The sequence below is a fragment of the Schistocerca serialis genome, chromosome 8 (genome assembly GCF_023864345.2).
Source record: "Schistocerca serialis cubense isolate TAMUIC-IGC-003099 chromosome 8, iqSchSeri2.2, whole genome shotgun sequence".
Taxonomy (NCBI): Eukaryota; Metazoa; Arthropoda; class Insecta; order Orthoptera; family Acrididae; genus Schistocerca; species Schistocerca serialis.
In genome coordinates this window covers 338,178,390-338,250,478 of record NC_064645.1, presented here as the reverse complement: position 1 = coordinate 338,250,478, position 72,089 = coordinate 338,178,390, and the positions used below count along the sequence as shown (strand labels likewise).

Sequence of the window (72,089 nt, the reverse complement as noted above, 5' to 3'; positions counted from 1 at the left end):
AATATTTCCAGATGTGGTGTAATGCATCCTGGTCACTACAAGTCATGTACTACAGCAGCAAAAATGGGAAACGTGGCAGCATGCAAATCCTACCTATAAGCCGTAATTTTTTTTCTTTATTGTAATTTCATTCTTCTGCCCCATATGGGCAGGGGTGGGCTGGCAGTGTCACAGTCTACCACTCTTCAGCCAGTTGGCTTTACAAAAATAAATACAGAAGGGTGCTTACATAAAAATGGGGGATAAAAAGGGGACATAAAAAATACAGTACATGGAGATGATGGGAGTTAAAATACACACAAAGATGGGGACATGCACTGTGGGACAGTTAAGGAGTTGACGTAAAGTTAAAAGAACACAGCTGGCAAATCAAAGTGCACTTAAGAAACACTGAAGTCAAACACAAGTTAAAAGTCGGCCACAGGATAAAAGTCACACAGACCAAGACACTTAAAAGAAACACTGGAAAACGATGGGGCACTCATCAAGAATAAAATGGGACTGGAGGCTGGAGAGGAGGGTGCCGAGGGTGATGGGGGCGGGAGGCGCATCAAGAGGCAGGAGATGGGCAGGATGGGAGACGAAGAGGGAAGACTAGGCAGGAGGGAGTTCAGAGACACAGAAGGGGAGCACAGGGCTGGGAGGGGGTGCAGGAGGGGGAAAGCCACTCAGTGGAATAGAGGGGTAGGAGAGGGAGCCATGAACAGGAGGCCGGAAGAAGGTGGGGTTACAGTTGGTAGGAGGGGTAGACGTCAGGGAGAAGCTCATCATCTCGGAGGGGTAGGTGCTGGAAGTTGCGATGAGGTGGAGGGTGTGGAGATGAAGAGAGGGTAGGACACAACAGTAAAGGCGCGGCAAGGGGCTGGGGGTGGAGAGGAAGGGGGACACCAGGAGGTGTGGGAGATCGAGTTGGTGGACAATATACAGGGAGCGCTTGTGTTCAAGGGAAAGGAGAAGGTGGGGGAACTGGATGAGATCATAGAGGATGCATGTGGGGGACGGAAGGCGGATACAGAAGGTGAGGTGGAGTGCATGGCATTCGAGTATTTGGAGGGTTTTATAGAACCTGGGACGGGCGGAAATCCAAGCAATGCTGGCATAACAAAGGATGGGGCGGATCACGGATTTGTCGATGTGAAGGATAGTGGAAGGATGCAGTCACCATGTCCAGCCGGACACGGGTTTCAGGAGACGGAGTCTGTTGTGAGCTTTGTGTTGGAAGCCTTAATTTATTTACAGCTACTGTTTGTAATATACAGATTCGAAAACTCAGAAGAGGTACTAAGTATTAGTCCACTGAAATACCTTAAATTATTTATTATATTTCAGAGTAGAAAAGCAAACTATTTTCGGAATAAAGTCGAACATTCTGAGCTTTTGTTCTCGTTGTTGAACGCTTGTACTGTTAATCGTGCTAAAACGAGCAACTTATCAGCGTATCAGCGGTTATAACCTGAAGAAGGTACTCATAACGTGATTGTAGCAAGCTCTCATCTTACAATTCCAGAGTATGTTGCAATTTCGATAAAAGAGAAGTTCCACTCAAATCGCTTTAGATTCTGTTCTCCGATAGTTTCCTTCTGCGCTATTCGAACTATCGCTGGTTTTTACCCAAGTTACATTTAACTACACTAACTTTCGAATATCAAACCCACAATCTTCCACAGAAACAGCATCTCTCCTTTCCATTAATATTTTACGTCCATTGATAAGTGAATAGCTGAAGCCTATGTCTTTGACTGCTGTAGACAACGAAAATTTCATGCATTTTTCAGACGCTACGTGTGCAGAAACGGTAGCTTGGGCTTTTCCCTTCTCTTATGGTATTTATGTATTTGACGACCAACAGCGTCTTTCTGAAAATCTTTCAACGCTCTCTTGCTGCTTACTTTGCCACTTTTATCCTGGAGTTTGCAGTCTTGCTGTGCCAATCTCATCACATTCTATATCGTATCGGTCTTTCCCTATCGTTACAACAGTGTTTTTGTTTACTTTCAAAGCTGTTGCAGGGTTTTTTACAACCTGACCAAGAGGAAAAAAGGTTTCACCATATCCGTTTGCTTTCTCAGCATGCTCCAAGTGTTGCCCTTGCACTATACATCACATTGGACACAGTTTAATGCGAACTAGAAGGGAATATACTGCGAACTAGATTTCTATCTTGACAAGGCGAAAGGACAGCACCAGTTTGAGGCAAAAACTCACTGTTACTTTTAACACCCGCGGACGTACGTTTTGCAGCGTGTCAATGTGGCTTGCAGAACCTGCTCAAGTGCATTCCGTCATTGGCCGGCTTCCAACGGTGGACAGACAAGGAAGTGACGCTACTGAGCCGTCAGTTCGAAAGACTCGTCTCCTAGGCTATCGCACACTTCACACAAATCTGATATTTGTTGCAATTTTAATGGCCAAAAGAGTATCTTCCGTTGTATTTAATGCAATATGTAGGTACGGTTAAAAAATACAATTGCATCTAACGAGGAGTACACGGCAAGAACCATAACCAGATTTCCGAGAAACTTTGCTCGGTAGACGAGGGTTCAAAATAGGCGAACACGTGTCTCGGCTTATGTGTAGATACTGGACCGTTTTTGAGAAAACGAATCAAAGTTTTCGAGTTATTTTGTGTGCGTTTTAGTGCCTGTTCAGTTCAAACGAAAAGATGGCTCAGTGGCTAGCGTCGCTGCCTGTCAATTTTGCACCTCATGTTCGAAACCCGATTATTGTACTTTATTGATCATTTTTAGTTTATCTACCCATGTATGTAGAAGGTTACTACACGAATGTTTCATATCAAGTAAGGGGTACAAGGGCGTTATTTTAATTGTAATATTACAATTGAGTTCCACAAAAGTACGTTTACTATATGATATACACGTAAGCGCCAAAGAAACTTCTATAGGCATGCGTATTCAAATACAGAGATATGTAAACAAGCAGAATCTGCCGCTGCGGACGGCAACGCCTTATATAAGACAAGTGTCTGATGCAATTGTTAGATCGGTTACTGCTGCTACAATGGCAGATTATCAAGATTTAAGTGAGTTTGAACGTGGTGTACCGTGTACCATGAATCCGGTAAAACATCAAATCTCCGATATCGCTGCTGCCGGGAAAAGATTTTGCAAGAACGGGACCAACTACGACTCAAGAGAATCGTTGAACGTGACAGAAATGCAACCCTTCCGCAAAATTGCTGCAGATTTCAATGCTGCGCCATCAACAAATGTTATCGTGTGAGCAATTCAACGAAACATCATCGATATGGGCTTTCGGATAAGAAGGCCCACACGTGTACCCTTGATGACTGCATGACGACTCACCTAGGCCCGTCAACACCGACATTGGACTGTTGATGACTGGAAACATGTTGCCTAGTCGGACGAGTCTCGTTTCAAATTGTATAGATGTGTACAGGTAGAGACAACCCCATGAATCCATGGAACCAGCATGTCTGCAAGGGGCTTTTCGATCTGGTGGACGCTCTGTAATGGTATGGGGCTTGTGCAGTTGGAGTAATACGGGACCCCTAATACGTCTAGATACGAGTCTGACAGATGACACTTCCGTAAGCATCCTGTCTGATAATCTGCATCCATTCATGTCCATTGTGCATTACAATGGACACACCACACGTCCAGAACTGCTACAGAGTGGCTCCAGGAGCTTAAACACTTCTACTGGTCACCAAACTCCCCAGATATGAACATTATCGAGCATATCTGGAATGACTTGCAACGTGCTGTTCAGGAGAGATCTGTACCCCCTTGTACTCTTATGGATTTATGGACAGCCCTGCAAGATTCATGGTGTCAGTTCTCTCCAGCACTACTTCAACATTAGACGAGTCCATGCCACGTCGCGCTGAGGCACTTCTGCTTGCTCTCGGGGACCCTACACAATATTAGGCAGGTGCACCAGTTTATTTGGCTCTTCAGTGTATGTGTGTATGGTATTTTTTGGGGCTACAATCTGTTTAAATTTTCATATTTTTATATCAATGTTATATTTTATTCTTATGTTTATTCTTCACGAAAATTTTGTACATTCCCTCCGATGACACTGATCGTAGAAAAAACTGATACATAGAAATTCTGAATACCATGATGGCTGGTTTGACAGTCACATTTCTTCGTATGAAGGTCGTGGCTAGAAATTATTCACTCACATCTGTATATTTAAAAAATAATAAAAATAAAATGAATTAAAAGGCTTACAAATTTTCAGATTGTAGCACTATTTACAAATTATTTCACGATGTGACTAAAATGATTCGTTCGACATCATTACGATTTATCGTCAAAAATGATCTGTGGAACATTAAACAAATTAACGCCTAACTAACTAAGTAACTAACTCATGAAAATAAGCCGTTAACATAGCTGATGATTTCACCTAATGGAAATAATCTCGCGGCAAACCAAGCATAAAAGATCACTTTACCGAAAACTGGCGCTTTATGAAGCAAGATATACTACAAGAATTTCATCAAAAGCAGTTTCAAGTAACTTTCTCATTCATTTATTTGTTTAATTTTTAATTCATTAATTAGACATATAATAAGCAGATGAATAAGGAAAATGTTATTTCAGTACACAGTGGAAACATTCGTGTAGTAACACTGTACGGACCTGGGTAGATGGTAGATAAATCAAAAACAAAAGTAAAATTTATAATATTGATTGGAACACGGGGCGCAAAACCCTGAAAGCGATACGCTAGCCACTGTGGCACCACTTCAGTTGAGCTGTTTATTCTCTGCAAGGCACATAAAATAGCTCGAAAACTTTGACTGTGTGTGTGTGTGTGTGTGTGTGTGTGTGTGTGTGTGTGTGTGTGTGGTGTGTGCGTCTGTGTGTGTGCGCGTGTGTGTTTCGGGTGCTTAACGGCGAAGTCCTCAGCGCCCTTACACATTAAAAGAAAGAATATGGATAAAATTAATTAAATGTGATCATACACGCTAAGACAACAGGAAAGGTTATAAGGTGCTATACAGCACAAGTAAAACGACATAGGAGCTAAAAGGAAGGCACAGGAAAATGCCACCGGCTGACCACATACGCATAAGATGGATGCGCCAGTCACCCTGTTAACACATTAAAACCATCTACCTAAAATCTTAGGAAAAACCTTGGACAATTCATATAACTGCAAAACACTATCCACGTTACCTAAAGTAGAGGGCAGATCCGTTGGCAAGTCAGGCGTGGCCCACTGGTCGGAGAATAAAACGCAGTCCAATAAAATGTGGCGCACAGTGACCTGTATGCCACAAGCGCCACACATTGCACGATCCTCTTGCCAGAGCAAAAAGGTATGCGTCATCATAGGGCTGTGGCCTACGCGAAGAGGAGTGAGGGAACATCGTTCTGTCTACGTGGCAGGAAGGACGTACATCACGGCCGCGTTGTGGGCTTTACTAGGTGGAGTATATCGCATGTCGCTTCCAGCCACTCATCCTCCTTCCGACGCAAGACTCTGTAGCTCATCACCAGGGTTATACCACGCGAGAGGACGGTACACTAAAATACCAGAGGATCGTGACATGCCTCCTTGACTGCTAGATCCATCCTTTCGTTCCCCGCAATTCCCTTATGCCCTGGTACCCAGCAGAAAGGCACCTCCTTCCCTAGTGGATGTAGCTGGAGGAGGAATCCTCGGAAGTCTGGACTACTTTATCCGCTGGGTACAAACGTTTCAGAGAGTGAAGGACACTCAGAGAATCAGAACAGGCAAGAAATTTAGCACTGTAGGAACCTCTCATCTCTTCAAGTGCCTGCACGATCGCATATAACTCCTCATCAAGGACAGTAAAGTCTTGTGGTATGATCCCGAAAAACAACAGAGCAACCAACAGAGTCCACCTGTTTCGACACATTCGGAAAAACAGCTACGTAATCGTGGTGCTCAGATAAGAAAATATCGCATTAAAAACGGAAGCAGGAGTACAATCTCTCCTGCACTGTACCAGGTCTAAAATTATTCTGGGTCTGTCCAGTAATCAGGGTGGCAGACTGTTAAAACCCCTAATTTGGGGTCGTCTCACTCTATGCTGAGTGACTCCAGCACACGCTGCATTGTGGCTCATGGACGATAAGACAAAAGACGTTCCAGAAAGGGGCGAGCAACAGTATGGTGTGTGGGTGAAGTTGGAGCTGCGAGGAACTTAAGATGCCTGACGCACCATGAGGAGCTGCCACCAGATGGTAAGTGGCGGTTCCCCGGTCTCAGCACAGAGGCTGGGTGTGGGACTGGTTTCATAAGCACTCGTAACCAGCCGAATCCCCTCATGATGGACAGCATCAATGATCTTCAAATAAGAAGGTCTCGCTGATCCATATGCTGTGCACCCATAGTCCAGCTACGATCGCACAAAATCCTTATAAAACTGAAGGAGACGCGCCCTATCCGCTCCCCAAGACCTGTGGCTAAGGCACTTTATGACGTTTAGATCTGGCCTTAGGGTCGCTCAGATGTTTCAGCCACAACAATTTGGAGTCAAAAATTACGCCCAGAAGCCTGAGTCTCTAAAATGTCGTATGGTGTCCCGCATATAAAAGTCAGGTAAATTAAAAAAAAAGACCAGAGTAATACTTAAAATATTGGTCTGAGGGACACCATTATCCTGCTCAAATCGATCTGACAGCGTGTCGCCAACTCGAGACTTAAAGAACCACTGAGAAAAGAAAGACCATAAGAAGATGGGGAGATGGCCACAGAAGCCCCACTGATGCAGTTGCACGGAAATACTCTGTCTCCAAGTACTGTCATATGCCTTACTGGTATCAAAGAAGATCCCAATACAGTGATGTTTACGTAGGAAAGATTGCAGCATAGCCGCCTCTAGCAGGGTCAGATTATCGACAGTGAGCCAAAATTTCCATAATCCACAATCCGAGCGGCTAAGTAGTTGTCTGGTCCCTAACAACCAGACCAGACGAGGTTAACATTCGCACCAATGTTTTTCCTACACAGCTTGTTATGGCGATAGTCCTATCTCTACTGGGAGACGTGCGTCCATTCCTGGTTTGAGGACACGTTGCAAATGGCCTCCCTCCTCGAGTAGGGCAAGTTGCCTGTCTGCAAATGAGATTAAACCATTCGAGAAGGATTTCCTTTGACTCCAGTGGCAAATGTAGAAGCATGCAGTACCATATTTGTTCGTGACTGGGTGAAGTGTCACGAGTCTCTGATAATGCGTATTCGAAATCTCACATCAAGAAAGGTTAGTTGTAGGCCTCACAAGTGTAGGATGTGAAGTCAAACTGCCCCCTCTCTACAACCGCACAGTAGCGACAAAAATTCGGATCATGACTTGCACTGGCAGAGTCTGAGTGATGTCTCTTGGTGTTCTTTGGAGACACCCCTGTTTCAACACTGCTGCTGTTGGTAAACAACTGTGTTTACCAGAAATCCTCCAGATGGTTTCCCATACTTTTGTGGAGGAAGTGTTACAGTTGATGGAGTCCAGGAACGGTTTCCACTTCTTACTCTTCCTAATGACATGTCCAGACTTTAACCTCGAGACTTGAAATGCCCTGAGGTTGTTTGTTGTCAATTGGCATTTAAAATGTCGAAGACCCACATGCCTGTCGGCACACGACCTGTCCTCAGGTCTCGACCTGTACCCTGGCTGACAGATGAGACCTAAGTTGACCCAAAGACTTTGGAATGGACAGGTCAGTGGAATGATGGATCACAAGATTGATGTGGCCCACTCATCCCTGGATCTTTGAACACAGCCTGCTGGCTTAACAATGTCCATTTAGCCATGCTAACCTCCCATTTTGGTGGCTTCTCTCCAGGTAGTACTCCACCCAGTATGTGAATACGGAGTGGAAACTGGTCACGGGAATGAAGGTCGTCAATGACTCCACACTGAACAGAATCTGCGATGGTGGGACGTGGAAAGAGAGGTCGATGGCTGAAAATCACCCACTAGCAGCACAGAAATGAGTATGAGTACCTGTGTTGATGGTGCACAGCTCGTGAGACTTCAAAAGGCTCTCCAAAACCCGACCCCGACGGCAAGTAGTGGCCGAGCCCCACAACATGTGGTGGGTAGTGAAGTCTCCCAGGAGGAGACATGATCGGGGGAGTTATTCTATAAGATCTTTGGGAGTCTCAGAGTCTATTTCATCTTGTGGGGGTAAATACTGGGAGCAGTGATGCTCCAATACACGTATATTTGAACTACAGCTGTTTGCAGGTCAGTAGCCAGAGGGAGAGCAGAGGAGGGTGTGCAGTACTGACAAGTACTGCGACTCTTATCATGGCACTTTCCTCTATGCCATCCTTGCAGTATAACGTACAGCCCTGAAGCCCAGGAACGTCTGTATCTTTAGTGCCAGAGTTTTGGCCATACAACCATGAGTTGTGGAGATGAAGTTACCTGTGGGAAGTGCAGAAAAGCAGCCCTTGACGCTGAGGCTGACTGCCTGTATCCAGCGATCTGCATCAACTGCTCTGGGAGGCATAAAATCTGGACCCACGACTGTCCTGCTTTTGCTGAGGAACGCCAAATACAGGAAATAAAAGTGACCAATCGGATGCCCTATCCCTAAGCCAAAACAGAATATAAGGCGACGAAACATGCTCTCTTTGCCACTTCATATTCTTCCGCAGTGCAGAAACCTGTTCCAAGGGGGACGCTTCGACGCAGACGACATCAGCCTGGCTGTATCCAGTACAAGCACCTGTACTTGCTGGTGTACATACCAAGAAAAAGAGATTAAGGGCAAAACAATCCAACCAGCTGCAACAGAAAGGACCAATAACAGTTCTGTAGTGAGCATCCAGAAGGCACACGAAAAGCAGACTGCCTCTCAACGCCCACTTTCCATCTCATTCTAGACAGGACAGGGTGCAGGGAAAGGATCACGACTTTCAGGTCAAAAACCTGTCCCAGGCGCCATTGGACACCATCCTGTCATGTCTGACTGATGAGGAGGACATCATGTAGTTCGTTACCTCAGGTACAAGTAGCCTCTCCACTCCCCCTCGCTGTACAAGTGCTTCATGTCCCCAGGGCAAAGATAGGGGTAAATTAAAACCACATTTATGAAATGGCTCCCGTGCTACAGTGGAACTTGAATGGGTACAGGACTCAATTGGAGGAAATGAAACTCCTAGCATAGGCATGCCACTTGTGATCTCAGCAACAATTTCATATCCACCCAGTTTCTGTGATTTCTTTGGAAGTTTCACCTGCTTTGACCTATTAGTTTCGACCAACAAGAAGCCATTATGCAGTAGTTTTATAGATTTTAAAGTGTCAGTAAGTCCTTCCAAAACCTTATGGATATAGAAGGGGGACACTTTTTCAACCATCCTCTCCTTCCTCTTTATCACCAGAAACATATTGTGATTTATGACCCTATGAGACCTGTTACTAAAGTCGAACTGATTCTTACTATCACGAGGGCTAGTCTCACTCATACCTTTGGGTGACTGGGTATGAGTACTCACAGGTGTTACCCTCTTCCCGCTGGGAGGAGAAGAGGATTTCTAGCGTTCCATCTTGGTCCCAGGAGCAGCTAGGGAAATAAGGATCCACTCAGAGCCCCACCTACCTGAGTAAGCCTTATACTACTGCGGTGCGACAGGTTCCCCAGAGATGGCCAGCTAACGACTCTTCCACCTCAACAGAAATGCAACTCATCAGCGCCCAGCACACCTTGAGATTGAAACGTTTTTTTTATAGAGATTTTTACCACCCTCGCGATCCAGACGGTCAATCCAAGATCCCTGTGACACACAACGTTCCACGGCCACGACGCACGGTAGTCGCTGAAGCATGTCCAGAGCTAACGATTACAGAGGACTGGCGGCGCTTACCAGCCCCGGCTCAGGAACCCCGGGGTCGCCACGCCCGTATTCAGCAAACGAATGCTGAGCCCCTGACAGCCGTTTCTCAGGAACGGACGAGTACCTACTGATAAGCAGAGACACAAGTTCACTTATTCTGACTCCTCTTCCACTGAGCGAAGTTTCTGAAAAATCGGGTTATGCCACCTGCCGTGATCTCCTCATAAGTATTAGCTCCGGCTCTTTTCCGGGAAATAAAACGAATAAAATTCTCGAATATGCGACAACTGATTGGCTCGTGCCTCCAAAGACCGTCGAGCAAAAGCGACTCAGAACACATCCTTACTACGTCGTATACGGAAATTACAAATCAAACATACCGTAGCAACTCGTGGAATAAAATGAACAGTTACCTCTCAACCCCTGGGCGGTATATTAGGACATCATATTTCCCGACATTGTCTCTGATTTTTCCTTTGTCCTCAGTTTACAGGCAGCACTGACAGAGGTCAGCCTGCTGCTCTTCATTCCTCATTTTTTCTTGTTTCAACTGTGAAAACACAAATACAATTTAATGACGGAAGAACTTTCTGTGCAACGTTCAAAAATCTTGGCCTTTCAGGGAACTTTGTTACAGTTAATATCATTGATATCGCCTCGGAGGCGGAGATAAGGAAACTGATCGCTCTGAACTTTCTGCTCCGGTTTCACAACACTGAAAATGTCTGATGAGCGCAGGCGATCCTTGAGCACGTGCCAACTGGCCGAAGAGATGTTGAAGAACCACATAGGACCGATTACGCGGCGAGTGGAAGGTCACCTTATAGACCTGCGCACTCGTTTTCAAGGGCGGCGCCTGACTCAGTCTCGGACAGTCGATTACAGATTTCTGTAGTATCAGATTACGCACTCGTGCTGGAGTACTAGCACAACAACAGCTGCACAGTGTATCGCCGAAGAGAAAGTAACATTCTTTAGTCGGAAGGCTATAAGACGGTCACATCTACATCCGTACATCCAAACCACTTTGGAATGCATGGCGCACGATACTTCTCTTTGCGCGCATAAAAAAGGGATTTTTCCTGACCTCATAGCCCGACTTCTACTGGTGATATAAATGTAGGGTCAAGTGTTTGGGATAGGCCTTGGGCTAGTGACCATTTGCACACCCAGCAGAAAGATCGTCGTACTGTAACTATGCTACAGTGCAGGGTCAAAGCTTGAATATTACACACTTCCTCCAGCTTAGGCAAATGGAGCAAATCGGTTCGTTCCTTTTGAATTGTATGCGGTCAATAGTGCGCCTTAAGAGGCTTATGGAGGCACCACTTAGTTCATGAGCGGTTTCTGAGAAGACACGAAAAACATGGTTTTTAGGTAACAAAACCGATGGATTCGAAGACGCTATGAACAATAAACGGCTGAATTTTTACAATTGAATCCTAAGATCCCGATCACGAATAGCCTTGAGAATTTTTTTGGTATGAAACTTCCTGGAAAATTAAAACTGAGTGTCGGACCGAGTTCGAGTCTCGGTCCGGCACACAGTTTTAACCTGCCAGGAAGTTTCAGATCATCGCTCACTCCGCTGCAGAGTGAAAATCTCATTCTGCAATGTTTTTGGTATCTTCATCCATTTCTGAGATACAGCGGTTCAAAATTACCATACTTGTAAACGTAAATTCCAGTGTGAGGCGAAATGTGAAGAATAAATAACAGCAGCAATTTACTCCAATTTCAATGCTACATTCTCCAGACATTTATCTAGAAGCATCATATTCTCGTTTTCAAAAATATTTATCCGCTATCGAGGAACAAATCAAAAACATAGTTTTCCGGAGACAAATCCGAGCCGCGGATTCCATGACGGCCATACACAGAAAATGGCTGTAATTTGTACAATAACTTTCTAAGATCCCTATCTCGAAAAACCTTGCAAATTTTCTTGACGTCTTTACCTGTTTTTGAGTTACAGACGTTCAAAATTACCCTACTTGTTCACGTAAAATATGCACGTAACATCCGGGATCAGGCGAAAACGTAGTTTATAATGTGGAACAGCACTATGAAAAAAGCTGTACAGTGTTTCTGGTATCATTAGAAGGGTTCAGGGAACCTCATGTTGTTGTACTGAAGCATATGCAAAATTTTTGTTCTCGTAAAATCCGGACTGAGGTATAAAATTAGTTTTGCGTTATTTCAGCTTCGCAAAAGTTTCACCGACCTATAAAGTTTTTTTCATATGAGCGACATGCCGTGCTCTGGCAGGGAAAAGAACCAACGGAATATGCTCCTGCTAATTTGTTCCCACGTAAAAATTTTAAAGGTGCTAAAGCAGGTAGAATGGAACTCAACTTTTTAAAACAGGAGCGTATTAGTCTTTTTTGTGCTACGATAGGAGCATTTTTCCCGTTGGTTGCTTAAACACCGCTGTGCTCGCACTAGTTAATTCAGTCCCTTCTTTTTCACGATCCCTGCGGGAGTGATACGTAGGGGGCTGTAGCAAATTTCTAGATACATCACTTAATAACGCTTCTTGAAATTTTGTTTTACGTCTCACGTTATCTTCGTGGTGCTCGAGTATGAGTCACGTGACCACGTGACCTGTTGTACTGCCCTTATTTGCAGACGTTAAATAACTCTTGTTAATCCTATTTTATACGGGTCTTACGCAATTAAACAATATTCTAGGAACTTTCGCGTTTGTAAGCTGACAAAATTTTGCCAGTATCCTGCCAATGAACCGAAGTCCTCCACCTGATTTATCTCCAATTGAGCCTTTCTAGTGGTTTAATTTCTTATCCCCAGAGATTGCCAGACCCAGACATTTGAATGAGATGCTTCATTACAGTTGTCACTCACTGATATTGTGGTCATACAATACTAAGATTTTTTATTACACACTGGTGGTCTAAGTTACGGCAAGAAACTTTCGCACGATGTGTCACTGCCAAGAAACGTAGATCAATGAAAGTTGGACTTTATATAGAAAAAACTACCGTATAGTATATAAGACAACTGAAAGTAATACACAATGAGAACAGAACTAACAGTTTTTTTTAAAGACATTAAATACACTAAAGTCACCGCGACTTATGATTGACCCGGACATTACAAACGGCGGAACACGGATCTTAATAGGCTGCGTAGTCACCACAGACAGGAACGCATGGTCTGAAACGTGTTCATAAGGATCGTAAGGCGTCCTTCTTGTAGGGCGCTCCATTTCTCCACCAGCACTGTCCACAACTGCTGGGCGGTCGTTGGTGCATGATGAAGTGCTGAAGGACGTCTTTCCAGCGCATCCCACACATGCTCGATAAGCAAACCAGTCCGCTTGCCGTATATCCTCTCGTTCCTAGAGCTCTGCACTGAAGGATCAGAGATACTGGTACACCTGCCTAATATCGTGTAGGACCCCCGGGAGCACGCACAAGTGCCATAACACGACGTGGCATCCACTCGACTAATGTCTGAAGTAGGGCTGGAGGGGACTGACGTCACGAATCTTGCAGGGCTGTCCATAAATAAGAAAGAGTACGAGGGGATGGAGATCTCTTCTGAACAGCACACTGCAAGGCATCCAGTTATCCTCAATGATGTTCATGTCTGGGGAGTTTGGTGGCCAGTGGAAGTGTTTAAATTCAGAACTGTGTTCCTGGAAACACTTTGTAGCATTTCTGGACGTGTGGTGTGTCGCATTGCCCTATTTGAATTGCCCAAGTCCGTCGGAATGCACAATGGACATGAATGGATGCAGGTGATCAGACAGGATGCTTACGTTTGTGTCACCTGTCAGAGTCGTATCTAGACGTATCAGGGGTCCCACATCACTTCAATTGCACACGTCCCATACAACTGCAGAGCCTCCACCAGCTTTAACAGTCTCCTGCTGACGTGCAGGGTCCATGGATTCATGTGGTTGTCTCCATACCCGTACACGTCCATACGCACAATATCATTTGAAACCAGTCTCGTCGGACCAGGCAAAATGTTTCTAGTCATCAACAGTGCAATGTCGGTGCTGATGGCCCAGGCGAGGCGTAAAGCTTTGTGTCGTGCAGTCATCAAAGGTGCACGAGTGGGCCTTCGGCTCCGACAGCCCATATCGATGATGTTTCGTTGAACAGTTCGCACGCTGACACTTGTTGATGACCCAGCATTGAAATCTTCAGCAATTTGCGGAAGGGTTGCACTTCTGTCACGTTGAACGATTCTCTTCCGTCGTCATTGGTCCCTTTGTTGCTGGATCTTTTTCAGCCACAGCGATGTCGGAGATTTGATGTTTTACCGGTTTCCTGATATTCACGGTACACTCGTGAAATGCTCATACGCGAAAATCCCCATTTAGTCTCTACCTCGGAGATGCTGTGTCCCATCGATCGTGCGGCGACTATAACACCAAATTCAAACTCACTTAAATCTTGATAACCTGTCATTGTAGCAGTCCAACAACTCCGCCGGACACTTGTTATGTTATAAAGGCGTTGTCATGTCCCACTAACGAGTCCTGAGAGGGAGTAGAAGGACTGCAAGAATGCGCGTCAAATAACTTACTTGACAGGAGGTCTCGTGGTCGTGGGCTGCCTTCTGTGCGCCTGCTCCACTGAAAAGCGGGCTGTAGGGTGAGTTAGAATACGGAACTCGGCTTGGATCTCAGGGTACACTTTATGCAATCATAAATCAGTGCATGAGGATATATATACATCCGTTTTATAAACAGTTCTAATACATAGTCTACAATCTGCCTTCTTAGTAGTGTAACTTCTCATAGTTCCTGAGTTTACGTCCCAATATAGCAGCGGCGGGCGCGCCGGACTAAGTGTTGACTACATGGAAATAAGTCTAAGTCCCCTTGTAGTTACGCAGCACTGCACTGCGATCTCACAGCATCAGAACTCCAGCTAAACCATGTCTGACCGACCGACCTGCTGCTCCATCACTGCCATCACTCCCATCACTCTCTCAACACTATGGCGGCTAGCCTTTTTATACCGGTAGCGAACCCGGCACCACTTGTTCTAGAAGTTTCCAGTACTCTTTAGCATTGCGTGTGTGTCACGCGGTAGCACGTGAGGCCTACGTGACGAACAAGCCATACGCCGCTGTCCAAGGGTTGCGTCTTACGATGGCTCTCGAGCCTCGTGCTGCGGCATAGTCTGCTCTTGTTAGCAGAGTCAACATTACACACAAGCTACATCTGGTCACGTCCGCCTCGCTGGTAGCAAGAATTTCCAAGCCTACATCTTACTTGATTTTTAACTCCATTTTATATCATTCGTGACAGCGTTGCCCACCGTAGCGCCGTATTCTGCTTGTTTACATATCTTTGTGTATTGAATACGCATGCCTATAACAGTCTCTTTGGCGCTTCAGTGTATGAAGTCACGCATTGTCAACCATAACAATGAAGTAAGGGCCGAATGCATCCCTAAAAAGCACAGAGAAGGAGTACAGTGTCACAGTAACGTTGACTTGTGGGTTCAGAGACTTTAGAGCCTGGTACGACGATGCAACACTGTACCTCCCCACACCATAACACCTGGACCATACAAACTATTACGTTCGACAAAGTTCGTGGGTACAGTATGCATTCCTATCCGTCGCCGTGTGAGGGTACGTCCAGAATCTCTACTCAGACTGAATCTGCTGTCATACAAACACCCTTCTCCATCGTCCATTGCCTCTGCACTTGTCCCATCGCAAAAGTTGCAGCCGATATGCGGATATCAACAAGACACAAAGTCCTGGTCGCCGGGCAAAGAGACCACCTCCATGCAGTCACCGCGCGACAGTGAAACCGAAATTGAGTGCGTTGTAGTCCTGTTAAATATGGTTGCAATTGCAGTCGCTGTATGAGCTGGGCCCCATCTTGCTCTCATCTACTGCTGTAGTTCAGCGTGGTCGACCTCCTGCTCTCCTTCGGACATCAGAGCCTGTGGTTCGGAAAGCTCACCTTACTCACGAAACAATGCCTTGAGCAACACTAAACTCTCTCTCTGCCTACACTCGCATCATCTGCGAACAGTCTTAAGGATTCTTCGACGCTTTCTTCTATATCACTTATATACATCGTAAACAGTAACGGTCCTATCACATTTTCATCGAGTATTCCGGAAATTACCTTTACATCCCCCTATTTTGTTTCGTTAAAGGAGACGGTTTGGGTTGTATATGCAAAGAATCCAGAAGCAATCTGGTCCGATATTCGATAAGCACCTAATCTTTTCGCTAAGCAGCAGAGCAGGACGGTGTCAAATGCCTTCCAGAAGTCAGGGAACGCGGTATCAAGCTAAGTGCCGTTGTCTAAAACGCTGTGGATCTCATGGAGGAACAGAGCAAGCTGAGTTTCGCAAGATCTGTTTGCGGAATCCATATTGATTTTTATAGAGGAGATTGTCGTTCTCCTAAAATCATAGTTCGTGAGCATAAAACATTTTCCAACATTCTACAACAGATTGATGTCAACTATAAAGGCCTATAATTATGTGCATCTCTTTCTGCGCTTCTTCTTGAAAACGGGAGTGAGCCGCGCTTTTTTACAGTACCCTTCATTGCTCCAGCGATCTAGGATAAACTGCTGCTAGAAGTGGAACAAGTTCTTTCGCATAATCCTTGCAGAAACTTTTAGGTATTTCATCTGGTACTGATTCCCTTCCGCTTCTAATCGATTGTAGTTGTTTTTCTGTTCCATGATCGGTTATCTCACTATCTGCCATTTCGACGTTCGTACGATGATTGAAAGGAGGAACTCTGTTAAGATATTCTGCTACGAAACAATTTCGGAAGACCGAATGCAGTGTTTCAGCGTTCTCTCTGTTACCTTCAGTTTCGGTGCCAGTAGGTCTCTGAATGAATGAATAAAGGATTTTGAACATCTTACTCATTTAGCGGAAGACCAAACCTTCTTATGGTCTTTAGTCAGATCGGTTGACAAAACTTTACCTTTAAAGTGATTGAACGCTTCTCTCATTGCTCTCTTCATGCTCGTTTTCCCTTCGTTCAGCTTTTATTTTTCAACATTTACAATTTCCTTTTATCCGTGATGAGACTCTCGTTTTTTTACTTAGCTTTTTCCTAACACGACTATTAAACAACAGCAGGTCTTTCCCATCCCATAAGACGCCGCTTGGAGTTGACGTTGAATGATGCTTTTGAATATTTTTTTCAATTTTTGCTCCACATCTTCGGCTTCATCATTGAATACATGATGCTCAGTGCTCAGATACTCTGCAATTTGTATGTTGACACTCGTCCTAAGCAAATTCCTTGTAACAGATGTAAACATAGTTGCTATCAGATCCTTATGATCGCCGCTATGGCCGAGCTGTTCTAGGCGATTCAGTCCGGAACCGCGCTGCTACTGCGGTCGCAGGTTCGAATCCTGCCTCGGGCATGGATGTGTGTGATGTCCTTACGTTGGTTAGTTCTAAGTCTAGGGCACTGATGACCTCAGATATTAAGTCCCATAGTGCTTAGAGCCATTTGAACCATTTTTGAAGAGCCTTACGATCACTGACACCTTCCTTTACGTTAACTGATACGATAAGTTGAAGTCTGTTTGTTGCTAGGAGGTCTTCCCCCTCCCGCCGGAGGTTCGAGTCCTCCCTTGGGCATGGGTGTGTGTTGTTCTTAGCATAAGTTCGTTTAAGTAGTGTGTAAGTCTAGGGACCAATGACCTCAGCATTTTGGTCCTTTAGGAATTCACACACACACACACACACACACACACGTTATCTTCATGAGTTGGTTCTCTATCACTTCAAAGTAATTTTCGATCAAGATGTTCAGAATAACATCACACATATCCTTGCCTCTGGAACCTGTTTAGCTAGTATGACTCTCCCAATCTACACCTGGAAAGTGGGAGCCCACCCCCCCATTACAATAGTATTATCAGGATATGTTCTACTAGTTCTCTCTGAACTGCTCTACCACTACTGCTCCTGATCCAGGCAGTCTATAAAAGCATCAGATTATCATTTTTGACCGAACTTTGCTGCTTAATTTACACAAACTCCTACCAAAAATACAACTATCGACTCATAAGCGTCTGAACATTTGCGTGCCATGTTAAAGCAAAACCCAAAAACAATGTCACACCTATGTTACAAGCAGTGGTTGTTCGTACATCTTGGTACACTCTACACTTATGTTGCAAACTGTAACTACCCCTCCAAGATCGAAGTCACCCCTCCCTGTGATGTTACCAAGGTCAACGTCAATGTCAAAGTGAAGGCCGCAAGACGATGTCCAAGATGGCGGACTATGACGTCACAATATGATGGTGGGAAATGATGGTGGACTGTGGCAGACTGTGGCGCAGTATGACATCACAAGATGGAGAACTGTGGCCAACTATGGCGTCAGATTGATGCTCACACTACAGCTGTCCATTAACACTGCACTTATGTTCTGTTCACTGTAGTGGAAGGACTATGAAATGCCAGCAGAGATCAGCCATCACCACTCCTACCAGAATAAGAAAAGAAGAATACTCTCACATTTGAACACAAGTATTATTATTACTAACCATTTCCTCTCATTGTTCATTGTTGTCTGTACAAGTACGTTTGGCTATTCTTCTTTTTTTCAGCAGCAATGCAGAAGTTTCCTGGTGTGCCACTAGTTGTCATGCTGGAGCAGGACATATATCTATTAGCCAGAGTGCCACAACTCGTCAAACCAGAGTTAAATGGTTTTAGTGTACTATGCATATACTGGCTAAAAGATATATTTGATGCAAACACACAACCCTTCATTAAGTTCCAGTTAAATGGTTCTAGTGTATGACCATTTACCACAACATGGAATCTGACTGCCTGCATATCAAAGAATGTGAATATAGACATAAAAGCAGACAGTGAATACCAGGTAATAATGTAAATTTACAATGTCAAACATAGTATTAAAGTGCTATTTAGTCATATGGGCTGGAATGAGCTATGTCATGCAGTGCCATACATGAATGCTCAGGTGATTACAACATATGATCCATCTCAACCTCCTCCTCCATACATCTACTGCTTTGGTCTGAAGCTGTCTATCATAGAGATGTATTGGGATGCAGCACTCAAGATTGCACTTGGAGACCCCCTCTATTTATCTACATTACTCATGTGTTATGAAGTTGTGTGAGCTAGGGAGTGCATTATGGGATGTGTTCAACAGACTGAGTGGATGGCAGCCATAAGTTAAAGCTGTATTCAGTGATGTTGTGTGTTATCTGCATGAGCATAGTGTTCATGTGAATAACTTGGATCAAGGTGTGAATTCATGCATATGCTCAGTGCCAATGTCAGGTACTGTTAGTTCCATAAGTATTATCCACAAATGCTAAATTTATGGATGGAATACTAAAGGCTTCTGTTTCTCCCATATGTCTGCATGCTACACAGGCTGAATTTATGTGATATAAGAAGCAGTTATTGGGAAAATACTGTACAGCTGTTGATGTACTGCGCCTGATGTATGATTATTCATGTGTAGTAATAATATCCACTACAAATCATTTTATTTGTCATTCTAATATCAGTTTTTAAGTTTATAAAGATGTATTGTCATTGTAACTCATGAATAAGGTAATGAAAAGAGAGTCACTACCAAACTGGTTAAGCTACAGTGGCTACATATGGAGCTGCCTAACATGGCATTTTGCTTTTTATTAGACATGAGGTGTATCAGCCATTGGCTGTGATTTCAGCCCCTATAACTTTTAATTTTTTAGAGAATACTGTTATTTGTGCATTCAAATGCCATAGACAGCTAATAAAAATCAGTGTGTGCTATTTTCTCTATTATTATGTGAAGGGTCATTTGACAGTTGCTATTTTCAGTGGAAAGGTCCCTCTGCTACCAAAACTGCAACTTTCTGAGAATTTTATTTTTACATGGATCACACTCATTCTGGGGTGCATTTCGTTTCTCAAAACGAGAGATAGAAAGTTAACAGGGTATCTAGTTACATTTTAGATGATAGTTGTAGTGTTTCTATATGTATATAGCACAGTATCTGTGTAATATTGGGCTGCTGTACCAAACTGCTTTGCATGGTGGCCTGTATGCCTGGGGCAAATAAATGATTTTCAAGGTCCTGATGCGGAGCCTACCATGTATGAGGAATGCTTTGTGGGAGCTGTATTGGCCTACTTTATTGAACTGTATTGCAGGGTTACACATCTACACATGCTGATGAACATGGCTGAGGACAGACTGAGGTGGACAGAGGACGGGATGGTCAGAGTGATGGGGAAGGAAACGGACATTGAATAACTCTCACAGTGTGTACTTAACAAGTAGAATTGCTTTCAATCACAGCACACACATTCGTGCTCGTATGTGCAATCAATAAACGATCACAGCTTGTTGTATGACAAAAATGGACTTCCACACAGAATTTCTCCCTAGAAAATTCAACAAGTGCTTCGCTCATGTACCATTCAATGCAGTATGTCAGCCATAAAACCACTAGTGTGAAACTGGCAGCTGCGAAAAGTACTTTGGTAGTGCTGCTCTTAGCGTTCAGAAACCCTTTTGAAAAGCGGCTGACTATTCAGTAGCATGCCAGTTTCTCTAGACACTCGCTCTCAGCTTCGCACAGAACTTGCTTACCCGTCTCAGTGCTGCAACTGCTCACTACAACATCTTCAGACCCAGCCCACGGTTCTGGACACATCAGCCACTGCAACAATGTTGCCCCTGGCGATGTGCCACAGGTTTCTCCACTACTTCCACAACAGCAAAGTGGTGGTCTCTAGAAGATGTTGCTAGTTCCACTTGTTACAGCTGACTCACCTTACCGTTGTCCATGCTTGTGACCATTCCCTGGAAGTGGGGAAACAACTATGCTATTCGACATAGCACAAATTATCTGATTCTGCAGAAACACATCCTATGCCACTACATAATTACATTATGGGTCAAAGGTGACATTCGGCAACATTAGGGCCAAGTCACCCGAGGATAGTGATGTTACGCAATGCACACTTCCATTACTGAGTAAAGAGTATTCCAGAGGACTTGAAAACTAGCCGCATATGCAGTTTGTACCTGACTCAGGTCGAATTCGTTATTCTCATCGAAATCAGGGTAACAGAAATGTCTCATTACTCGCCTTTCTCCTTTCCTTCGTGTCAACTCAGTTGTGTTCATATTTGCACCAGTTTATTTTTATCAACATAGAAAGTCCTTACAAGTATGGAGTATCGAGTAGGTTTTATTTTTTTTTTATGCATACAATTCGTTTCTAACTCATGCAAGTTTGACAGTAATCATAATCCTCCAGTTCCTTCGTTTCATACATTGTGGTCTTCGCTGAATGACAATCACTGTGTGTCAATAGCCCCGAATGTTAAACTGGGGTTTTAACATGACAGAGGCAAGTCGCTACAACACGACAGTGTTACACCTATAGCATCTTTGAGCCATAGTTCAAGTTGCTGCACTCACTGAAAAATTGAAGATGGCGGTGGTGAGAAATTGAAAAGTGCAAGATGACAATGGTGGGAAATTTTAAAAAAAGTTAAATGGAGGTTGTGGAAAATTTACAATATTGTGGTAATGAGAAATTTAAAAGAAATGCAGGATGGCAGTGGAAACAATTTAAAAATTTAGCTCAGTTGTGCTCACCCTCCCCCATTTTTCTCCCCTCCCAAATATCCCTCTCCAGACAATCTCAGCATTGCATTTAAATGAATTAATCACTTACTCGGATTGCATAGAAATGACACCAGGTTCGAATATTTGAAGTATTTTCGAAAAAAATATTGTACAGTTCCCTTGAATTGGCATTATGTCAAAGATGGCATTACGTTCAAAGATAATTGCCTCTACACACACACACACACACACACACACACACACACACACACACACACACACACAAACACAAACACAAACGCCGACCCCCTTGGCCGAACGGTTCTAGGTGCTTCAGTCCGGAAACGCGCTGCTGCTACGGTCGCAGATTCGAATCCTGCCTCGGGCATGGAGGTGTGTGCTGTACTTAGGTTAGTTAGATTTAAGTAGTTCTACGTCTAGGGGACTGATGACGTCAGATGTTAAGTCCCATAGCGCTCAGAGCCATTTGAACCATTTTGAACAATCGCAAACACTCACACTCACACCTGTGTGTTTCACACGTCAGACTGTGTACTCTGTGCCCATGTTAAAATAACTGGTAACTCCGTTTTTATTCTTCACTACTATAATTTGCCAGTGTCAAATGCTGTACTGTCTTGCCAGTAAATTTCGCCTCATTCTTGTAAATTGAAAACTATATAGCATTCGTTATGGAATATGAGCATCAGTATAAAACGTACCTCTTTAAACAGTTAAAAATCAATGTTCACTTACACAATGCAATTAATTAATTACAAATACGTAATGACTACAGGTAAGTTTTACTTCAACTAGCATTCCACTAAATTTCAAAATGCAAGATACAATCAACTACTGCTTAATGCTTCTGTTGCTTGTCACTTGCAACTGATGGTAGTTCTCATAGCGTTATTACTGTACCACACATGGTGTAAGGCGCAGCGAATACTTAAATTGTTTTCCACATCTAAATTGTTCTATGACGCTTGTCCAGCATCACAATGTCTGCAAAATTTTGTCATAATATTGTTTTACACGCACACAGAAACACACACATATCCATCAAATTGGTGTCTACAAAATCGCTGTGGACTCTCTAAGTAAGTGCTTGAATGTTATTTCCGTGCCTAAAAGCATATGGCTACAAATAATATGCTTAACAAATAGGTAGTCAGAATTACTGCCAGCTAATGAAAGAATGTAATTAATCCAGTTTTTAGACCTACATGTTGTCTGGGCACAATGTGCCTTCAAACAAAACCTTTGCACATTTAAATTGTTGTAGAATGCTTGCTAAGTTTAGTAATGGCATCTTCACGCCGAAAATATGTAAAGGATGTTGACATTTCAGTCGTTGTTATTGGTGTAGCATAGAATGTACTGTCAACATCTAACGTAATTACCAATTTTTCAGTGATATTTTACTTTATTAAGCGCCAGTTGGAGTGGGGAGGGGGGGGGGCGTGGACAGCAAAGTTAATGTATCAAGAAGTTCTACACTACAAAAATATAATTGATGATACAGGCTGGTAATTATTTCTTTTTGTGAGAAATGACAGGAGCTAGTCAGTGTTATGTACAATAACAACTTTCGACAACGGCTCCATTATTTACCAATCAGAACTAAGGTGACAAGATTTTATAAAACTGTATTTCCCTTAATCAGCTACCAAATAAGACCAACATCTAATAAAAATATTCTGTGTAACACAACATAGGCAAGAGACCAACAAACTTGATGAAACTCTAATTAAGGCGTTTCAATGAGGTTTTTATTCTGTTGCAATGTAGTACTGAAACTACGCACTTTCCTAATACTCAATGAGAACTTCTGCCACGTTTACAGTTATTAATCACAACACGATCAAAGAATAAGACAGAATGAAGCACAGACAAAGGTGATGGTACAACAATACAGAGAAGAAAAGTTGATATCTCGAAAATAAATTATTTCCCTTCAAAATAAAATTGTCATTTACTGAGTACAAAACACATGCAGATTGCTTACCATAACACACAAGTATCATTATAGATCTCTGACTGCCAACGAAAATTCGAACTTTGCAGCAAAATAAAAGAGTATTATTTCTTAAGATACATGAAATTTCCAGTACAAAAGGCACATGGCACTATTTTCGTAAATTAGCTGTTCTATAAGATTTTAAGAAATCCACATTGCTTGTATATTGGCACTACTAATAAAACTTCTAAGGCAAGAGGCATCTGGCAGCGACCAAAATTTGATTGCAGTATCAAACTTTGCAAGCACAATAGACCTTCAAATTAAATATTTTCATACGAACTTTATGTCTAACTTATTCAAATACATACAGCTTGTTTACTGACACTACTCAAATAAATTATAGTCTAGTAGATTATCACAGCTTAATCCTAGTAACATATATTAAATTCTTCAAAATATATAAAAATGATTCTGTAACACTGAAAAAAAAGAAACACATGGACACTGCTACTGATCTAACTTACAGCTTAAAGTGCGCTTGACGACGAGTATTATCTAAGTAAACAAATTTATTCCCATCACATTAGTACTCAGTCACAAATAGCTGTTCAGATGGTTCACCATTCATTTATATATCTTCCCACGCCTGAAATAAATTTAGCGTAACAATATGATCAGAATGCCTACCACCATCAAATACTTATTATTGATATCTCATACCACAATTGTCCAACAAAAACATCTGCGAAAGCGAAACTGGTGAAGCAGATTTCCCTGCCAGTATTATTATTTTATCCAGTCTTGGTTCAATCGACAACTTAGCAAGGATCCAGCTCAATGGGATGAGTTCATCGTTTTTTATGTAATCACTTCATTTCTCTAAGTAAGACTTAATATTCTCACATGCAGTTTACCACTCTCCGATTGGGACTTTTACTTTATTTTACACAGCCATTATGAATTTAAGGCCATTGAAGCTCCTCCTCAAGAAATATTATTTCATTATCATGTGATTTACTGCCTACCAGTTTCAAAGCTAGCAAGAAAACTAATCGCTCTATCAATTTATTTGAGTTATTCCAGTGGACGTAACCGATATCTTTTGCCCATTCAGTGGAGACCAGATGCCAGTCCTGAACAACATCTCCATCACCCTTAACACCCTTCTCATCATCATAATCATTATCATAATCCTAGTAATCACAACCGTCTCAGTCCGGAACCGCGCGACTGCTACGGTCGCAGGTTCGAATCCTGCCTCGGGCATGGATGTGTGTGATGTCCTTAGGTTAGTTAGGTTTAAGTAGTTCTAAGTTCTAGGGGACTGATGACCACAGATGTTAAGTCCCATAGTGCTCAGAGCCATTTGAACCGCAACCGTCCTCAGCTTATTCTTACTCTCCCTCAACACCTTCAACTTGTTTCTTTTTTCTTAAACTTCTTCGTGCGTTTCGTCTTGCTCTTGCTTCCTCTTCTTCTCCGTCACGACAAATGGTACATGCTCCCAGTACTTAACAGGCTAGCAAAAAGTTATTAATGTGCAATGCTGCATAAGCTATGACTATATCAGTAACGGTGTTCCATAATGTGCAATATACAGGGTGAAGCGAAATTCGCGCACTCGGTCTTCGCAGCATGACTCCTCACGTGCCAGCGATAAAAAAATGTCTCACAAAATTTCGTCTGGGTAGTATATCCGGCAGAAAAAGGATGTTAAAAAATGGTAAGCTGCCAACACTGTAACCACATATATGGTAACTACGTCTATCTACAGATCTTTGTTGTACTGTATAGTTGGTGCAATGGGTAGAGTTTTGGGTTAGCATGCAGGAGGTCGATGGTTCGATCCTGGGTTGAGACATATGTGTTTTATTTGGTAAATGTAGTCCAGCTGGTATGATATCTGTCATTTAATTCGTCAATAGCGATTGCAGAGGGTCCTCTAGAAAACATTTGCACTTACATATTACAATCGTAGAAATGGAAGATTGGTCAGCTGTGAAAGAAGCCCTTTCCACGTCGTGGGCATGAATTAATTCGCACCACTTCATTCACTAGATGCGAAACCTGTTTTCTTTATACCCTCTTCCAGTGATCCCATAGATTAGTAACAACTATTATTCTTGCCTCTTTCAGGTACATTCCATTTCGTTAGGCTCTTACGTTACCAGTAAGACTAGCAACGTGCTTTGCGAATAATGTCCTAACTCGGTTACTACTTGTATGTGTTTTCACCATGGTCCCACTAATTATGCCCTTCAACATTCTGTCTGGTAACCGCATGCTATTTAATACTTATCTCAATGCCTTATTATTATTATTATTATTATTATTATTATTATTATTATTATTCTACCAATGTGATTGTGGGAACATCACATCTATTACCGTCAGAGAAGCAGTGTAATTCAAAAGCGAGCATTTCGCAATTAGCGGTGCTGGAATGAATCATGCAGAATAATAACTCTCTTCCCTCACAGGACATGAAGGCCCAAAGGTACCGACTGGCTGGTGTCATCCTCAGCCCAAAGCGTCACTGGATGTGGATGAGAAGGGCCATGTGGTCAGCACACCGCTCTCCCGGCCATATGTCAGTTTCCGAGACCGGAGCCGCTACTTCTAGATCAAGTAGCTCCTCAGTTTGCCTCACAAGGGCTGAGTGCACCCCGCTTGCCAACAGCGCTCGGCAGACCGGATGGTCACCCATCCAAGTGCTAGCCCAGCCCGACAGCGCTTAACTTCGGTGATCTGACGGGAACATGTGTTACTACTGCGGCAAGGTCGTTGGCAAAACAATACCTGTCAGAAGGGTAATGCACAGTAGATAGAACAGGGCGCAGGACTGACAGTGTGTTTATACTGTATGCGCAGTCACCAGACAAGGACTAGTTGCGAGCGGAGTAACACTCCCGTGACAGACTCCAATATACACGTGTATAGATATAAATTTTGTCATTGTAAACGTCTAAATCAGTGTGGCAGACGTATGGCATACACGATGAATATGTGGATATGCTTCAAGTGCTTGGTGCATCTGATAACCGGGGTGGTGTTACCGCTCGTGAATATGCTGCTAGGTATCCTATTCGACGCAATCCAGATAAAAATGTGTTTTGTCGCCTGGAGCTGGGCTTTCGGGAGTCAGGTTCTCTCCTTCCATCATCGCGTAACAGAGGTCGTCCATGGACTCGCCATACTCCAGCTACTGAGGAAGCTATTCTGGAGGTCATACACCTAGACCCTCAGTGAAGTCTACGTAGCGCAGCAAGGCAGCTGCGTGTCTCGCAAAGCACTGTCGTTAACGTGCTGCACGAGCATGGGCTGCACCCCTATCATTATGCTTTCACGCCACACCTGCATCCTGCAGATCGCCATAAGCGTATACAATCCTGTGAATGGTCCAACAACAACAGGAAGCCAACGATGACTTCGTGAACATCGTAATACGGTCGAATGATTCAACATTCCCTCGTGAGGGTGTCTTAAATATGCACAATGCCCACCAGTGGTGTGAGGTTAACCCATAAGACACCCGCGACCGTGGATATCAAGTTCGCTTTGGTATCAACCTGTGGGCCAGAACATCGGGCGACATATGTTTGGGCCCCTACATGTTGCCTGACAGGTTGAGTGCACGAAGGTATCATGCATTCTTCTCAAACTGTCTGTCTGATGGGCTGGAAGGAAGATGTTCCACTACATGTTCGGCAGAAGATATGGTTCCGGCATGATGGTGCACCTTCACAGTCTGGAATTAATGTGCGACAGCATTTGAACAGAACATTTCCAGGGAAATGGCTCGGACATGGAGGTCTAATTGTGTGGCCACCGCGTTCACCTAATTTAAATCCCCTGGATTTCATCCTGTGGGTACACCTGAAGGAGCACATGTACCTCACTCCACCTACGAATCTGAAAGAATTGGTAGCACGTGTTCATGCTCCTCTTGTTACTGTGGATGCAGCTTTGTTCCGGAGGGTCCAGAGCTGTATGATCCGGCGAGTTACGAAATGTTTGGAAGTGCAGGGAGGTCACTTTGAGCATCTGTTGTTCTGAGGACACGTTGTGAAGGTCAGCCGGTCATTAATATGGACATTATTATTGTCAGTGGTTGCTAATGTGCGACATCTGAGCGCTCATACTACATGTAGTACAAATGACAGGTACGTGTTGTGTTATTGTACTGTGCTATCATCTTTAGCATCTCGAAATTGATATTGTTTTTGTAGTTATTCTGTCCTATAACAGGTCATTTGTTTCAACTGTCTGTTTCTTAATTGTCTAACCACTCATTTGTTAAGTGCAGCGTTACAGAATGTTGTATATTTAGGGTACATATGTCCTAAGAAACTGTGTATGTTACAGTATGAAATGTCAAAATGAAATTAGCCATAAAAAAACGCGCCCTAACCCAGGATCGAACCTTCGACCTCCTCCATGCTAACCCAAAACTCTGACTACTGCACCACCTCTACAGCACGACTAAGATGTGGTGACAGAGACAATTACCCTATATGTGGTTACAATGTTGCCAGATTGGCATTCTTTAACGTTCATTTTCTGAAGGATGTACTCTCCGGACGAAATTATGTGACATATTTTTTTTATCGCTGACATGTGAGGAGTCGCGCTGCGAAGCACGAGTGCGCGAATTTCGCTTCACACTGTATACACTTGTAATGGGATTGTGTCTTGACAATAATGAATATATATGGTAGAAAATTTAATCGTATTTTTTATGGTCTTACTCAAGGAATTAGTGGAGGATCGTGCTGAAATAAGAGAACAATAGATTTGGACACATATCGCAGAAAAATAATTTATTGTTAGTAAACAAGCTTCACCACAACTCAAAACTTTTCGTTTGTTAGTTGTAACAAGTCTTTGTGTTCATCCAGGGAGTTCTTTCATCTTCGCGAATCCAGCGACCGCGCGGGCTGTGCAGAGATTGTGAGCACACGGAGGACGGGTCCTTAGAAGTCGTCGTGTCCTCCAGATACGCCCACCTGGTAGCCAGTGCCTTGGATATGCTTCTGCGTCCACTGGTCGAACTTCTCGATGTAGTTGGCCGGCATCTCCGTGCGCCAGCCACCAGCCTCGCCGCGACGCATGAACTTGGTAGGGTCCGCGCCAGCTTTCTCCACCTCAGTTGGCTCTCTGAGAACAACCAGGACAGCGTGGTAAGCCTCAAATGTCACTATACAGGGCTATTACAAATGATTGAAGCGATTTCATAAATTCACTGTAGCTCCATTCATTGACATATGGTCACGACACACTACAGATACGTAGAAAAACTCATAAAGTTTTGTTCGGCTGAAGCCGCACTTCAGGTTTCTGCCGCCAGAGCGCTCGAGAGCGCAGTGAGACAAACTGGCGACAGGAGCCGAGAAAGCGTACGTCGTGCTTGAAATGCACTCACATCAGTCAATCATAACAGTGCAACGACACTTCAGGACGAAGTTCAACAAAATCCACAACTGCTAACTCCATTAGGCGATGATATGCGCAGTTTAAAGCTTCTGGATGCCTCTGTAAGGGGAAATCAACGGGTCGGCCTGCAGTGAGCGAAGAAACGGTTGAACGCGTGCGGGCAAGTTTCACGCGTAGCCCGCGGAAGTCGACGAATAAAGCAAGCAGGGAGCTAAACGTACCACAGCCGACGGTTTGGAAAATCTTACGGAAAAGGCTAAAGCAGAAGCATTTCTTAAACAGGAGATTGGAAAACCGATGGATCGGTCGTAGTGGAGATCATGATCAACAATTCATTTCATGGCCTCCACGCTCTCCCGACTTAACCCCATGCAATTTCTTTCTGTGGGGTTATGTGAAAGATTCAGTGTTTAAACCTCCTCTACCAAGAAACGTGCCAGAACTGCGAGCTCGAATCAACGATGCTTTCGAACTCATTGATGGGGACATGCTGCGCCGAGTGTGGGAGGAACTTGATTATCGGCTTGATGTCTGCCGAATCACTAAAGGGGCCATATCGAACATTTGTGAATGCCTAAAAAAACTTTTTGAGTTTTTGTATGTGTGTGCAAAGCATTGTGAAAATATCTCAAATAGTAAAGTTATTATAGAGCTGTGAAATCGCTTCAATCATTTGTAATAACCCTGTATATAAGCGTACAGGTGCATGATTCAGAACTGCTCCCACTCGATGCACGCTGATTGTGTACGGCCAAAATTATACAGGTCGCGGAGGATCTTAAATTCGTTATTTTGAGATAAAGAGCTATTGGTTACAAATAAGTCAGTAACAAACCCTTTCCACCCTCTTATGGAATAGAACTCTCATGTATAAAACAGCCTCAAGCCTCTCATTACTTAAGGGGCTCCGGAACGCTCTATACTTGCAATGTTAAAATAACGCTTATAAATTACATCTTTCCTCACAAAGTATTTGAGGTAGGAAGTTGAACTTTTTACAGATTATTTATTGGAATATGGGCTACAACTTAACACAGGGATTTTACAAAATTTTATTTCAGTTATTAAAGATGATTTTTTTTCAATTGTAATGAAAATTCACAAAATTTTTTTGCAATTTTTTATTTATATATTCAAAAATATACAGTTTTTTGGAAAAAGGCTGTGTTAAATTATGCAGAAGGTACTGTGTAACATTTACTGAAAGTTTGAAACAAATATGTTTGGAAGATCCTTAGAAAACATGTAATTAGTATGAGAAAATAAAAGTTTTGGGAATCGAGCGACAAAGATTGGATTAACTTTTTAGTGCATTCCAGGTCCATAGGATGGATTATCTTCGTCCTCTGCAAACTCCTCCTCCAGCTTCCTCTTGTTCCTCCTCCTGTTTACTCTTGCTTGTATTTATAGACTCTTTACAGCCCTGTCTGCAGCCCGAAGGCGTTCCTTGTCTAAAGCAAGCATCGCTCGTTGTTGTGTTCATAGATTTTGCTACCATTTTCTTCAGTTGCAGTTACTGCAACACTGTTCCAAAAGGTGGTCATGTATGAACACTTATCACATTTCAGTTGTATTTCACTAGCAAGTCCTACATGCTTTATTATGGAGAGTTCCAGACCAACTTCACTACAATGAATACATCTTACACAGTTTGAAACAATTCCTTTGAGAACCGACATATCAAATATTTCATTCACATCCGATTCACCCATAAAACATTCATACTTTTCACTCATTGAACCAAGCTTCTTCTGTGAAGTATTTTCTTTCCCACTTTGACTGCTATGGGCAGGTGTACTTGAGAGGTTAGGTTCACTCACTTGGTTATCGTCTTTATTGTTTACAGTAATAACACATACCTTTGGCTTTCCAACATTTCTCCTTTTCTTAAAAGCCTTCAGAGGATGTCTAATAACTTTACTTTTACTCATTATTATACTTCAACAAAACAGAGACTCAAGAAACAGAATTAATTACGAATATTTTCGAGATAACGACAGAGTAAATAAACATGAAACAATCGACAATCACACCAGCGATATATATTGAAGCATCACAGGTTAGCCACAACACATACTTTATCTCACATCACTAAAATGTACATAATGAACACGGACGTTAATAATAACACCATTTGACAGCAGTTTAACAGCGCCACAGTGGGTCACGCCCATGTAGAACACATTTCAAAAAAAATTTAAAAATAGTTGTAGTCTTCGGAATTGAATAAATTATATATCTATTAAAAGGTAATAGTCTGCAGATTCAGAAAACGCAAAAAAGTAAAAATTGAACTTTTCATGATTTTGAGCCTTTCCGGAGCCCCTTAAAAAAGAGTTAATGTTTCAAATATTTTATGTTAAACGTGTAAAACCTTTATGTGGGTCTGTAAACGAGAAAGAGTACAGAAAAAGTTTTGTAATTATGTTTAAAGTTTGGTGGAAATCGCTTAATGTGTCAATTCCAAACACTAGATGAGTATACCCCGCTTAATTTTCTCTCTGAGATAAGGAAAACTTTCAATGTTCATGACGTCGTGTCTCCTTAACTAAGTGTCGTAGAATGGTACAGTGTTCCAGGTACATTCATTGGTATATGTGCATACTGTCTGCGAAATATGTTGCGAATGGAATTATTAGTTCGGAAGCGACAAATTGAAACATCAGTCCAGATGCTGATGTTTTATTGCACGAACAGTGAAAATGTAGTAAGCGATAAACTTTTTTCCTTTCATTCTTCTGGGAGAGTTGTCACGAGAGAAAGTTTCTAAATAATTTCAAGTTACGTGTAAAGTTGTTGAAAGTCCTTATGTGCTCTTATTCTCTAATACTGGTTGGACTCAGTCTATGTAAGTTACACGCTGCGAGTTATGCTGGCTCTGACTTTAACACTTAATGTATTGTGATCAACCTGCAACTTAAAATTATACTGTTAACGATATACGACCAAATCCTACAATTCGATAAAGGCCTAAGACTTTACTGCACCTCACTTTCTCCATCTATCTTCCTACTCCAATCAGTATCCTCTCCCACCTAGTCAGTCATGCTGTACAACTGCGTACATTACCAAATGTTTGCCAGTAGCATCGAGCATCGTCACCTACACTACCAGAACGCCACTATTTCATCAAAAATATCACTTAATTTTTATACCTCAATTAATTATAATTAATTATTTATTACAATCATCAATTATGGACAGTTAATAATTATAGCATTATAATTAATTATAAATTAATTATAATAAATAATTATAAACATTAAATTATAAACATTAATTATAAACACTTAGCTTAATATTTAGTTTCAGTTAGTCCAAGGGCAATAGTGTTCTGGCAGCTCACTTACAGGACGGAGCAAGGACTATGAGGTGGGACGCTGGGGAACACGACATGAAATTATCAACAAAGATCAAAAATGCCCCTCTAGATTTGTACCACTTAATAGACCGCGAGTCCAACTCGATCAGAAGCTCAATGAGCAAGAGTGTCCGGAGTGAAAATGAGGATAGTATTAGTTAACTATAACGTAGCGAAAGTGAATACAACACAGTACTTTATTTCGCAGGATCTAATGTGAGTACATACTTTTTCGGCAGTTCGCCGAGGCCATTCTGTTGCCTGACTTTGGCGATGTTCGCTTGCTGGTTGACGGCTGGGTTGTTCTTCATGTTGGAGAAGCTAAGATGGTCACAGAGTTGTTCCACCTGCTCGTCACTCACATGTTTTCCCATGAATTTAGCTGTTCGCCTGATCACCCTCGGAAGATCCTGGAAGTCGGACGTACAACTGTTAGAAGAAGTTCTCAAAATATTCCAAAGCAAATGCAGAACCGAATTAGCATACACACTAAAGGTTACAATTCCTATTACTCAACTTTGAACAGAAAACCTGTAATATTACGATGTCAGTTCATAATCAGTGATGACTTTGGCTTCCTATGTGAAATCCGTTAACTAGTGACGTGCGTCGTTGTGATAGCTTTACTCTGTACAGTGTGATGTTTACCACGTAATTTCCTAGAAATTTCTTTGTAGGGCACACTACAGCAACAGTGACAGAGAAATTTTCGATACATATGCTGTGTTCGTCTCTTAACAAGTCTTCAGAATGGATTATGGGTGTGTAATTTCTGAAGTGGCCTTCTTAGTTAACGGGGAACATTTTTATTGACTAAACTCGAGGAAATATCTAAAGAAATTCTGTTGAACGTGCCACATATAAATAGCGCATTTCACATTGCAGAACAGATTCTTCAGCGACAGCAACCGTTATCACGCAACTGGAACGCAGTCCACAGAATGTGGGTATCAAAATTACAAAATGACAGACATGACAGTGTAACATAGAATTTGGTGACTATATTGGCGCTGTATGATTTATCTCAGAAGCAGTAGTAAGTATTTCATAAGGAGGTAGAAATTCCGTCAGAGGTGACAAAACACATGTAATATCAATACGCACATATGCAGAAGGCGATACGGTAGTAACGCGTACACAAGATGTAAAAAAGCACTGCTTTGGCGGAGCTGTCATTTGTGCTCAGGTGATTCATGTGAAAAGATTTCTGAAGTCATTGTGGCCGCACGACGGAAATTAAAAGACTTTGAGCGCGGAATGGTGGTTGGAGCTAGGCGCGTGGGACATTCCGTTTCGGAAATCGTTAGGCAGTTCAATATTTCGAGATCCACAGTGTCAAGAATGCTCCTAGAATACCAAATTTTAGGCATTTCTTCTGACTACGGGCAATGCAGTGGAAGACGACCTTAACAAAGGAGAGCAGTTACGTTTGCGAAGAGTTGTCAGTGCTAACAGACAAGTAACACTGCTTAAAATGACCGCAAAAATCAGGACCTACAACGAACGTATATGTTAGGACAGTGTGACGAAATTTGGCGTTAATGGACTGTAGCAGCAGACGACAGACGCGAGTGCCTTTGCTAACAGCACGAGATCGCCTGCAACGCTTGTCCTGGGCTAGTGACCGGACGATTGGAAAACTGTGGCCTCGTCAGATAAGACCCGATTTCTGGTGATGAAAGCTGATAGTAGGGTTCGAGTGTGGTGCAGGCCACACGAAGCCATGGACCCAAGCTGTCAACAATGCATTGGGCAAGCTGGTAGTGGCTCCATAATGATGTGGACTGTGTTCACATGGAATGGATTGGGTCCTCTGCTCCAACTGAACCTGGAAATAGTTATGTTCGGCAACTTGGAGACAATTTGCAGACATTCATGGTCTTCATGTTCCCAAACACTCGATGGAAGTTTTATGGATGACAATGCGCCGTGTCACCTGGCCATAATTGTTCGTGGTTGGTTTGAAAAACAATCTGGACAATTAGACTGAACGATTTGGCCACCCAGATCGTTCGACGTGAATCCCATAGAACATTTATGGAACATAATCGAGACGTCAATTCGTGCACAAAATCCTGCACCGGAAAAACTTTCGCAATTATGGACGGCTATTGAGCAAGCAATAAAGGAAACAAAAGAAAAGTTCGGAGTAGGTATTACAATCCATGGAGAAGAAATAAAAACTTCGAGGTTCGCCGATGACATTGTAATTCTGTCAGAGACAGCAAAGGACTTGGAAGAGCAGTTGAACAGAATGGACAATGTCTTGAAAGGAAGGTATAAGATGAACATCAACAAAAGCAAAATGAGGATAATGGAATGTAGTCGAAATAAGTCGGGTGATGCTGAGGGAATTAGATTAGGAAATGAGGCACTTAAAGTAGTAAAGGAGTTTAGCTATTTGGGGAGCAAAATAACTGATGATGGTCGAAGTAGAGAGGATATAAAATGTAGACTGGCAATGGCAAGGAAAGCGTTTCTGAAGAAGAGAAATTTGTTAACATCGAGTATAGATTTAAATCTCAGGAAGTTTCTGAAAGTATTTGCATGGAGTGTAGCCATCTATGGAAGTGAAACGTGGACGATAAATAGCTTAGACAAGAAAAGAATAGAAGCTTTCGAAATGAGGTGCTACAGAAGAATGCTGAAGATTAGATGGGTAGATCACATAACTAATGAGGAGGTATTGAATAGAATTGGGGAGAAGAGGAGTTTGCGGCTCAACTTGACTAGAAGAAGGGATCGGTTGTTAGGACATGTTCTGAGACATCGAGGGATCACCAATTTAGTATTGGAGGACAGCGTGTAGGGTAAAAATCGTAGAGGGAGGCCAAGAGATGAATACACTAAGCAGATTCAGAAGGATGTAGGCTGCAGTAGGTACCTGGAGATGAAGAAGCTTGCACAGGATAGAGTAGCATGGAGAGCTGCACCAAACTAGTCTCAGGACTGAAGACCTCAACAACAACAACATGGACGCTACAAGGCTCAACGACCTGACTCCATGCCACGTCCAGTTGCTGCACTATGCCGGGCAAAAGAAGATCGAACACGATAACAGGAGGTATCCCATGAATTTTGTCACTTCAAGAAAAATCGTAAATGCTCCATTATAGCGTTTAACTCCAAAGTTGTTCTAAAACGATCTTTTTCCTGCTCATTTACCTCCCCTGATAGGGACCGCAAATCGGGTTCAGGCTACCGGTCTACAGATTCTAAATAAGGCGCGGAATACGATCGTGTGAGGAAAGAAAAGAAAAGCCCAATCCATAATGGAAAACTGACCACCATGTAGGTATGTCATAAAATCAAAATAATACAAGGATTGGGACGTTCTTATGTGATTCACAGATATTTAAACATGAGTACACCATACGAGGGACAGTAATAAAGAATTTCTTAGCAATCCAAAAATTGTTACGCAACTCATATTTGTTTGTTTGCAGGCTCACATCAACAGTCCTGATACAAATTGAAATTCAACCTCCACATTGCCATAGCATAACTTAAATAAATGTTTGTTTGATAGGATTCATCATCAGCATCAAGGAGTCATCAGTTTGGTAATGGAGGAAGTGCAGAAGGTAAAAATTGTATAGGAGGATCAAAGCTTGTAATAAGCAAGTTCAAATGGCTGGAGGTTACAGCAGATTGCACATGATAGATCGGTGTGGATAGCTACTGCAAATCAGTCGTCAGACTGAAAAGCACAAAGTTTTCATTCGTCGCTACAGTCTGCATATATACATCACAGATGATTGAGACTTGAAAACGTCTCTGTAACCATATAGTTTCATATGATTAAAACTTTCAGAACCCATCCCACACTACATTAAAGCCCAAAGCTGGAAGAATATTGCAAGAACGAATCTCTGAAAGGTTACAGTACAAACTAATGTTTAAATACCAACCTCTGGCATTCCACGACGTCTAAAACATGTTCTCATAACAAGTGATGTTCTAATTTTTTATGGTTATTTATAGAAAATCAACCTAGGCTTCATATCCGTTGGAATAGTCCAAAAGTGTAAACACAAAACACACTAAGATAATATCATCAAACGTATGTTGCTTCCTTAAAGGAAAAACGACTCCTTTTTGTGCTTCTTGATCAAAGTAACTGGAGTGAATTTAGGGGAACATCACAAATTTAACTTGAGAAGGGCTATCAAAAGTAATTCAACACTTTTTCTCTCGGCCAGTTTCGATGGAAAATATGAACGATTTGTCGTGGTAATTGTGAGATATTGTCGCTTCAAACCCTACAGTTTCACGAAGTTCCGATAAGTGGTGGTTATATGCTTAGCCTTTAAAATGGCGTCTGTAAGAGAGGTGCTTTCCAAGCAGAGAGCTGTCATTGAGTTTCTTTTGGTGGTAAACGCAGATAATTACAGGTGCTTGCAGAAAGTCTATGGAGACCTGGCAAAAAACATGATGAGTCGTTGGGCGAGGCATCTATCCCTATCGTAATAGGGTTATGCAAACCTGTCGGATCTCCCGCGTGCCGTCCGGCCCACAGCAAATTGAAGTAACGGCTTCAGCGAGTTCGTCGTCACAAAAATGCAAACTAACTTTTCCTTGTCCATGACAACACAAAGCGTCGCACAAGTCGGTGCACCTGAGAGGAGCTCACAAAACTTCATTGGACTGTTCTTGCTCATCCACGCTACAGCGTGGATGTCGCACCTTGCATTTGTTTGGCCCAACGGAGGATGCATTCCACGAGAAGCAGTAGGTAGATGTTGGGGAGGTTATTGACGCAGCAAGGCGTTGGCTCCGACATCGACCACCTACTATCGATATAAGCCCTCCAGGTGACAGCAGCGTCACCTGATGAGGAATAAGTGATAGTCAGACACATGCACGGTGCACATAGTATTGGTGAGATTGCTGACATGTGTAGAATTTGGAAGGCGCGCCATCTATCTGAGTTTGACGGAGGGCACATTGTCATGGCCCGGAGGCTCGGCATGAGTATTTCGGAAACTGCACGACTTGTCGGATGTTCGAGGAGTGCTGTGGTGAGTGTCTTCTCCACGCTGTGAAATCAAGGTGAAACCATGTCAAGAAGTGTGAGGTTGGGCAGCCACCCCTCCATACAGATGTCAGACGTCGTAGGCTGGGCAGACTGGTAAAACAGGACAGGCAGTGAACTGTGGCGGAACTAACAACAAACTTTAATGCTGGGTAGTTTACAGTTGTGTCTGAACACACAGTGGACTGAACACCTCGGCCGACGACCAATGCATGTGCCAATGTTAACACGATGACATCGGTAACTACGACTGATATGGGCACGTATCCATCGGCACTGGATGTTGGCACAGTGGCAGAGCGTTGTATGGTCCGATGAAGCCCGATACCTTCTTCATCATGCCCATGGGAGGGCGCGAATCCGTCTTCTTCCAGGGGAATAGTTCCTTGACATCTGTACTGCGGGACGGAGACAAGATGGCGGTGGCTCCATTATGCTCTGCGGAACAATCACATAGGCATCAGTGGGCCCAGTGGAGTTTGTGAAAGGCGCCACGGCGACACCACGTACACTCCATCATGACGATCATGTTTCCCGACGGGGTTGCAATTTTCAACAAGATAATGCACCATTTCAGAAGGTCATGAGTGTGGTGGACTGGTTCGAGGAACTCAGTGGTGAGTTCCAGTTGGTGTGCTGATCCCACAACTCGCCAGATCTGAACCCGATCGAACACATCTGGGATGTGACTGCACGTGGCGTCAGAGCCCATCGCTCCCCTCCCCGGAATTTACGGGAATTAGATGACTTGTGTGTGCATAAGGCCTCGTTGTTTCCATGCCCCGACGCGTCGCCGCTGTTATCCGTGCCAAAGTGGACACATCGGCTATTATGTAGGTAATGACAATGTTCTGGCTAATCAGTGTATGCGGGCATACAGACCATCCCAGTAAGATGACGAAAGGCCGTCGCATTGAACGGAATTTATGTTAAAAAATAAGATTTTGTAGCAAAAAGTGTGGGGAATAATACGATGCATTGGAATCTTTAATAAAATCGACCTACTTTCAGATAAAAAATGTTTTGCATTGCTTATTGAACGCCCCTCGCATTTTAAAAACGGTAGCGGTCGAAAAGTTCTAGTTGTTGCAAGCATAGGCGACTATGGATAAATGGTGCATATCACATGATAATTCTCAGTTACCTGACGACTTGATACCTGCTACTCACAAATGGAATTCGTATCTTCGCGCAGAATTTAAATGAAATGGCGTGAAATATGACCATAAGTGGGAATTTGTTATCTTACGTATTCGTAGCGCTTACCTTCTTCATTTCTTCGTAGGTGTTGAACAGTACATTTGATTCATTTCTCAGTTTCCAGAAATCAAGTACGTGGTCCCAGAACGGAGTGAAAGGTACTGGAAAGCAAGAAGACGCCAGTTAAAGCACTTGGTGGGAGATGCAAGTACATTAGGTATTTCATATTTTTTTTATAACGTACGGAAACTGAATTACAGATGTGTCTGCAGAGAACAATACGTCAATGACACGCGAAAAACAGACCAATCGAGAAGTGCAGTCGCTACGATACTGACTGAGCTCTCATGCTGGAATATCGGGGTTCAAAACCCAGTGTTGTTATCCAGATTTAGGTATTCCTTGGTTTCCCTAAATCGCTTAAGCCAAATATTCGAATCATTCTGATGGTGTTACGGTAAAAAAAAGTGTTCAGTTCACTAGTTCTTGATTTGCAACTTGTTACGGCACAAATACGAGGTACTGTAGAGGTGGTGACGAAGTCATGATGCTGCACCGTCTCTGCCGATCTATTTGTCACGAAAAGTCATCCTAGAACTGGCCAACGAGTAACCTTCAGTGTCGTGGTGTACCGTATTGTTGAAACACTTGCCATATCTGATATACCTGTACCTGAGGTGCAACGTAAAGTTCCAACATGTATTCATAAAAGCTGTATCTAGAAATAAATTTTGATAATCAGGGAAAGACTTTCCGCTCACCCTTTACGAAACAACTAATATACCATGTCCACATCTACTTCTACATAAATATTCAGCAATTCTTAATTAAGTGCCTGGCAGAGGGTTCATCGAACCTCCTTCGAGTTATGTCTCTACCCTTCCAAACTCGAACAACGCGCTCAGATTTCTCTTATTTTATTATGATGATTATTTCTTCATACGGAGAGGGCGCCAACAAATTATTTTCGCATTCAGAGGAAAAAGCTGGTAATTGAAATTTCATGAAAAGATCGTGCCTGAAGGGAAAATGTCTTTGTTTTCATGATTGCAACCCCAACTCGCACACCGTATCCTTGGCACTCTCTCCCCTATTTCGTCACAATGCGAAACGAGTTGCCCTTTTGAATTTTTCTATGTCCTCTTTCAATCCTATATGTTGCTGAGCCCACATAATGCAGCAATATTCCAGAAGAGGACGAATAAACGTATTGTAGACAATCTCTTTAGTAGACAAGTTGCATTTTTCAAGTGTTCTGCCAATATATTTCGATCTTTAGTTCGTTTTCACACAACATTATTTACACGATCGTACTAATTTAAGTTATTCGTAATTATAATTCCTAAGTATTTAGTTGAATTCACAGCCTTTAGATTTATGTGGCTTATCGTGTGACCGAAATTTAGTGGGTTCTTTTTATATTCATGTGGATGACTTCTCTCTTTTCATGACAGTGTCAGTTACCACTTTTGGCGCTGTACAAAAATCTCGTGAAATTATTTTACGAATTGTTTTTATCATATGGTAGCTTTACTAGGTGGTAAATGACTGAATCAACTGCAAATAATGTAATAGGGGTGTTCAGATTGTCTCCTAAATCTTTTATATAGATCCGAAACAACAGAGGTTCTGTAACAGTTCCTTGGGGAACGAGAGATATTACTTCTGTTTTACTTGATGATTTTCCGTCAGTGACTACGAAGTATGACCTTTCTGTCAGGAAATCACGAATCCACTTGCATAAATGATGCACCAACGCAATTTGATTAGAAGTCGCTTCTGAGGAACGGTGTCAAAAGATTTCTGGGTAGATAAATAGTATATAAACATATGGTATCAGTTTGGCATCCCCTATCGCCAGTGCTCCTTACTTCGTGAGAACAAAGAGGTAGTTGTATTTCACAAGAACGTTATTTTATTAATCTGTGTTGGCTATTTGTCAATAAATCATTCTTATCGAGGTAATTCACAACGTTCGAACGAAGTAAGCCTACATGTTCCAAAATTCTACTGCAAACCGACGTTAGTGATGTGAGTCCGTAATTCATCGGATTACTCCTTGGTCCTTTCTTGAACGTTGGTGGGAATTGTGCAGCTTTCCAGTCTTTAGGTACGGATCTTCCGACGAGCGAGAGGTTGCATATGCTAAGTATGAAGCTATTGCTAAATGCTAAATATGGAGCTGTTGTATCAGGATGCTCTGAAAGGAATATGACTGGAGCGGAGGAATTACCTTTATTAAGGGATCTAAGCTACTTCGCCACACCGAGGATATCTTTGTCTAAGTTACTCATGTTGTTCTTGATTCGAATTCTGGAATATTTACTATGTCTTCTGGTGCAGGAATTTCGGAAATCCCAGTTTAGTAACTATGCTTTAGTAGCAGTGTCATCAGTAAGATCAAAATTGCTATCGCGCAGTGAAACTATTGATTGCGTCTTAATAAATATCAGTATTGGCTACTTTACACACGAAGACGCAGACTAGCAGATGTAAGGTGCGATTTTACCAAACACAATTGAACTGAAGCACAATGCTTCTTGTACGTAAATGCCAGACAAGGTATGTCGACGTATCAACATGTGTAACGAGTAGCATTGATGTTCATATGTTGAAAACTGACCTATTTTGTTGTCTGAATTACGTACAATTAAATAAACTATGATAATTTCAGTGACGATTTATAACAATGTAATTTTCATTCCTTCATCTCAGGCCTGCACACGGGACAGCACTACTTCTTCTACCAATATTTCGGCTGATAGGCTTCCAACCATCTTCAAAGTGAATTGCTGGTGGAAGCCACTTGACACAATGCCGTGGAGAAAGCGCGATTACGTCAGATAAAACAATGTCGGCAATAACAGCGTCATTCATAGATAAAACTTCTTGCGTCTAAGAGTAAAACTAACAAGGACAAATCAGCAAGTCTACAATGCTTACGAATTATGTGGCTGATTACTAAAAAGGATAGCATGTGTTGGAATGCAAAAACGCGGTTGAGAAGAACAGGGAAGTGATGAAACATGATTGCGGCACATATTGCAAGCGATAATTTTTGGAGAAATTGTGAGTAACATTGATGCATCTACTTATTAGTTTGCCAAATATTTAGTCCCGTTGTCGAAATCCTTAGCAGATAAAAGTGATCACCACGTCCGTAATTCAGCTGATTTTATTAGTCGGCTTAAGTCTTTGAAATTTAACACCTGCCGTTTAGTGGTTAGTTTTGACGTCGTCTGCTTCTTCATTGACGTGCCTATTGACTTTTTATCAGAGATTGGCAGCAAGTTTGAAGAGGAAATGATGTCGTTATTTAAGAGTGCGTCGATCTCCACTTACTTTTTATTTGATAACCAATATTTTGAACAGATAAACGATCTCGCCACGGGTAGCCCTCTTTCATTCATGGTAGCTAATTTATTTACGGTAGACTTTGAAGAAAAAGCACCCAACTCTGTAATGTTATAACCAACAGTGTTGTAGAGATACGTCAGTAACATACTCGTATTCATAGTTTGCCTCCACGGCAAGAACAAATTTATGGAGTTTTTTGAGCATCTTGACTCACTCGTGAAATTATCAGATATCAGATTTATCATGGAACGTCTGCTACCGTCGTTGATATTTGTTTATAAGGATCCTACTTGATCACATAATTTGTACAATTTATAATGAGTGGTATCGCCCATTACAACCAAAAAAAAAAGTGGTGTGACAAACTAAGCTCAATTAGTTGGAGCAAAACCTATAAAGGCCTAGGAATACATAGGAAATAACAGATAAAAATAATATTATTAACCCCAACGCATATCAACCGTACACACCACAAAAATATTCTGATATCAGCATCAACGTCAATATCTACGCATCTACGTACGCAGTAACTTCTGGTAATGCCCTGGGCGCGTCCTGCCGTTATACAAATATCTGAGGCCAATAGAAAGTACTAATGCAAGGGTACACAAGTAATTAATACTGTCAAACCATAGTTAAAATGCAATATACGTAGTCATTAATTAAAATTATTTCATATGGCAAAATGATCGTCTGGAAAAACATTAAGTGCCATACAATATGTGAAAATAAAATCCATACTTAAAATCCACATAAAATGCATATACGGTAATGATGGAAATTTCCTAGCTTGAAAAATTAAATAACACATAATAGCGTAAGAGGTGTAAAAGTAACATCAAATATATAAATAGAAACCATTTGTTGTTGTTGTTGTTGTGGTCTTCAGTCCTGAGAGTGGTTTGATGCAGCTCTCCATGCTACTCTATCCTCTTCAAGCTTCTGCATCTCCCAGTACCTACTGCAACCTACATCCTTCTGAATCTGCTTAGTGTATTCATCTCTTGGTCTCCCTCTACGATTTTTACCCTACACGCTGTCCTCCAATACTAAATTGGTGATCCCTTTATGCCTCAGAACATGTCCTACCAACCGATCCCTTCTTCTAGTCAAGTTGTGCCACAGATTTCTCTAATCCCCAATTCTATTCAATACCTCCTCATTAGTTATGTGATATACCCATCTAATCTTCAGCATTCTTCTGTTGCACTACATTTCGAAAGCTTCTATTCTCACCTTGTCCAGACTATTTATCGTCCATGTTTCACTTCCATACATTGCTACACTTCATACAAATACTTTCAGAAAAGACTTCCTGACACTTGAATCTATACTCGATGTTAACAAATTTCTCTTCTTCAGAAACGCTTTCCTTGCCATTACCAGTCTACATTTTATATCTTCTCTACTTCGACCATCATCAGTTATTTTGCTCCCCAAATAGCAAAACTCCTTTACTACTTTAAGCGTCTCATTTCCTAATCTAATTCTCTGAGCATCAACCGATTTAATTCGACTACATTCCATTATCCTCGTTTTGCTTTAGTTGATGTTCATCTTATATCCTCCTTTCAAGACACGGTCCATTCCGTTCAGCTACCCTTCCAGGTCCTTTGCTGTCTCTGAAAGAATTACAATGTCATCGGCGAACCTAAAAGTTTTTATTTCTTCTCCATGGATTTTAATACCTACTCCGAATTTTTCTTTTGTTTCCTTTACTGCTTGTTCAATATACAGATTGAATAACATCGGCGATAGGCAACAGCCCTGTCTCACTCCCTTCCCAACTACTGCTTGCCTTTCATGCCCCTCGGCTCTTATAATTGCCATCTGGTTTCTATACAAATTGTAAATAGCCTTTCGCTCCCTGTAGTTGACCCCTGCCACCTTCAGAATTTGAAAGAGAGTATTCCAGTCAAACCTTTTATTTTGACAAAGCAATTAAACATAATCGTAAGTAGACAATTGACAAGACAATGACTGTTAATTAAAATATCGGTAGTCGATAACACATTCGGAGTGGAATCTTAGCGGCGACACCTCGTGGCTTCTCTGTAGGAAGTTTTTGTTTTCCTGCGGCCGAGCTCGCGCGAGAAGTCCCAGCCTCCTCGCCGCTGATGGACGCGCGCGTGACCGCACGCCGAGCTGCTGCGACGCAGGACGTCGCTCTGGCCACTGGCCTTCTGAATACATCAGAATAAGCAGTCAGGTTAAACGCATTCTGTTCACTCAACAGTAATCTCGGTTGCCGTTTTCTGTGCACGTAAATCTCCATTTACTCCAGTTGGTTCTATGATTGCCCTTTCGGTGCCTTGTGCAACGCTTCCATATTATCCTTTACATTTCCTGCCACGTGTTCTTCTGTATCCAAATGCGTGCGGAATGACCAACTATTTTGGACATACGCATATTCTTTAAAACGAGTCATATATTGCATGGCAGTTTATGCTGTATACTCAGATGATAATTTTGTTATACGAAATAATTTTAATCAGTGACTACACATATTGCATTTTAACTAAAGAATTTACAATACTGTTTTGTCATGTACTCTTCTATTAGAGCTCCTTCTGGCCTCAGTTATTTCTATAAGTGCAGGATGTATAAATACAGATCGCACACAGGCCGTCACCGGCAGATGTTATGTACCTAGCTGTATCGTTGTTAACGTTGTTTGCTTGCATCACAATATTTTTATGATATGTACAGGTGGTATGCATGGGTGCTAATCACGTTATTATTTTTAGTTTTTTATTTCTTATGTATTCCTAGGCCTTTGTAGATTTAGTTTCGGCTAATTCCACTTAGTTTGTCATACAACGACCGAAATTGATAATTAGAAATTGTACAATGTATGTGATCAAAACGGACCTTTACAAATAAAGTGCCGTAATATGATCGCCATACCGATACATTAGATATTTCAGGTTTCTAAATGTCACCGTCATTCGCAAACTATGACCATACTTAAACTTTTAGTACATAGCTCACATGTAGTGTCTGACGATGACAGCCAAAAGGGTGAACTGGCACGCCATTTAGAAGAGTTGTTTAGTAGAAATCGATACACAAAACTTCAAATGAAGACAGTTCTGCAAGCAAAAACACCGGACTAACCAAAGAAAAAGCAGTAACAAAGAAAAGCTAAGTCTACTGACTTTCTACAGTACGTGAGCAATGTTTCTTCAAAAATTACCAGAATGATGAAGAACCATAAAGTCAATGTAATTTTTTCTCGACGGTCAAGACAGCAGCTTTTGTCGTATCTGTGAAAGATGAACTGCTTTTACGAAAGGCGGAAATACACAGGGAAAACAATGCCGTCGTTGGCGAAATGCGGAAACGGAGCATCTGACGTTCAAAAGGGCATGATCATTGGGTGGCGGGCCAAGGGTGGAAGCATTTCCGAATCGGCTTAGGTTCTAAACTGTTTGCGTGCGGCTGTGGTTAAAGTATACCGCGTATCGCAAAATGGCACTAACCAAAACTGGCTCAGAGGCAACTGTGGTGCACCACGGGACGTAGACGATAGGGATGAGCGACGGCTGCTGAAATACACTCCTGGAAATGGAAAAAAGAACACATTGACACCGGTGTGTCAGACCCACCATACTTGCTCCGGACACTGCGAGAGGGCTGTACAAGCAATGATCACACGCACGGCACAGCGGACACACCAGGAACCGCGGTGTTGGTCGTCGAATGGCGCTAGCTGCGCAGCATTTGTGCACCGCCGCCGTCAGTGTCAGCCAGTTTGCCGTGGCATACGGAGCTCCATCGCAGTCTTTAACACTGGTAGCATGCCGCGACAGCGTGGACGTGAACCGTATGTGCAGTTGACGGACTTTGAGCGAGGGCGTATAGTGTGCATGCGGGAGGCCGGGTGGACGTAACGCCGAATTGCTCAACACGTGGGGCGTGAGGTCTCCACAGTACATCGATGTTGTCGCCAGTGGTCGGCGGAAGGTGCACGTGCCCGTCGACCTGGGACCGGACCGCAGCGACGCACGGATGCACGCCAAGACCGTAGGATCCTACGCAGTGCCGTAGGGGACCACACCGCCACTTCCCAGCAAATTAGGGACACTGTTGCTCCTGGGGTATCGGCGAGGACCATTCGCAACCGTCTCCATGAAGCTGGGCTACGGTCCCGCACACCGTTAGGCCGTCTTCCGCTCACGCCCCAACATCGTGCAGCCCGCCTCCAGTGGTGTCGCGACAGGCGTGAATGGAGGGACGAATGGAGACGTGTCGTCTTCAGCGATGAGAGTCGCTTCTGCCTTGGTGCCAATGATGGTCGTATGCGTGTTTGGCGCCGTGCAGGTGAGCGCCACAATCAGGACTGCATACGACCGAGGCACACAGGGCCAACACCCGGCATCATGGTGTGGGGAGCGATCTCCTACACTGGCCGTACACCACTGGTGATCGTCGAGGGGACACTGAATAGTGCACGGTACATCCAAACTGTCATCGAACCCATCGTTCTACCATTCCTAGACCGGCAAGGGAACTTGCTGTTCCAACAGGACAATGCACGTCCGCATGTATCCCGTGCCACCCAACGTGCTCTAGAAGGTGTAAGTCAACTACCCTGGCCAGCAAGATCTCCGGATCTGTCCCCCATTGAGCATGTTTGGGACTGGATGAAGCGTCGTCTCACGCGGTCTGCACGTCCAGCACGAACGCTGGTCCAACTGAGGCGCCAGGTGGAAATGGCATGGCAAGCCGTTCCACAGGACTACATCCAGCATCTCTACGATCGTCTCCATGGGAGAATAGCCGCCTGCATTGCTGCGAAAGGTGGATATACACTGTACTAGTGCCGATATTGTGCATGCTCTGTTGCCTGTGTCTATGTGCCTGTGGTTCTGTCAGTGTGATCATGTGATGTATCTGACCCCAGGAATGTGTCAATAAAGTTTCCCCTTCCTGGGACAATGAATTCACGGTGTTCTTATTTCAATTTCCAGGAGTGTATGTATGGGTGAACAGTCGCGCAACTGTTGCCCAACCGACAGCTCAGATGAACCAAGGGGATCCAACAGTGTCTCAACTACCGTCCAGCGAACGTTGCCTCCATAGCAGATGCCTCGTTCATGCTCCCACGCTGACTGCTGATCATCGACGACGAAGGCTAGGATTTGCACGCCAATAACGCAACTGGTCGTCCATTGAGTGGTGGTAGGGTGCCTTTTCAGTTGAATCACGTTTTATGCTCCATAGGAAACATGGTATGTGCGGCGTGAAATACTCTACAACAATCGTCGGAAGGGTCCACTCCGGAGGAGGGAGTGTTATGGTTTGGGGAATGTTTTTGTGGCATTCCCTTGGTCAGTTTGGAATGTACAACTGATCACCGCAAGTATGCATCTATCCTTGGTAGTCATATCCACTCCTATATGCAGTTTGTTTCTTCCTGGAGCGATGGCATCTGCCAGCAGGACAACGCAACATGTCACAATGTGTGACACCCTCCAGATTATCAAATTCCCCGAATTTAAACCCAATCGAGAATCTGTGAGACTACCTCGAATGGGCTGTGCGTGCCATGGATCATCAACCGAGAAACCTAAAGCAGGTTGCCACGGCACTGGAGTTGACGTGCCTCCACATCCCTGTCCGTACCTTTCAGAAGCTCACTGACTCTCTTGTTGCATGTCTGGAAGCAGTTCGTGCAGCAAAATGTGCTTACTCAGGCTACTGACAGACGGTCACATTAATGCGACTGTACAATGTATAAGATGCACTCAAAAAGAAGCGAGATGGAGGGTATAAAATGAAACCTGCTGAAATGATCATAATTTCATTACCTACAGAAGGATGTGCGGCATCTATAAGAACGCTGAAGTTCCAAACTCCCCACTGGAGGGACACAGGCGCATACCCGCATGACGACATGATCACTTGCACGCGTCGACTTTTCACTGCACTCAGTTGTGGTGAAAATAATGAAATGGAGACTTCAAAATACAAGCAAAGAGAGGTAGTGCGTTTCGTGACAGCGGAAGATGTGCGGGGTTTTGTGTTGGCAGAAGAGCCAACACCGTGTTACGAGTGGAGGCCGAAATGCACGCGTTTTAGCTCACGCAGGCTGGCGTGAGGATGGAAGAACTATACTGACGTGAGGTCTGGAACATGACAAGGAATTAGAATTCAGAAAGCGGACGTAATTAGTTTGATAACTTTAATCCATTTATGATGAACGTCGCTCTTGACGGTACAGGATTCACAATACTATCTGTTCAGAATACATTCATAGTAACTGAATATGGCGCCTTGCTACGTCGTAGCAAATGATGTAGCTGAAGGCTATTCTAAACTGTCGTCCCTGCAAATGAGAGCGTATGTAGACAGTGAACTACCGCTAGCAAAGTCGGCTGTACAACTGGGGCGAGTGTTAGGGAGTCTCTGTAGACTAGACCTGCCGTGTGGCGGCGCTCGGTCTGCAATCACTGATAGTGGCGACACGCGGGTCCGACATATTCTAACGGACCGCGGCCGATTTAAAGGCTGCCACCTAGCAAGTGTGGTGTCTGGCGGTGACACCACACGGGGAACGGAAATTCATCGAAGACTGGCACAAGTGAACGGGGAGCATATTATGTCCGTTGTAGTTCCGTTGCTACCATAGTTAGCCAGTCTTCAATAATGATGGCATCCACCTTTTGGACAATGTCGGTAATGCCGTGTGGCTAATGAGGGGATCCACCTTTTGGAGAAATGTATCGGTAATGCGTTGCACGTCGTCGGCCAATGAGATCCGTCCTTTCTTGAATCGGTTCTAAGAAATTACTGCAACCAGTCGCCTTTTATGTAGATGTATTTTATTTAACCATGACCGGTTTCGAGCTGCCTAGCAACTCATCATCAGATGGTATATACATTTAGTGCTTTTTTGTACCCATTGTGTGGGTGGTTGAGTATCTGTGGCTAGACAGAAACGAGAACAAATAATCGCTACATGTGGTACAGTAACACGAAATATTTACAGCATAATTTATGTTTAACGTATAAGAGCAAATAATCACTACATGTGGTACAGTTACACGAAATATTTACAGTTTAATTTACGTTTTGAGGTGTTACTTACAGATAAATCTTTCTGCAGGTATATATATATCTCTTTTAGGACGTATTTTTGAAACCATTGTGTCTTGTTTTTCACAATTTCACAAGTTAAAACTTTCTCTAGATGTATATTACTTTTATGAGGCACTGTTGGAAACATATATCTTGTTTTTCGTAAACATCGCTGAACACACTTAGCCACAGATACGAATACAGGATTTACACATTATAAACAAGCCAAAGATTGCAATATAACTACAGTATCAAAGATTTCAAGTTGACCAGAGGCATTATTAGTCATCACACACACTGACAAGAGATTTGTCTTTATTACATAGAAAATAAATGTAAATTAGCTTAAACTAGTAAAATGTTTATTTATAAATTAACTGTGCAATTTAACAGGTATATAAAAAACTAGATTTTTTACATTATATTTCAGTTACATTTAAGATTATTGGTATTGAGAGTATTATGACAGCTAATTTCTTGCTCCTTCCATTGGCTGATCTTGGCATATGATGTCTGGGATGAGAGGTTGATGGTTAACTTGAAATAATAAGTGATGCTGGTACTTGAAAGGGTGTGGAAAAGGAGTTGGCGGTGGGGTGGGGGGTGGGGGGGGGGGTGTATAGGAAAAAGGAGAGGGGGGGGTTGAGAGGGTGATGTGGAGAGAGAAGAGAGCTGAAGGGGGGGGCAGAAGTGGTACAAGCTTTTATGTGTGTGTGGGGGGGGGGGGCATTTTGTTTCTGAATGACTGTTTAGTTTTTTAAGTTCAAAGAATCCTTAAAATTCTGAAAGAAGGAGTTATTCGCCAATTCTGTCTGCTCATTTAAAATGGTATGTGTGGAAAAGGAGTTGGCGGTGGGGGGGGGGTGTATAGGAAAAAGGAGAGGGGGGGGTTGAGAGGGTGATGTGGAGAGAGAAGAGAGCTGAAGGGGGGGGCAGAAGTGGTACAAGCTTTTATGTGTGTGTGTGGGGGGGAGGGGGGGGGGGGCATTTTGTTTCTGAATGACTGTTTAGTTTTTTAAGTTCAAAGAATCCTTAAAATTCTGAAAGAAGGAGTTATTCGCCAATTCTGTCTGCTCATTTAAAATGGTATGTGGGGAATAATTCCCCACATACCATTTTAAATGAGCAGACAGAATTGGCGAATAACTCCTTCTTTCAGAATTTTAAGGATTCTTTGAACTTAAAAAACTAAACAGTCATTCAGAAACAAAATGCCCCCCCCCCTCCCCCCCACACACACACATAAAAGCTTGTACCACTTCTGCCCCCCCCTTCAGCTCTCTTCTCTCTCCACATCACCCTCTCAACCCCCCCCCTCTCCTTTTTCCTATACACCCCCCCCCACCGCCAACTCCTTTTCCACACCCTTTCAAGTACCAGCATCACTTATTATTTCAAGTTAACCATCAACCTCTCATCCCAGACATCATATGCCAAGATCAGCCAATGGAAGGAGCAAGAAATTAGCTGTCATAATACTCTCAATACCAATAATCTTAAATGTAACTGAAATATAATGTAAAAAATCTAGTTTTTTATATACCTGTTAAATTGCACAGTTAATTTATAAATAAACATTTTATTAGTTTAAGCTAATTTACATTTATTTTCTATGTAATAAAGACAAATCTCTTGTCAGTGTGTGTGATGACTAATAATGCCTCTGGTCAACTTGAAATCTTTGATACTGTAGTTATATTGCAATCTTTGGCTTGTTTATAATGTGTAAATCCTGTATTCGTATCTGTGGCTAAGTGTGTTCAGCGATGTTTACGAAAAACAAGATATATGTTTCCAACAGTGCCTCATAAAAGTAATATACATCTAGAGAAAGTTTTAACTTGTGAAATTGTGAAAAACAAGACACAATGGTTTCAAAAATACGTCCTAAAAGAGATATATATATACCTGCAGAAAGATTTATCTGTAAGTAACACCTCAAAACGTAAATTAAACAGTAAATATTTCGTGTAACTGTACCACATGTAGTGATTATTTACTCTTATACGTTAAACATAAATTATGCTGTAAATATTTCGTGTTACTGTACCACATGTAGCGATTATTTGTTCTCGTTTCTGTCTAGCCACAGATACTCAACCACCCACACAATGGGTACAAAAAAGCACTAAATGTATATACCATCTGATGATGAGTTGCTAGGCAGCTCGAAACCGGTCATGGTTAAATAAAATACATCTACATAAAAGGCGACTGGTTGCAGTAATTTCTGAGAACCTTTTCACACCACAGTCGCAGTGTTCCACATCCACAATGGATAAAAGTCTTTCTTGAATCGCTTGTGCCATTCCTTGACACTCGTAACGGACGTACAGCGCTGTCCCTAACGTGGCCATTCTTCTACGAGTTTCAGTTCCCTGTACTCCTTGCGCTATCAGGAAACGCTCTCCGTACTTTTGCTCTTCTTTTGTAGCGTCCATTTCAGTGTTTACAGCATTACTGAATACAGTGGACGGTCGAAACTTGCGTGTGCTCGCTCTGTGATCCCGTGGTTGTGCGCCGACGTCCATCTAGCGGCGAGTATCAGGCCTTGCCGCTATTATAGGGACCCATCCTACTTTCGCAAGCAATGGCATTTTGATACTTTCAGCGGTTTTCATTTAATAGTCTTCAATCGTTGCTTTTTGATTGAACCTTATATTCAGTTCCTTGTCAGTGTGGTGTAGAATGCGCACGACAAACAATACGCACTTTACAAGAACGGAGTACTGAACACTGTCGACACACCCGCCTTCTTACAGCTAAACAAATCTGCAGTTGCTGAACATTGCACTTCCACCGGCCATGGATTACGGGAAAACCAAGACATTGGTCACTGTCTCACACCGTTGGGATTCAGTGGTCAAGGAAGGTGTGGGAACAAGATTAGCAGAGAACTTGCTAAAACTAGAAGAGAGCTTCCAGCTGGACGAATCATGCAAACAACTTACTTCACATCTGCGCTCTTCAAGAGTACATTATTCTGAGTCTTCACCGCATGGCATATGCCACCCACTTTAATGATCAACGACTGACTGTGCACTTCCTTTGTTTTACTCTTAGATGGTTAAAGTTTGATTTACAGTTGACGCTCTTGTTGCCGGCAATGTTATCTCCGATGTATACTCGTTTCCTCCACAATATTGTGTCCAGTGGTTTAAAATCCTGCCAGCGACTCACCTTGAAAATGGCCAGAACATGGAAAGAAGAAATTATGCTTTCTTGGATGCACGATCAGAAAATGATTGGTTGTTCTATCAGCAGAAACAACTTCAAGAAACTCAGTGTAGTTTCTTTTCTGATATTATACATTAAAACTGTACATCACGCAAAAAAGGAACTAGATCAAACTTGAACATAAGAAGTTCAGAGTTACTCATTAGATAAATTGGTAGTTAGTGTAAGCTGTCATGGTTGGTGGAAGCTTGCTTGCAATGCTAATCAGATGTATGAAAGTGTCTCTGTTTATCTGACATAATTAAATCGCTGACCTCCAAGATGATGATGAAACGGTCCGTTATCTACGAAATTAAACAGCAATTACAGTTAACTCACTTTATTGGTCTAGAATATGCAATAAATGGTTTGGCAAACAGTGATAATGATACAGTAATGCCTTGGCAAGCCTGGGATTAGGATCTGGAGTGTGGTTCAAAAGAACATGTATCTGTATTAAAAATTATATTTGCTTAAATGGTAACACGATTCCCAAAGGGTTAGTGCTTAGGGACAGAAAGTGCTACAGATGGGTATGCATTTGCATCGATACCCGGAGCTGGAAGCATTTGAACCTACAGCTGCAGGCAAATCTTCAGAATAAATCCTGAAAATATTTTATGTCGTTAAAAAGACTCGAATTTCCTTATGGTACGTCTCGCTGTTGCGGCCAGATCACACCATGTTAATCAGCAGAGAACACCGCGGAAACAGTCACTGGTTCCGTATCAACAACTCCCTTATGCGTCTAAGTTAAAATCAACCGGTAAAGTGCCTAAGTCCCCTGCTCACCATATCTGTTCGAATAGACACCTGGCTGAGGAGAGGTGCCCCGTAATGGTTTCTGACTGCAGAGATGCTCGGCTGTAGAATACTATTGTACCGTCTGCTTACTACAAGGAAGACCTGTGCATCTACGTTTTCTGTCATCACATAACTATGATTGTACGATAAATATTCTGAGTGCTGGGCAGTGAAAAATAGCCTTTAAAGACTCTTATCCTCATTCCCCTTCCCTCATTTCAGGCAGTTAACCAGTAACAATCTTCGTAACACTTGGCGCTGAAAAATTGTGTCCTCCTCTTTCTTTCTCCGACTGTGGTCAACTAGAATAGACCTCTGTAAGCACAGCCATGTTCCTCTCTCCAACTTCTAAGTTATTTATGTTACGGAGTCTTAGCGGTTTTCATAGTGGATAAAATATTTTGTCTTACTGGGCCTCACCTCAGTGGTGGTGTCCCACAACTTCGGTGGCCAAAACTGTGCCATTCCTCACTCCGCTAGCAGGTGTTACCTGTAGCAGTCTGTGCATTTCGAAGATCTGCTTATTAGCATTCTGTACACAACGGCGCTCTTCAAGGTCTCTACCAGTAAAGGCGCGTATCCCCATACAACACACAGCATGGGCCAGTCTGCCGCCTAGCATTCAGACTTTGGAGGTGCTTAAGTGCCCGTCACGAATTCTGGCCGCGGCAGCTCTCCCCTCCCGGCTTTTATGACCTACTTCGCATTCTCTCTCTTACGGCTCAGTGCAAGATGCGTTCGTATATGCCTCTTGTTTAGGTGAACATACAGTTAAATATAAAAATGTAACCTACGTTAGTTAAGTACAAGCAAACACTGGTATTATACAAATTTCATTTATCAGTGGGAATTAATTATTCTGATTTGATTTGTCTTTTTATTCCTAGTTTTATATCACTTATGTGATAGTTTGAAAAAACGCTCGTGTAACACTAGGCATACCCAAACTGACACTTAAATACGGGAAGCATTGTGCTTCAAGTCATTTGTGTTTTAGTGATGTTTAGTGTCCTACCATACACCAGGTAATCTCTGTTTTACGGTGTAAAATAGGCGATATTGATATTCTTCAGCAAAATTTTGTGCGCACTTATTGTGTATTACGCTCAGGACTGCTTCATAATGTCGAAATAGTCTAAACTAGCTGTACCAAAATAAAATTTTATAGTAGCGCTTTGGTGGTGTACATAAGAATGTCCGTCATCAAAGCTGTTGATGACAATTAATAAAACACTATATAAAGAAATCATTTAATACAACATACTGCAATTTGATGCATTAACTAATAAATGTGTATACCGTTTCCCATCTACAATGCGTCTATTACTGTTATATATTTCATTCATCCGTTCTTCAGCGAGCTGTCAAGATTCTATGCTGGTCTGTTAATTGTTTCACTATTCATGTTATTTGTGTCATGTATCCCGTGTAGGATACAATTTTAGTAGGTTCGAAGTTAGCTAGTAACATACCAGTATTTGTCTTCTTTACAATACGAGGCAGGTTATTTTCAACAACTGAAGTGGATAAATTATAAGAGAAAGAAATTAATTTAGGTTGAATTAGACAGTCCAAGGTATTGTATTCAGAATCTTATTATCTTTTTCTTTTGGGATTTTTCTCTAATTTAAATAAAACATATTTCATGGTAGTTCTTACTGATTTGCAGTTGCAGTGCAGGTACTCACTTTGATCCATCATGAACCAGTCCATAAAGTGCTCAAACGTGAATCTGAAGCCATAAACCAGGTTATAGTAGTGGTAATAAGACAGTGCCGCGTCTTTTGGCTCTCTGGAGACGTAAATCACCTGCAGGGAACAGAAAACAAACGCTGCAGTTTAGTGACAAACAACAATTATTGTGTAGGTGGCTTTGGACTGTTATGCAGAATAAACAATTTGGAGGCGTTTCTTTTCATCACACCTTTTTATGCGTGGACTGATATGTTGAGAAGCATCACGTAGTATTCTGACACACTACACTGAAATAGCTTTATCCTCCTCGACCAGATCAGTGCTGCAGGTGAAATAACATGGCAAAGTGAAACGGGATGCTGCACAAACATCAAAAATTATTAAGAGTTGCGAAAAACGTCGACACAGATATTTGCTATGTAAATGCAGAAGCACTATCGAAGGAAAAATTCCTTACCTCTAGTTCAATCGCTTAGAGGATGGAATTATGAAACACATAAACTGTTCACGAATGGTAATTCTTCTGGAGACTGAAGGGTCATGCGAGTTCCAGCTATATTTGTTCATTTAAAGGGTCCAGAAGGCAGTTAATGTCAGAACTTAGGTTCACGCCGTATTTCTTGATTACCGGAAAGTCTATGCTCCATCTGTGCACCATCGCATAGAAGAACTCATGAAGAGTAAAGAGGCAGTGGCGCAGAAACGCATCCTCCGCCTGGGCTCCGGGAGAGTCTATCCTGTTGTTCCAAAGGGGTGGCCACCTCAGTTGCCTCTCACCTGCCGTCATGTACAGTTCCAGCAGTTTCTTTGCTGTCTCATTAGTACATGATTGTATGAGATGCCATTATTTGAAGAGCCAAATGAGGAACCAAAAATCTCCTTATCAACTGCGCTTTAGAGGGTAGAGAAATCACTAACTACTCCAATCATTGAATAAAGAGAGCCCGCCTCTAGTGACATTTAGTAGTCGAGGTAGGGAAAATGTAATTAAAAGTATTTCCCATGGCTTGACTACTTCAGAAAAACGGTACAGAAAAAGAAGAAATATTTATTGTTAGGTAATGTTGTCGATTGGTTATGTGGAGACTGATACATAATTTCCAGAGGACCCATGTACTTCATTTTACATTATCAGTATTTTAGTAAGCAATGTTGTCCACTGTATTACATTTTTACTACTTTGAAATTTCCCTCTGACATTTTATGGCCGACTTTATTTTTCTTTGATTGATCTTCTGTGTATGTGACTAACCTTTTTCAGTACTCCAGTGAAAAGATATTGACTTAGAACGTCTAACTTCTAAACATCATTAGGATTCAGGATAGCATATGGCTTACTCTAGGATAGGGTGATAAGAACTCTGCTGTGTGCTGTATGTACACTATCTGATTAATAGTATCTGGACAACTATTAGTGGTCATTAATACCTTTACGGTGACATGAACTATGCTAGGCACACGTTCAATGAGGTGCCTGAATATCTGTGAGGGAATTCTCCAGACCCAAAACTGGACAAGGTAGTGATGTTGGATGCTGTGGTCTTGAGCGAAGCAGACGTTCTACCTCGTCCCATAGGCGTTCCGTTGCGTTCAGGTCGGGACTCCGGGCATCAGGAATGTTGTTGTCCACACAGCATTGCCCCACAGAGGCTACTTTGTTACAGACTACAATGTCATGCCGATACGTAAGTCATCGTTTCCAAACTGTTCCTCTACTGTACACAGTATAAAAATCTGTAAATAGTATTCCTATCCATCCGCATTTAGCCTTTTTTAAAGTAAAATAAGGGGACGATACCCTAACCACGAAAAACACTCCTGTCCAGAGCTCGTGCGCTAGTGGCTAGCGTTGCTGCCTCTGGGTCACGGGGTCCCAGGTTCGATACCCAGCCGGGTGGCGGTTTTATCCACCTGTTGTGCTGTCCTCATCATTTCATCATCATTCGGGAAGATGGCGAGACTGGACAGCGAAAAGATTGAAAATTTTTGCAGGCGCTGATAACCTCGTAGTTGAGAGATCAAAACACCCCCAAACCATTACACCACTTTCTCCAGACCATACCTAACTTTCGTCATTACACATGACAGCAGATAAAGTTTTGAAGGCATTTGCTGAACCCAAACCCTTCCCTCAGACTGCTACAGCGCTATTCATCACTCCAAATCACTCATTCCCAATCATTCACTGTCCAGTAGCATCTCTCCTTACACCATTTTATACGTTGCTGAGCAGTGTCTGTAAAAACTTGTGGCTAATGAGGACCTGCTCGAGCATTGTATCCCGTTCTTTTCATTTTCCTGCCGGCCGGTGTGGCCGCCGGCCGCGGTGGCCGTGCGGTTCTAGGCGCTTCAGTCCGGAACCGAGCGCTGCTACGATCGCAGGTCCGAAACCTGCCTCGGGCATGGATGTGTGTGACGTCCTTAGGTTTGTTAGGTTTAAGTAGTTCTAAGTTCTAGGGGACTGATGACCTCAGATGTTAAGTCCCATAGTGCTCAGAGCCATTTGAACCAACCGGTGTGGCCGAGCGGTTCTAGGCGCTTCAGTCTGGAACTGCGCTGCTGCTACGGTCGCAGGTTCGAATCCTGCCTCGGGCATGGATGTGTGTGTTTTCATTTTCCTGCGCACAGTCATTGCGCTAGATTTCATTAGATTTTTACAGAAACTTCCTGCAGTTCTCGACGGACTTCCTCTGTTTGGTGTTGGTTTAGCATTTCTTTCCCGTTTCCATTTCGCAATCACATCACGAAAGTCGACTTTGCAAGCTTTAGAATGGTTCCAGAGTTCTTGACAGATTTGTTACTCAGGTGACATCCAGTGCCCAGTCCCAGTTCTAAGCCACTGAGCTCCCTAACCTACCCATTCTGCTCTTACTACTACTCCATTGACGGCACAATGCTTCCCGCCTTTTTTTATTCTGGTGAGTCCGCCTCTGGTGATATATAGTGATCAGTTACGCAATACACAGATAGATTATGTAAATGATATGGCAGATTACGTCAACTGAGCGCCCATCGTTTCACGGACATTGTAAACACAGAGATGTATGGCAAGGACTCACCTTGGGCCTCTTGGTCCAGATCTGGGTGGGAAGCAGCTCCTTGGGCAGGTGGCTCTTGATGTAGCGTGGCGGCGTCAATTTGGCCACCTTCTGCACTGTCTCCAGTTCCCCGTCTGGCACATCGCCGCCGATGGTCATGTTCCTGCACACACGAGTCCAACAGTGCTGTGATATATAATTTCGTACGTTAACAACTTTCCAAGTGAATGAAAATATGTTTTGAGTAATTCTTCCTAACATGTAGCGAGTAGGAAAATAGTCCACGCGAAATACAACGGCTTTCACCATCTCACCTACACGTCTGGCTAAGATTGTTCGGGTCCGATGAAATGCGGGTGGACGCTAGGCTAGAGTGATCTTACGGTTCATCTTGGAAAACAGGTTGAAAAATGACCGACCTACGTTTATACCAGAGAAAGCTTTCGATAATGTTGACTGGGATGCATTTACTTCAATTCTGAAGGTAGCAGAGACCGAGTACAGTAGCGAATGGTTACCTACAACTTGAACGGAAACCACACTGGAGTTATAATAGTGGACAGACACGTAAGGGAGGCAGTTGTTGATTAAGTAGTGAGACAATGGTGTAGCCTATCGCTGATGTCATCCAATGCATTGAGCAAGCAGTAAGCGAAACCAAAGAGAAATCGTGAATGGAGTACAAGAAGAAAAAAGAATAAGAGATTTGGCGATTGCATTGTAATTCTGTCAGAGACGGTAAAAGACCTGGAATATCAATTGAATTGAATGGGTAGTGTCTTGAAAAGAGTTTATAAGGTTGATATTAACAAAAGTAAAGAGTAACGGACTGTGGCGAAACTAGATCAGGTGATGCCAAGGCAACGTAGATTGGAATATGAGATACTAAAGGAAGTACGCTTTCCCAATTTGGATACCAAAATATGTGTCGTTGGTCAAAGTAGTGGGACGCAAAGGCAGACTAACAACAGAAAGAGAAGCGTTTCTGAAAAAGAGATATTTGTTAATATCGATTATAAACTTAAATTATGGCAATTTTTTTCCGAAGGTACGAGGATGTGCTGAAAATTAATGCTCCCTGCACCCTATTTTTTCTGTAAAAACTCTTAAAGGTTTATAAATAAAGTAAACTTTATTAAAATTTTATATATTTATTCTCCAGGTCAATATATTTATTTCTTAGCGTAGTTCTCTGGCGACGAACTCACATAAATACACTGATGTGACAAAATTCATGGCATAGGGGTAAGCACATATACAGATGGAGGTAGTATCACGTTTACAAGATATAAAAGGGCGGTGCACTGGAAAAGCGTCATTTGCACTCAGGTGATTCATATCAAAAGGTTTCCGACATGACTATCGCCTCACGACGGGAATTTACAGATTTTGAACGCAGAATGGTGGTTGGAGATTTGAAGCATGGGACACTCCATTGCGTAAATCGTTAGGCAATTCAATATATCGAGATCCACAGCGTCAAGAGTGTGCCGAGAATGGCAAATTTCAAGCACTGTCTCTGACCACGGACAACGCAGTGGCCGACGGCCTTCATTTGGGACTAAGAGCAGCGGCGTTTGCGTAGAGTTGTCAGTGCTTGAAATAACCGCAGAAATCAATGTGCGACGTACGATAAACGTATTATTTAGGGCAGTGCAGCGAAATATGGCTTTAATGGTCTAGGGCAGCAGACAACCGAGGCGAGTGGCTTTGCTTAGCATGCAGCGCCTCTCCTGGGCTCGTCACCATTGCGGTTGGACCCTAGACGACTGGAAAATCGTAGCCTCTTGAGATGAGTCTCGATTTCAGTTGGTGAGAGATGATGGTAGCATTGGTGTGGCGCAGACCCATGGCGCCATGGACCCAAGTTGTTAACAAGGCACTGTGCAAGCTGGTGGCGGCTCCATAATAGTGTGGGCTGTGTTTACATGGAAAGGACTGGGTCTTCTGGTTCAATTGAACCGATCATTGAATGGAAACGATTATGTTTGGCTACTTGGAGTACTTAGAGACCATTTGCAGCCATCTGCGATGGAATTTTTGTGAATGACAACGTGCCATGTCAGCGGGCCACATTAGTTCGCGACTTTTTGAGGAACATACTGTACATTTCGAACGAATGATTTGGTCACCCAGATCAACCGACAAGAATCCCATCGAACTTTTATGGGACATAACTGAGAGATCAGTTCGTGAAACACTCTCAGTTATGGATGGCATTAGAGGCAGTATGGCTGAATATTTCTGCTGGGGACTTTCAACTACTTATTGAGTCCATGCTAGGTCGAGTTGCTGTGCTACGCTGACCAAAAGGATGTCTGGCACGATATTAGGAGGTATCCTATGATTGTTGCAGATTTTGCAGCATTCACGTGTGGTCTGGTATCGCTGAAGGAGAAGGTGCTTCATGTATGGACGAACTGTTCCAGTTCGTGCTTTTAGTTTTCTGAGGGCACTCAAGCACCGACGTACTTACTTTACACACAGCCGTGTTCTACGCTACAATTCGGAGCCCAGTAGCGACAGAGGGTAGCAACTTGCGGTAAGGTCGACAGAGTAATAGGCATCGCATGCGATACGTCAACCGATATTAAGAACAGAGTAAAAAATTTGGATGCATTACTTTTCGGCTCGCCCTCGTATTTGTCTGGACAGTAGCACTGTACGGGTGTGAAACGTTGACAATAAGCAGACCAGACAAGGACAGAAAAAAAGATGTGATGCTACTGGGTATTACGGAAGCGTAGATAAGTAGGTAGAGTAACTAATGAGGTGGTATTGAATCGAACTGGAAATAAACGAAATTTATGGTACTACTTCCCTAACAGACGGACGGACGTATTTATTTTTTTCTCTCTTGTGCAGAATGGTACGCAGGATACTGCTGCATCCGTTTTCAGTAAGCTACCACAATAATTCAAAAATCTTAGCAGTAATCCATGCACTTTCAAAATGAAACTGAAGGGTTTCCTCATGGGTCACTCCTATTCTGTCAAGGAGTTCCTTGAAAAATTAAGCTGATTCTTGTTGTATTGTTGATTGCGTTTACTTAAACTTATGGCTTGACTTCTTTCGGGTTCATAAGCATTTTATTTTTATCTGTTATTACTTCTAAACTGTAATTTCATTTACTGACACGTTCCATGACCATGGAGATTTGCTCCTCAATTTGGTCCTACGGAACTTGACGTTTAAATAAATAAAGGACGTTTTCTGAGGTACCAAGCTGTCGTCTAATTGGCAGTGGATGGTATTATCAGGCTGAAAATTGTAGACAGAGGTGTAGGTATGAATGTAGCAAGCAGGTTCAAATGTTTGAAGACTTCCATGAACTCCGTTAATGATAAAAATTTGCACAAATCATGTTATAAAAGACTAGGTGGGATAAATTTACAAGAGGTATTCAGACAGATTATCGAGAGTGCTACAGCATGTTTGCATGTATGTATGTACGTGTGTATGTATGCATTGAACCGGAGACCTAGAAACGACGGAGAGGCTTCGACCTGCCGCAGCCCTCTGGGGTTCACACAACAGGTCACTGCAATCCACCCAACCTACCGCCGCCCCACACTGAACTCAGGGTTATTGCGCGGTTCGGCCCCTAGTGGACCGCCCGGGAACGTCTCATACTAGACGAGTGTAGCCCCAAATGTTTGCGTGGTAGAATAATTATGGTGTAGGCGTACGTGGAAATGGTTTTTGCGCAGAAAGGTGTGTAGTATACTGCTGTAACAATTTTCAATAAGCTACCACAAGAATTCAACAACCTTAGAGAGCTTAACGGGAATTTTTGTGAGGGTGCCAAGCACATGAGTTGTTTGAACACTCGTTGTAAATGTACTCCAAGACAGCTTTCAGGAAATGTTATTTACATACATTATTAGAATCTTATGAATGTGTCACACGTCCTGTAGTCATGAGAAATTATGCCAAGTTTTGTGAATACCAGGACTAAGGAAGTGAGATCGATACTGTAAGAAGTAGTTATCTGTGGTATCACTACATATGTTATTTGCTAAGACAGTGAATGCAAACACGAATTTAGGCTCTACAGGGTGGGACGTTTTCTTCAGAATATGCACTTTCCTACCCTGTTACTTTATTTAATGTGTTTTGCATTAGAAAGTTTTACGAAAAACTTCGTACAGACCCGTGCCCATGTAGATGTACCTCGTTAAATACTAGACAGGGCTGATGGCAGTTGATGTGCCACAGTGGCGGGTGACAACAACAAACTTGAGCCAACAGGCGCAAGTCACGGTAATGCAGTTGCTGTGGGCGCCAAAGTAAATGTTTTATAATTTATATTATAACTAAGAAGATTACAGAAATTAATGAATATCTCAGGAAGAGCCTGTGCATTAATTAAAAGTGTCACTATGATTCTGTAATATCAAAGTATCTGGGTTAATAGAAATGAGTGGCATCACATTGTCACCCGATCATTCACGAACATGTACGAAGTAGTGCGAACATAAATTTTAGAGCCGTAGGACTCTATAGCTTCCGAAGACGAATTGGAGTAGTTGCTCGAACACCGTCTTGATCACTCTTCCGCATCGGCCGTAATTGTTACAGTCAGCGTTCGGTCTCAGAGTATTGTGAATGTTAGAAGATGGCACCAGAACACTGTTTTTTCTGATTTTGTTGAATGTTAGCGGAAGTACTTTGACCCTTGCATGGACTCACCCGTAGCACGCGGTGCAGAACATACTCAGTGGTCTAGAAACAGAGTACGTCATTTGTAAGATAGTTTGCTCACATTCCATTCATTGTTATCTATGCCTGAATTTGCTTGTATGCCCAGGTTGTGGAACAGATGTCCAGCTGTGAGCAGTAAGAGCTATTTGGTTTAACCACTTCACAAGAATGTGTCGGATTGTTCAATCGAAATGTGCTAGTGGATAGATAATATATGTCAATAAGGCATCCCATTTGGAAAGTATTAGTAGATGTTGTGACTTGGCAAGACAGCCAAGTCACCATGAGAGGAAGCCGAAAGGCACGCGCTTAAGCTCACGCAGGCTGGCGCGAGGTCTGGAACAGTTAAGGGAATTAATAGTAGCAAATAAAGGACGTAGTTGACATAATACTTAACTTTAATCCGTAATTGGAGAACATCGCTCTTGACGGTACATGTTTTATAATTTCAATATTAACTGGTAATGGCGCCTTGCTAGGTCGTAGCAAATGACGTAGCTGAAGGCTATGCTAACTATCGTCTTGGCAAATGAGAGCGTATTTGTCAGTGTAGCATCGCTAGCAAAGTCGGCTGTACAACTGGGGCGAGTGCTAGGAAGCCTCTCTAGACCTGCCGTGTGGTGGCGCTCGGTCTGCAATCACTGACAGTGGCGACACGCGGGTCCGCCGTATACTAACGGACCGCGGCCGATTTAAAGGCTACCACCTAGCAAGTGTGGTGTCTGGCGGTGACACCACAGTAGATATATTACATATTGCGTCTCAAGTGAGCAATTGATTTAACCATTTCAGACACCACGGCTATAAGTGTGTACATTAATTTTTACTGTGCCTTCTCTGCAACAGAAATTTTTCCCTCGATGAAAACCTCATTTTCATGTGTGTGAATGTTCAGTCTTTTCATTGTGTGCAAGTACTGCTACTTGTTGTGCGTCACTATAAAAAAATATCGTCAAGGAAATGTAGCAGTGCGTAGCAGCTTGTGGCAATCAGAACGCAGAGAGGTGTATGGGTAGTAATATTCCACTGAATAATTGAATGTTATTATTGTTATTTTGCGTGGTAGTTATTGAATGGTCAGTAAATTTCTTACAACAGTGAGTATTTCAAAATTAATCATTTTAGTCTGTAAATAGAAGCCATGTGCACAAAGTACATTTTGAAATTAGGTGCTTATATCTCAATAAACCTTTCATCTGAAATCATTAAAAAATTATCGAAGAGTGTGAAACTATAAAACAGACCTTCCCTCCCTTAAGAAACAATTCCGATCTGAAAGGGTTGATAGCCGATGTATCACAATGTACTTACTGAATCTGCGGAAATCTGTCTTCCAGATTGATCTTCTTCGCAGTCTCGAAATCGCAGTTGTGTCCAATGAGCCACACCATTTCCTGGGTCCATGTTGTTCCTGCAAAGAAGTTACCAAGCGGGTCAGTTTTGGTGGCGTACCCACGTCTGAAGGCCACTCCATGTTTACCAGCCAACTGCAGTAGGAAGGCAATAGGCAATCGGTACCAAATATGCACATTGGCCGTTCCTCGGATCGTTGTAGGGGGCTGCGGCGACAGCGGCCTGACGACATCAACATGATCCTCCCCTCTCTTAAACTACGCATCTTTCTCGAAAACAGGCCAATTAGAGAGCTTCTAAGCCAAAACACACATATTTACATCTCCCATTCACAGCCCAGTATTTGTCACCCAATCACATGTTTCAACTTCTTCTTAAGCCATGTCACTTTCTAGGAAATAGACCAACCACAGAGCTTCTAAGACAACGCGAGCACGCGCGCGTGCGCGCACACACACACACACACACACACACACACACACACACACACACACACACACACAGCCGGCCGGAGTGGCCGAGCGGTTCTAGGCGCAACAGTCTGAAACACACAGGTTCGAATCCTGCCTCGGGCATGGATGTGTGTGATGTCCTTAGGTTAGTTAGGTTTAAGTTTGGTTGGTTGGTTGGTTGGTTTGGGGAAGGACACCAGACAGCGAGGTCATCGGTCTCATCGGATTAGGGAAGGAAGTCGGCCGTGCCCTTTGAAAGGAACCATCCTGGCATTTGCCTGGAGTGATTTAGGGAAATCACGGAAAACCTAAATCGGGATGGCCGGACGCGGGATTGAACCGTCGTCCTCCCGAATGCGAGTCCAGTGTCTAACCACTGCGCCACCTCGCTCGGTAGGTTTAAGTAGTTCTAAGTTCTAGGGGACTGATGACCTCAGAAGTTAAGTCTCATAGTGCTCAGAGCCATTTGAACACACACACACACACACACACACACACACACACACACACATTGAGATCTCCCAGCTACAGCCCAGTATTATTAGAAGTCATTAAAAAGAAACGGCAATCAGTATGTACTCAAGAACCGTCATTTCGTCAGCATTTGCAGACCTGACAGATTCATCAACATCTGCAGCAATCTGACACAGCTTTGTTATATTTACAGAACTCAAACAGCTTCGTCAGCATTCACAGCAACCTGACACAGCTTTATCAGAAAAAAAACACACACACACACGCATACTCATGTAGATCTGTCACAACCCAGTATTTTGCCAGCCACTAAAATGAAACGGCCAATCACTGTCCACTGTTTTAGCAGTCATTAAAACTAAAGAGCGGTTTAGTGTGTACCCCAGAGTTGGTAATCTTGTTCTCTGTACTCCAATTGCTTACAATTATAGTTCGATATTTGTACTCCACTTAGTAGGGGGCACAATGGACCCTCAAATTAAATATTACAGTGTCATTTCCATGTCAAATTGTCTGTATTATTCACCAAAATACATAAAGGTATTGTCACTACTGGTGTAACTTACAGTTAAGATGCACTTGACAGGTTAAACGCGACTGTGGGCTCTCAAATGTCACAAAATGGAAATGAGCGTACGGCATTGTGGGCCGGGAGCCCCCCCCCCCCCCCCCCCCCATTCGGGGAAGTTCGGCCGCCGGGGGCAAGTACTTAATGCATTCGACGCCACATTGGGCGACTTGCGCGTCGGAAATGGGGATGAAATGATGATGAGGACAACACAACTCCCACTCGCCCTAGCCGAGAATTGAACCCGGGCCCTGTGGCGTGGCATCCCACCGCGCTGGCCACTCAGCTAACGGGGGCGGACTCAAATGTCACAATGTTACTTCCACATCTTACTTGTCTATACTAGGTATCAAAATATTTAAAGATATTGGCATTACTGGTGTAATTAACAGGTTGAGGTACGCTTGACGACTAAAACAAGACTGTGACCGCTCGTTATTCCCGCACCCAAACTGTCTGTACTGTTTTCAAAATAATACGTAAACATATTGGTACTATTGGTGTAACTTACATGTTAAGATACACTTGGTGTCAAAAACACGGCTGTGGACTCTCAGGTTAAGTGTTACACTGTTAACCCCACATATAAATTTTTTGTAACATCTATCAAAACACACAAAGATATCCGCCTTTCGATCTTAGGTCTACTTGAGGATATGTTACTGGTGGTACAAAAACTATTTTCTTCAACTGACTAGCAACCATTTTAGAGGGGAAGAAGGTAATGAATACATTATGTTATACTTGGCAAGTGATCTGAGGTTAGGAAAATGTTTATGAACACCAAGAATGCGTCTCTATCGCTGTCTAATGACGTCTGTGAATGGTATCCAAGCAATATCACAGACTTATTGTTACAAAACTGTAAACTTTCCAAGTTCACATTTCCATCTGGGTATTAAAATAAATTTTGAAACATTGTGTCAACGTGAAGGATTTGTTACGGGGAATCACAGAGTAGGAGGAGTATGAGGAGTTTGTTGGTTAACGTTCGGTCTACAACGAGGTCATTAGAGACGGAGCACAAGCTCGGATTAGGCAGGAAAGGGAAAGTAAATCGACCATGGCATCTCAAAGGAACCACGCCGGCATTTGCCTGAAGCGATCTAGGGAAATCACAGGAAACCTAAATCAGGACACGCTGACGCTGTTTGAACTGTCGTTCTCCCAAATGCGACTTCAGTCTTTTAACCACTGTGCCACATCGCTCGTTGTGGGAAAACACAGAATATTACCAAAAATGATTGGAAAGAAATATGCTGTGAAAAATATTCAGTGAAACAAGAATAATTGTTGCTTCCAGTGGTCAGTTATAGCCGGCTTCTATTCAGTAAATGACCACATGAATCATGGGTGTAGTTATACTTCTTATTCAGGTACATAAACTTTACACACATTCAATTTCGTACTGAACTGAAACTTGCGAAAATATTTAAGGAAAACAGATGAATGGATCCATTGATATGTACTGTATTCAGTAGTCTAAGCAAGAATGTGCTTATAAAAGGAACAAAAGAACTTGAATGAAAAAATTTTAATAGGTTCCGCTATCTTGCAACATCGTAATTGTAAGAAAAATGGCAATTTTTTAGCTCTACCGGTCGAAAGTGCAGACAGAAATTGGTCATTTCTCTTACATAAAAGCACTAAAAAAAGACAAAAACATAGTAGCATTACTTGCTACTCATCATTCAGCTGAAGTATGTGAACCCTGTTCGTGCTTATTTATTCTAAAGAGAATTTGCTGCACATTTAGTTGAATGTTTGCAATTGAAACCAGTCAACAGTATCATGCCCAAAACAGAGAAACAGTTCATAAAATTCGACTCGTATAACAAGTAACATTGCCACTTGTCATAAACTTAGACACAGAAAGCTTGCAAATATCGGGCGATAACGATGAAACTTTTGTGCACAAATCATGTAACAGCTTTCTATGCGTACTGTGGTCACAGGGAGGAATATTCAGAGTTTTCGCTGTATCGACTGTGTGGGACGGTTTAGCAAACAGCTGTATCAAAGCGCATAAAAAATTAAATGTTACAAACAAGCAGATGATTGTTAGTCTCGAAGAGAAATAATCGTTTTGAACAGCAGAAATCTGACACATCTGCAAGAAATTCTTCAACGAACTTATACTAAACGCAGAGATATTTGTTGTTTTTTACAGGCATATTTCGACGAGCCGCACACGATAATTATAATTTAAGCTGCAGAATTAACTTTAAGGTGCTGGTTGTGTTTCACAATCTGACGCATTACGATGCTCATCTTACAATTATCAACCGTTGTGAACGAGTGGAAGAAACCGACCACTGCATAACCATTAAAACAAATCATCCTCATGTTTCTGTAATTGATACAAACACAAAAAAGCGTAACACATTAAGTGAATCTAACACAACTGCGACACAAAAATTCGGTTTACAGATTCCTTCAACTTTCTGATGTGCTCTCTAGAAAAACGTGCGTTGTTTTTTTTTTTAACCAGACATGAGCAGCTGATCCCGGCGGAGGTTCAAGTCCTCCTTTCGGCATGGGTGTGTGTGTTTGTCCTTAGGATAATTTAGGTTAAGTAGTGTGTGAGCTTAGGGACTCATGACCTTAGCAGCTAAGTCCCATAAGATTTCACACACATTTCAAACCAGACAAGCTCAAAACAGCAAGAAAGCCAAGAAGGGAAAAGATCTTTGTAGGAGGCCGGAAGACGACTTTAACATAATGTTTCTCTAGTTCCTGCCTAATTTTAGACGATATATTGACCTACGTTTGGAACGAACGCACAGGATTTGAACAGCTCTAATTCCTCATTAACTTTCGGGTGATCGGGTGTATTCTTCATTAAAGCTGTGCTAATTTGATGTCGAGAATGGTCAATGTCTTTGAAGAGAGACTCTAGGTGTTGCAGAAAAATAGTGGGTGCATGCAACATCACGATCACACGTGGGTGTGCGTGTCTCAGATGAAGCAACACTCGTCAGGGGCGTTGAACTCGAGAAAGGGCGGTAATGCAGCAAAAGCTTATTTTGGGTGTAAAATTGGCGCCGTGTACCAGCAATCTCATGTGTAAAAGCCCCATGAAAATGGCTGAATGGCTGTCACCCGAAACGTGACAATATGTCGACATCAGCTGCCCCTATTCGCGAAACCTTTTGCAACAATACTCATTACGACGGTATTCAAGTATCACGAAAAAGAGAATGGCTAACAGTGGTAGAAGGTACACTCCACCATTCACCGTGTGGTGGCTTGCAGAGTATGTGTGTGTATGTAGATGCGGGACCTTCACCCCTACTTCTAATCCAGAGTTATGCCATTAAGACGGGGTCCATCAACAAGCCTCGATTGCACATTTCACTCGTGTGTAACTAAATGCTTGGTCACATGGCGAGATCTGTAAATGTATTGAGTGATGGATTACTCACCACACTTGGGGAATGAGACGACCCACACGTCGTCGGAGCGCACCTCGAATTCTGAGACGCAGGTCCAGTTGCGGCGGTAGTGGTCGGTGACGATGCAGCGCGAAGGATCGGCCCTCCACAGCACCACCTTTCCATCACGCTCCCTCACTGGTTCGAAGTGCATCGCGCCCATCTGCTGCCTGAGAAATAAATTCCATCTGCACACTTGTTTAGAAGTGCTCTGGCGCAGTATGGCTATGACGTCTGAACTGAGGTCGTTGCACGCTTGATGGAACAGAATTGAAATACATTCCACAATTGATTTAAAATTGCGACATTTACACAAACCGTCAACGAACAGAACGGAACGTGTTAGTCGTGTTTTCTAGGGAAGAAACGGTCGACGTGGTCGTGGGTGATGGGGACTGCGTCCTTATCTGCTAACTGCCGAAATTAAAGAAAGAGAAGGAAGATTGGATTTAGCGTCCAGTCGACGTCGAGGTCGTCAGATACGAAGCACAAACCCGGGTTGGGTCAAGGATACTAAAGAAATCGGCCGTGCCCTTTCAAAGGAACCTTTTCCCTGGAGGATTTAGGGAAAACAAGGAAAACTTAAATCCGGATGGCTGGACGCGGGTTTCCGCGCTGCCCTATGTTATATATAGTCTTGATTACCTGACTACCCCGCATTTCCCAGGTATGTATAAATAACAATCTTCTAGTAACCCACATCCACCTCCCCTGACTCTATCCATCTGCTCCGTCCCCCTCTGTCCATCTCCTCATCACACTCTACGTCCATCTCCTCCTCCTTCCTCTCTCTGTCCATCTCTTCCTCCTCCCTCTGTCTGTCCATGTCCTTCTCTCCATGTCTCCCTTCTCTCTGTTCATCTCCTCTTTCCTTTCTGTTAATTCTCCCTTCCCGTCTCTCAGTCCACATCCTCCTAACCCCAGTCTGTGTCATCACCTCCTTCCCCCTCTGCGGCTATCCATCTCCTTCTCCCCTTCTCTCTCCATGTTATCACTCCCACTCCAATATGAGTTTGCTGGTTCTTACTCTTACAGCACTTCGTTCCAGGTAGTAAAATGTGTACCCTGTTTGGCTCAAATCGACCCAGGTGTTTAGGAAGAACACTTTACCCGTGGTTTTGCATTACATTACGTTACATATATTTCATATACAGGGTCATTCGCGAAGATATGCAAATATTTTAATACGGTATTCTACAAGTAAAGCTAAAGGAAAAAGTTCATACAAACATAGGTCCGGAAATCTGTAGTCACGGAGTTACGGCTAATAATAAAAGATTTTATCTGAAATTTAGCAACTTCGCTAATATGAAACCATCGCAAACCTGTACAAGGTTAAAGCAAAGCACTATTTTCATTTATTTTGTTCTTATTGATCTGGAAAATCTAATAAAACATGTCCCAGACGTGTATCTGGAGTAGTTTTCCAGAACATCCAGAGAATCAAAGACATCATTTCGTATTTTTTTAAATTTATGCACTACTTGACCCAATTTGTTTTTGGTTAAATTCCAAACAATTGCACAAAGTTTTCAACAGAAGTTGTAGAGAATTTAATTTTGGAAAAATGATGGTAATAACGTCAACTAAAACTGTATGAATGTGTCACATAATCTGCTTTTATTAATACAATAGCACATGTGAATTCATGTTAAACTGGAAAAAACGAAGTTCAGTGTTAACGAAGTTGCACAGTGTACATACTGTTTTACAATTCATTGACAATAAATGTTCAAAAATGTCTCCAGCGAGTTCAGTGCATTTAGCTGCAGTTTTATGAACAAATTTTGTTACCCGTTTCAGTTCCACAGTGTTGTTCTTAATTTTGTCAACTGTATTCATAATGCGAGCAAGTAATTCCTCATATGTCTTTCATCCATCCATTGCTGTGAAACTGGGCGCCCAATTGGGCCAGGTAGTTAATAAGTCAAAAATTTTACGAAATTACGTTTTTGCTTCTCTGGATGTTCTGGAAAACCACCGCAGATACAGGTCTGGGATATGCTTTATTAGATCCACCAAACCAATAAAAACAAAATAAATGGAAATCCTGCTTTACTTTCACCTCGTACAGACTTACGACGGCTTCCTATTAGCGAAGTTGCTAAATTTCAGACAAAATCTTTTATCAGCCTTAACTCCGTTACTAAACATTTGCAAACCAATGTTTATATGAACTTTTTTCTTTAGTTTTACTTGTAGAAAAGCATATTGAAATATTTGCATATCTCCGTGAATAACCCTGTATATTAAACATATTTAACACATATTTGTACACAGATTTCACCTATGTCTCTAGCGAAATTCACCCAGCAGTTTCGTTTGCACGCAGCTCAATGTTTATGACGTAATATCTCCTGAACTATTTTTCGTACAATGACATAGTTTTCAGGAATACCGAGTGGCGTATGTGGATACCGTCTGTGAAATGTGTTGAGAATAGAGTTAGTACAAAGAAATAACAAAGCAGCAGCTTTTCGTACCTCTCAGTGTTTATGACGTCATGTCTCCTGAACAATGCGTCGTACAATGATACGGTTTTGCAAGTACATTCAACGGTATATGTGACTACTGTCTGAAAAATGTGTTGCAAATAGAGACAGCAGTAAAGAAGTAATAAAACAAAACGTCATGCTTGATGCGGCAGTTTTACTGCGTTAACGGCGAAAATTTGGTAAGCGATAAATTTCCTTCCTTTCATCATTTTGCTTGTGTTTTCGTCACTAAGTTCTCTCACTCTCAAATACTGGATGGATATAGTCTGGATATTAGCGCGGCCTGAGGTACACTTCTTTCTCACACCTAACCGCCCCCCTGTGAGAGGTAAGGTAGTTCTTACCCCCCAGACAGCAAGTGATATGTGTACCAAGTTTGGCTGAGATCGATCCAATGGTTTAGAACGAGACGTGAAATATACATACATACAAACACTTTTATAATATGTATAAATTTTATTATATTGCTTTGTTTCTGTGACATCCATGACAATTGCATATTTTTGTCTTGAGAGTGCTTCCAAAAGAGAGACGAGATTTCTGACAGTGAAAAAGATTTAGATTTTGCAATACCCGAACAGAGAAAAAAATGTGCACAAATAGGAAAATAAATTGACGAAACAATTTTCAACAAATAATCTTTTTTTTTTAAAGTCAGAGTCAACTCCATCAAAGAACAAAACAATATTTCCGTTTTTGACCCTATTTGGTGATTACAAGGAAATTGTACCAACTTCCCTTAACTATTTAATTCCTACTGACGGAGTACCTAAGGCCAACATATGTAAACAGGAAGATGCAGCTCTCAACCGTTTTCGAGAAAATAACTTTGAAAATTTTGGGCTTTCTTATATGCTTTATAGTGTCGGAGAGACAGGGCGCTTAATTTCATTAGCGGTAGGCCTATGGATCTAATAGTATTGTCAATACTACTTCCTTTTTTAACTATCTGCACCAATATTCGGCGACATGCTTCGATATGCGTGGCACGCCGCGAAATTGTGTGGCGACCGAGAACA

At 42.5% G+C, this 72,089-nt stretch overlaps 1 protein-coding gene across 1 annotated transcript; it reads right to left on the bottom strand.

Annotated features, from left to right (window-relative positions):
• Window positions 1–28,341: 28,341 nt before the first annotated feature.
• LOC126417007 (luciferin sulfotransferase-like) lies at window positions 28,342–68,729 on the bottom strand. The gene is made up of 7 exons (XM_050084895.1): window positions 68,567–68,729; window positions 63,606–63,705; window positions 57,612–57,753; window positions 54,546–54,666; window positions 38,464–38,558; window positions 32,391–32,572; window positions 28,342–28,525 (listed from the first exon to the last, which is right to left on the bottom strand). Exons 1-7 carry the CDS (start codon window positions 68,727–68,729, stop codon window positions 28,342–28,344), a joined length of 987 nt encoding a protein of 328 aa, XP_049940852.1.
• Window positions 68,730–72,089: the final 3,360 nt, after the last annotated feature.

Bases quoted from the DNA above. Each gene is read 5' to 3' on its own strand.
- LOC126417007 (XM_050084895.1), bottom strand. From the start codon at position 68,729: ATGCACTTCGAACCAGTGAGGGAGCGTGATGGAAAGGTGGTGCTGTGG. The intron at 54,667-57,611 runs GTGAGTCCTTGC...TGTTCCCTGCAG, and splicing joins TCTGGACCAAGAGGCCCAAG to GTGATTTACGTCTCCAGAGA. The intron at 32,573-38,463 runs GTAAGCGCTACG...TCCGACTTCCAG, and splicing joins CCTACGAAGAAATGAAGAAG to GATCTTCCGAGGGTGATCAG.